Source organism: Jaculus jaculus, chromosome 5 (genome assembly GCF_020740685.1).
Source record: "Jaculus jaculus isolate mJacJac1 chromosome 5, mJacJac1.mat.Y.cur, whole genome shotgun sequence".
Classification (NCBI taxonomy): Eukaryota; Metazoa; Chordata; class Mammalia; order Rodentia; family Dipodidae; genus Jaculus; species Jaculus jaculus.
The window spans coordinates 72,222,282-72,294,048 of NC_059106.1; the positions used below are offsets into that span (position 1 = coordinate 72,222,282).

Genomic DNA, 71,767 nt, shown 5'->3' on the forward strand with positions numbered 1-71,767 from the left:
AAATAGCTTAACAGTTGAGGGGCTTGCCTGCTAAGCTAAAGGATCCAGGTTTGATTCCCCAGAACCCACGTAAGCTAAATGCACATTCTTTCCCCCTCCCCCCTGCCACCTCTCTTTCTCATAAATAAATAAATAAAAATTTAAAAAATAAAAATTAGGGCTGGAGAGATGGATTAGTGGTTAAGGCATTTGCCTGCAAAGTCAAAAGACCCAGGCTCAATTCCCCAGGACCCACATAAGCCAGATGCACAAGGTAGCCCATACATCTGGAGTTTGTTTGCAGTGGCTGGAGGCCCTGATATGCCCATTCTCTATCTGCTTCTTTCTCCTTCTCTCTATCTCAAATAAATCAATAAATAAATTTAAAAATTAAATTGAAATGAAAAGAAGGGTGAAATTGGGAGCTAGTGCACCAGGACAACTCTCTTGGAATATGAGGCTATGGGCCAAATATCTGGAAGGCTTCTTTCTTTTTTTTTAAAGTTGTATTTATTTATTTGTTTGTTTGTTTGTTTATTTATGAGAGAGAGCAAGGAGAAGGCAGATATAGAGAGAATGGGCATGCCAGGGCCTCCAGCCACTGCAAACAAACTCCAGATGCATGTGCTGCCTTGTGCATCTGGCTTTAACGTGGCTAGTGGGGAATTGAACCTGGGTCCTTAGGCTTTGCAAGCAAGTGCATTAACCACTGAGCAATCTCTCCAGCGCCTTTTTAAAAATATTTACTTGAAAAGCTGAACCTAGCCAAGCATGGTGGCACACGCATTTAAATCCCAGCACTCGGGAGGCAGAGGTAGGAGGATTGCCATGAGTTCGAGGCCATCCTGAGACTCCATAGTGAATTCCAGAGCCAGCGGGCCTTGTGCCGGACGGAACACCGGACAGGAGTGTAAGCAAGGAACTACAGGCAGCACCCAGGCTAACAATCCATACTACTATTTTTTACAACATTCTGCTCTCCACAGGAGGTGTAGACCACTACCAGAATATGCCTCACAGGATGTCCTGCCCTAAAGAAACTGTAAATGCTACATTGCAATTTATATCCATCATGGTACCTGAATTTAACAGGAGACCATAGTCACTACTCTCTCACCTTTTCACTGATAGAACATGTGGTTCTTTGTAGAACATATAGTTAATTTAAAATAAAATATAAATATTAGTAATAATAAAAATTTACAGGTTTACCAGTCTTAAAAAATATATATATTTATTTGAGCCAGGCATAGTGGCACACACATTTAATCCCAGTACTTGGGAGGCAGAGGTCAGAAGACCGCTATGAGTTCGAGGCCACCCTGAGATTACATAGTGAGTTCTAGGTCAGCTTGGGCTAGAGATCCTACCTTGAAAAAACAAAACAAAACAATACAAAACAAAACAAAAAAGGAAGAAGAAGAAGAAGAAAGAAAAGGAAAGAAAACATTTATTTGAGAGAAAGAGAAACATGCTGCTGCAGAGGCCACTTTATGCATCTGGTTTTACATGCATGCTGGGAAATTGACCCAGGGCCATCAGGCTTTGCAAGCAAATGCCTTTAACCTCTGAGCCATCTTTCTAGCCCCCTGGGAGGTTTCACAATACAGGATATTGAAATCCCAGCACTAGGGAGGCAAAAGCAGAAGGATTTCCACAAGTCGGAGGCCAGCTCGGTCTACATAGGGGTTCCGGCGAGCCAGAGCTGCATAGTGGGAGCTTGTCTACACATAATAGCACATAAATGTAAAGGTTTAAAAAAATGGCCGAAGAGATGACTCTTCAGTTAAGGCCTCTGCCTGAAAAGCCTAATGACCCGGGTTTGATTCCCCAGTATCCACATAAAGCCTGATGCACAAAGTGGCACAAGTATTTGGAGTTCATTTGCACTGGCTAAAAGCCCTGTCTCGCCCATTCTCTCTGCCAGGCATGGTGGTGCATTCCTTTAATCCCAGACTTTGGAGGCAGAGGTAGGAGGAGGAAAACTGAGTTTGAGGACAGCCTGAGACTGTATATCAAATTCCAGGTCAGCTTGTGCTGGAGTGAGACCCTACCTTGAAAAACCAAAACAAGAAAACAAACCAGGCTTTAAAGGGCGAGTAGCAGTTTTCTAAATGAATAAAGGAGTGGTGGATAGAATATTTCAGGCTTTCTTCTCAACTCTCTAGTGATTCCTGAGCCCTTTGCTATACACTTCATGCTGTTGTTTTGAGGCAGGGTCTCACTGTAGACTGGGCTGACCTGTAACTCACTTTGTATCCCAGATTATTTTCATGGTGATCCTCCTACCTCAACCTGCAAGTGCCAGGATTAAAGACAAGCACCACCACATCCAGTTTCTAGATACTTCTTTTCACTCAAGCACTAGTTCCCCGAATTTGAGTTTTTATTCTCCTTGCCCTCTCCCAGGACAAATTCATCTACTCTATGGATTTTGTTTCTTTGCTTTAGGAAGCTTAGGGGGTTTGTTTCTTTGTTTTGTGCTACTGGGATTGAACCTAGAGCCTCACACATGCTAAATAAGCACTGTACACAGCTATATCCCTAGTCCTCCTTTTGCTTATTTTATTTTTACTTTTTGTTTGCTTGTTTTATTGTTAATTTTTTTGTTTATTTTTGTTTATTTATTTGAGAGCAACAGAGAGAGAGAGAGACAGAGAGAATGGGTGCACCAACGCCTCTAGCCACGGAGAATGAACTCCAGATGCATGAGACCCCTTGTGCATCTGGCTTACGTGAGTCCTGGGGAATCGAGCCTTCGAACCGGGATCCTTAGGCTTCACAGGCAAGCGCTTAACCACTAAGCCATCTCTCTAGCCCTGTTAATTTTTTTAAATAAACCTTTGTTTATTTATTTGCACCACCACGCCCAGCTTCCTGTTTTTATTTTATTTTATTATTTATTTATTTTTATTGGGGGGGATTGAGGTAGGGTCTCACTCCAGTCCAGGCTGATTTGGAATTCCTATGTAGTCTCAGAGTGGCCTCGAACACATGGCAATCCTCCTACCACTGCCTCTCACATGCTGGAATTAAATGCATGCACCACCACACCCAGCGACTATTTTTACTTTTTAAAAAATATATTGGGCTGGAGAGATGGTTTAGTGGTTAAGGTGCTTGCCTGTGAAACCTAAGGACCCAGGTTCATTCCCCAGGACCCACATAAGCCAGATGTACAAGGTGGCGCATGCATCTGGAGTTCGGTTGCAGTGGCTGGAGACCCTAGTGCACCATTCTCTCCCAACTTCCCTCCCTCCTTCCCTTTCTCTCTCAAATAAATAAATGAAATATTTTTAAATGTATTTATTAAGCCAGGCATAGTGGCACATACTTTTAATTCCAGCACTTGGGAACCCAAGGTGAGTTCGAGGCCACCCTGAGAATACAGAGTGAATTCCAGGTCAGCCTGGGCTAGAGTGAAACCCTACCTCAAAAACAAACAAACAAAAAAGCCAGGCATGGTGGAGCACACCTTTAATTCTAGCACTCAGGAGGCAGAGGTAGAAGGATCACCACCATGAGTTCGAGGTCAGCCTGAGACTACATAGAGAATTCTAGGTAAACCTGAGCTAGAATGAGACCCTACCTCAGAAAACCAAAAAAAAAAAAAAAAAAAAAAAGCCAAAGCAGGGCTGGGGGGTGACACTTGTCTGCAAAACCTAAGGACCTGCATTTGATTCACCAGTTCCCATGTAAAGCCAGATGCACAAAAAGTGGTTAGGGAGCTTGCCTGCAAAGCCAAAAGATAATGGTTTGATTCCCTAGGACCCACATAAGCCAGATGCACAAGGTGATGCATGTGTATGGAGTTCGTTTTCAGTGGCTGGAGGCCCTGGCATACTTGTTCTCTCTGTCTGTTTCTGACTCTCTCAAATAAAAATAAAAATAAAAATAAAATAAAAAACTTAGCTGGTCATGGTGGTGCATGCCTTTAATCTCACCAGAGGTAGAAGGATCACCCTGAGTTCTAGGCCAGCCTGAAACTACATAGTGAATTCCAGGTAAGCCTGGACGAGAGTGAAACCCTCAAAAAAAAAAAAAAAGTGAGGGGGGAGCAAGGCTGAAGAGATGGCTCAGCGGTTAAGACATTTGTCTGCAAAACCTAAGGACCTACATTTGATTCCCCAGTTCCCATGTAAAGCCAGATGCATAAAGTGGTGCATGCATCTGGAGTCTGTTTGCAAAGGCTGGAGACCGTGGCATGCCCATTCTCTCTGTCTGTCTCTCTTTTATCTCTCTCTGTTTGCAAATAAATAAATAAATATTTTTTTTTTTAAAAAAAAAAGGGCTGAAGAGATGGCTCAGCAGTTAAGGTGCTTGCTTACAGAGTCTAAGGACCCAGGTTCAATTCCCTAGTATCCATGTAAATCCAGATGTACAAAGTGGCACATACATCTGGAGTTCATTTGCAGTGGCAGGAGGCCCTGGTGTGCCCATTCTCTCTGCCTCCCTCTCCCTCTCTCTCTCTCTCTCTCTCTCTCTCTCTCTCTCTCTCTCTCTCTCTCTCTCAATCTATCTCTATCTCCTTGCAAACAAATTAAAAGTATTTTTTTTTAAAAATCCAGTGCTGGCCAGGCTTGGTGGCGCACACCTTTAATCCCAGCACTCGAGAGGCAGAGGTAGGAGGATTGCCATGAGTTTGAGGCCACCCTGAGACTCCATAGTGAATTCCAGGTCAGCCTGGGCTAGAGTGAGACCCTACCTCGAAAATCCAAAAACCCAGTGCTCGATTTGGCTTGTGGCTTCTCTCTCTCTGCTTGGACCTGTGAAAGCAGGCCAGCTTCTTCTGCCATTATAGAAATTTCCCTGGATCTGTAAGCTTCAATAAATATCTCTTCCTCCATAACTGTGCCTGGTCTGGAAGTTCATCTCAGTGACGTGAAGCTGTCTGCTATAGCATTGGTACCAAAGTCTAGGATAGAATGCTGAAATGACTCTGACCATGTGGATTGTAGTTTATTGGACCTGTGTGTTGGAGGAATGGGAAACCTGATGTTTACAACTGAAGATGCCTTCTGGAATGATAAACCAACGATTATATGATAAGAGTTTGAAAATGCTAAGTGCAGAGAGAATTGTGTTTGGAAGCTTGTCTTATGAACTTGAGGCTTGGATTATGAACTTTCTAAAGGGAATGAAAGATTACAGAGAACTGTTTTGGAACTGGGCTACTGGCATAAGGGCTGGCTGCATTCTATTTCCCAGAGCCAGAGATTTTAATCAAGGTTAAATTTTTGTAGTTGTTTTGTTATTTTTGTTTTGTTTTGTTTTTCAGTCCCCTTCTGCTCACTTTTTTTTCTTCCTTTTTTTTTTTTGTTTATTTTTATTTATTTATTTGAGAGCAACAGAGGGAGAAAGAGGCAGAGAGAGAGAATGGGTGCATCTGGATCTCCAGCCACTGCAAAGGAACTCCAGACACATGCACCACCTTGTGCATCTGGCTTATGTGGGTACTGGGAAATCAAGCCTTGAACCAGGGTCCTTAGGCTTCACAGGCAAGTGCTTAACTGCTAAGCCATCTCTCCAGCCCCTTGTTTTGTTTTGTTTTTTTTTAAGGTAGGGTCTCACTATAGCACAGGCTGACCTGGAATTAACTATATAGTCTCAGGATAGCCTCGAACTCACAGTGATCCTCCTACCTCTGCCTCTAGACTGCTGGGATTAAAGGTGTGCACCACCACACCCAGCTCTCAAGGTTAATTTTTTTTAATATTTTATTATTTTTATTTATTTATTTGACAGAGAAAGAAAGAGAGAGAGAATGGACGAATGGGCACACCAGGGCCTCTGGCCACTGCAAATGAACTCCAGACACATGTGCCCCCTTGTGCATCTGGCTAACATGGGTCCTAGGGAACTGAACCTGGGTCCTTTGGCTTTGCAGGCAAATGCCTTAACCACTAAGCCATTCCTCCAGCCCTCAAGATTAAATTTTTAATAGACTGATGTGCTTGGCTAAAAAGATATTGGGCTGAGAGGTTTAAGACTTTATGTTGGGAAACCTCAAGCAAGTTACAATTATAGGAACTGAGACTGGTTTTATGTTGCTGCAGCTGCTATTGTGAAACATATTAGCAATCTTAAGGAAGATGGCCCAACTAACTGCTTGACATTAAAATAATGGAGAGGATGTCTGAGGAAAGACTATGACAGAAATGAAAATGCTTTTGGAAAGAGTTGACTGGATAAGGAAGTGGCTCTTCAAGCTCATGATTTATTTCTTCCCTGAACTAAGAACATGGCTGTGTCCTTCCACCATACCCTTTTTATTTTATTTTAACAAAGCAACATTTTACTTTTGTTGTGATTTTTAAAAAGTCATATTTTACAGATAAAATGTAGAACCCTGAAATACTGACACATTCTCTTATCATGCACAATGCTCAGGTTCTCTTACAATTCACTTTAAAACTGCAATTAAAAATATACAAAAAATAGCCGGGTGTGGTGGCTCACGTCTTTAATCCCAGCACTCGGGAGGCAGAGGTGGGAGAATCACCATGAGTTCGAGGCCATCCTGAGACTACATAGTGAGTTCCAGGTTAGCCTGGGCTAGAGTGAGACAATACCTTGAAAAACTATATATATATATATACAAAAAAAGAAAAGAAAAATCAACCCACAAAGATTCTAAAAAAAAGAAACCACTGAAACTTCCTCTTGTGGAATGTTTCAAAAATTAGCCCAATACCAAAGAGATTATTTTGCAGTTAAGACACTTGCCTGTAAAGCCTAAGGACTCATGTTTGACTCTCCAGGTCCCACATAAGCCAGACGCACAATGTGATGCAGCCATGCAAGGTCGCACATGCACGTGCATCTGGAGTCCGATTACAAAGGCTGGAGGCCCTGGTGCATTAATCCTTTCCCTCCCCGCCCACAAGCTCTCTCTCTCACTCTTTCTCTCTCTCTGATAAAAAAAAAAAAAAAAAAAAATAGCCGGGCGTGGTGGCGCACGCCTTTAGCCCCAGCACTCGGGAGGCAGAGGTAGGAGGACTGCCGTGAGTTTGAGGCCACCCTGAGACTCCATAGTGAATCCCAGGTCAGCCTGGGCTAGAGTGAAACCCTACCTCAAAACAACAACAACAACAACAATAATAATAATAATAGCTGGGCATGGTGGCACATGCCTTTAATCCCAGCACAACGAAGGCAGAGGTAGGAGGATCGCCATGAGTTCGAGGCCACCCTGAGACTATATAGTGAATTCCAGGTTAGCCTAGGCTAAAGTGAGACCTCAAAAAATCAGAAAATTAAAAAATTAAAAAAATAAATAATAATAAAGTTTTTTTTCAAAAAGAAAATGACTTATTGTGAAGGTTTTGGGGAAATAAGTATCAGTTCATTTCATCTGGGTATTCAATAATATCCTTGGTGGTAATGCTGACTTCATGGCTTCTGACCCCAGAATTGACCCTGCTGGCACTGGTTGTAGCCCTGAGATTATTTTTTTCTTAATTTTATTTTCATTTATTTATTTGAGACAAACAAACAGAGAAAGAGGCAAAGAGAGAGGATTGATAATGGGTGCACCAGGGCCTCCAGCCATTGCAAACAAACTCCAGATGCATGTGCTACCTTGTGCATTTGGCTTACATGGTACATGGGGTCCTCAGGCCTCACAGGCAAGTGAAGGACTCAAGAAACCATAATAAGCCTCAGAATCATCAATAGGCCTAAGTTTCTGCTTCCTGGCAAGGTCAGTTTTCTGATAAGGGGGAATAGACTGTCTCCACCATGCATTCCTGTGGTCATAGATAAGTTTGCTTAAAGTTCATCAAATACACATAGCCAATCACAAGAAAGGTTACCTGATCTGCTTGGAATCCCCCTAGCCCCCTGCCCACCAGCATTGTATCCTAAAACAATCAGAAAAATATAAGTGCAGTTACTGTTTAAATCAACCAATCATGGGGCTGGAAAGATGGCTTAGCAGTTAAGCACTTGCCTATGAAGCCTAAGGACCCTGGTTCAAGGCTCGATTCTCCAGAACCCACGTAAGCCAGATGCACAAGGTGGCACATGCGTCTGGAGTTCATTTGCAGTGGCTGGAAGCCCTGCTCTCTCTTTCTCTCTGCCTCTTTGTCTGTCTGTCCCTCTCAAATAAATAAATAAAAATAAACCAAAAAAAAAAAAAATCAACCATTCCCCTACTTCTCCCTACTTCTTTGCCCAAATCCCTATAAAAAACCTGCCCCCCTGCTGCTCAGGGCTCTTGTATGGATCCACTGCCTTGGAGAAGTCAAGACTCTGAGCTTAAGCCAAAAATAAAGCTCTTTGCTGCTGCATAGTGTCTGACTCTCTTGGTGGTCTTTGGGAACTCCGCAATCTGGGCATAACAGCAAGCACTTAAATGCTAAGCCATCTCTCCAGCCCTGGATATTTTTTTGTTTTTAATAAATGCCTTACTGGGATCTTCTCTGTTACCTACATCTCAAACAGACTATGTCTTTTAGATGCCCTTCCTCCAGCCCAAAGAAAAGCAGAACTCCGACTTCCAGGTAAGATGGCGGCATACTAGCCACACCAAAGCACCCTAGGGAGAGAAATAAACAGAAACACAGCAAAATACACTCTTATCCTGAAAAGGGAAGGGGTATAACTTACTATCAACTACAGCAGAGAAGCAGAAGAGACCAAGATCTTCCAGAAAGGAGGAAACCTGTCAGAATCCCACCAAGGCGCCAGCAGCCCCAAACCAGAAGCTCCAGTGGCTCTTGGCACAGAGGAGCAGGAGCAGAAACAAGGTGAGGGGATTTTCTACTCACATTAGCCTCCTCTAAAGGGCAAGAAACCAGAAATGGAAGCCAGCAAAGACCAGCTGAGCAGGTGCTATCGGAGATACAAACTGGACCAGCTGAGCAGCCACAGTGAGACTCAGGCACCCCAAAAAGTCTCCCATCCCCCAACCATCAGGGTGGTGAATGTCTGGAGAACTCATTCACCCCCCCCCCCAGCCACCAGCAAAAAACCCATAGGGACATAATATAAGAACATATAAGTTTGAAAATCCAGAAGAAATGGATGATTTCCTGGATTTATATGACCTACCAAAATTAAATCAAGATGAGATTAATCACTTAAATAGACCTATAAGAGACATAGAGACCCAAGCAATTGTAAAAAAAAAAAAAAAAAAAAAAAACAACCTCTCAACTAAAAAAAGTCCAGATCCAGATGGACTCACTGGTGAATTTTATCAGAACTTCATTAAAGAACTAACACCAATGCTTCTCAAACTTTTCCATAAAATAGAAAAGGAAAAAATCTTATGAGACTCTTTCTACAAAGCCAGCATCACCCTGATACCAAAACCAGATGAGAACAGAACAAAAAAAAGAAAATTACAGACCAAACTCCCTCATGAACATAGATGAAAAAATTCTCAGCCGGACATGGTGGCGCACGCCTTTAATCCCAGCACTCGGGAGGCAGAGGTAGGAGGATCGCTGAGAGTTCGAGGCCACCCTGAGACTACATAGTGAATTCCAGGTCAGCCTGAGCCAGAGTGAGACCCTAACTCAAAAAACCAAAAAAAAAAAAAAGAAAGAAAAATTTCTCAACAAAATATTGGCAAACAGGATACAAGAATATATCAGAAAGATCATTCACCCTCACCAAGTAGGCTTTATCCCAGAGATGCAGGGATGGTTCAACATATGCAAATAGATAAATGTAACACATTATATAAATGGACTGAGGACAAAAATCACATTATCATCTCATTAGATGCAGAAAAACAATTCAGCAAAATCCAACATCCCTTCATGATAAAAGTGCTACTGAGCAGCCCCTCCTCAGCTGTGCTTATCAAAAAATACTTTCAGGCCGGGCGTGGTGGCGCACGCCTTTAATCCTAGCACTTGGGAGGCAGAGGTAGAAGGATCACCATGAGTTTGAAGCCACCCTGAAACTACATAGTGAATTCCAGGTCAGCTTGGACTAGAGTGAGACCCTACCTCGGAAGAAAAAAAAAAAAAGCTTTCCGATAATGGCAAAGATCCAGGCCTCCCTGGCTGAGAATCACCGTGACTCCTTTAGCCATTAGTTGTTGAATTAGAATTGCTTCTCACCTGGGTAGGGGGGGGGGCAGTTGCACCCTTGGGGCTTTAGTGCCAATTTCTATCCTCCAGGAAGGGGCTAGAGATTTAGTCACCAGTGGCTAATGGTTTAATTTATCCTGCCTATGGGATAAAACATTCATACAAACTTCCAAGCAGAGGTTTTAAAACTCTCTGGGCTACTGAGCACATGGAGGTGCTGGGAGGCTGGTGTGTCTGAAGAGGGCATGGAAGCCTGAAACACAAGACAGTGCACACCCTCCTGGAGCCATGGAAGCATGCATGTTTTTTTTGTTTGTTTGTTTGTTTGTTTTTTCTGAGTTAGGGTCTTGCTCTTGTCCAGGCTAACCTGGACTTCACTGTGTAGTCCCAGGCTGGTCTCCAACTCATAGAGAACCTCCTACCTCTGCCTCTTGAGTGCTGGGATTAAAGGTGTATGCCACATGCCTGGCTTTATGTGTCTCTTTTGTCTGGTTGTCCTTCAGTTGTGTGCTTGGTAATAAACTGGGAAGTGTAAGCAGTGTTTCCCTGAGTTATGTGAGCTAATCCCACAAAGTACTGAGCCTGAAGAGGACGTGGAAGAATCCCCTATACTTGGAAGCTAACTGAGAAAGACGCGGAACTTAGGGCACAACACTCATAGATGGCTTTGAAATGAGGGCAGCTCTGTGGGGTCAATGCTAATTTCAGGTGCTGAGTGTTGGAATTAAATTGTAATAAAGAAAAATTCTGAGAAAAAAAAAAGTACTACAGAGACTGGGAATGAAAGGAACATATCTCAACATAATAAAGGCTATTTATGACAAGCCTACAGCCAACATATTACTAAATGGAGAGAAATTTGAAGTTTTTCCACTAAAATCAGGAACAAGACAAGGGTATCCACTATCCCCACTTTTATTTAATATAGTACTAGAAGTCTTAGCCACAGCAATAAGGCAAGAGGCACACATAAAAGGAATACAACTTGGAAAGAAAGAGATCAAGTTATTATTATTTGCAAATGACATGAGTCTATATATAAAGGACACTAAAGACTCTGCCAGCAAATTGTTAGAGCTGATAATCACCTATAGCCATGTAGTAGAATACAAAATAAACACACAGAAATCAGTAGCCTTCCTATATGCTAACAACACATAGAAGATGAAATCAGAGACCTGATAATCACCTATAGCCATGTAGCAGGATACAAAATAAACACACAGAAATCAGTAGCCTTCCTATATGCTAACAACACACAGAGGATGAAATCAAAGAAGCACTCCCATTCACAATTGCATCAAAAATAAAGTACTTTGAAATAAACCTAACCAAGGAAGTGAAGGATCGCTACAATGAGAATTTTAAAACACTCAAGCAAGAAATTGCAAAAGACACTAGGAAATGGAAAGACACCCCTGTTCTTGGGTGGTAAGAATCAATATTGTGAAAATGGCAATTTTACCAAAAGGAATCTACACATTTTTTTTTTTTTTTTTTTTTTTTTTTGGTTTTTCAAGGTAGGGTCTCACTCTGGTCCAGGCTGACCTGGAATTAACTCTGTAGTCTCAGGGTGGCCTCGAACTCATGGTGATCCTCCTACCTCTGCCTCCCGAGTGCTGGGATTAAAGGCGTGCGCCACCATGCCCGACTAGGAATCTATACATTTAATGCAATCCCCATCAAAATTCCAAAGGCAAGATGCCTCCTCCTCCAGGCTTGGGTTTGGCCAGTGGCCAGGTGCTCTCCGCCTTCCTGCTTTGCAGCACGCTCCTGGTCATCAAGATGTACATAGTGGCTGTCATCATGGGCTAAGTGAAGCTTTGGAAAAAGGCTTTCGCGAACCCTGAAGATGCCGTCAGACGTGGAGGTCCCCAGCACTGCCGGAGTGACTCGGATGTGGAGCGGTGCCTCTCAGTGCACCGGAATGACATGGAGACCATCTACCCCTTCCTCTTCCTGGGCCTCGTCTACTCTTTCCTGGGACCTCAACCTTTCGCTGCCTGGATCCACTTCCTCATCTTCTTCGTAGGCCGTATGGTACACACTGTGGCCTATCTGGTCAAGCTGCGGGCGTGCATCCGCTCTGTCACCTATACCCTGGCCCGGGTCCTTTGTGCCTCCATGGCTCTGCAGATCCTCTGGGAAGCAGCCCACCACCTGTGACCAGCAAGCAGCTGACACCTCTTGGCTACCACACTTGGTGGAGAGCCACAATGGCTGGACCTAGGGACTTGGTATCCCTTCCAGACTGAGACAGGCTCAAGGCCTGAGTTCCTGGCCGCTCCTGAGCCCAATGTATGTTTGTGTGTCTGTGTGTCTGCGTGTGAGTGTGTACCCCAAGTGCATGCATGGGTGTGTTTCTTAGCCTCTTGGGTTCCTGGATGAAGTGGCCTATTGGAACCACTTAGAGATGACTTGTCATGATAAATAGAGCATCCTTCACCTCAAATTACAGCCTTAAATACATCACTTCTTCCCTTAAAAAAAAGAAAACTCCAAAGGCATTGTTCACAGAAATTGAGAAAAAAATCCAAAAATTGATTTGGAAGTACAAGAAAACCTCGAATATCTAAAATAATTTTGAGCAACAAAATGAGGCTGGTAATGTCACCATACCTGATTTTAACCTATATTACAGAGCAATAATAACAAAAACAGCATGGTACTGGCACAAAAACAGACATGTAGATCAATGGAACAGAATAGAGGACCCAGATGTAAGTCATGGGTAGCTATAGCCACCTGATCTTCGACAAATATGCCAAAAATTTTCACTGGAGAAAAGACAGCCTCTTCAACAAATGGTGCTGGGAAAATTGGATATATATCTGTGGAAGGATGAAAATAGATCCTTATCTCTCTCCATGCACAAGAATTAAGCCCAAATGGATCAAAGACCTTAATATCAGACCTGAAACTCTGAAACTACTAGAGGAAAAAGTAAGGAAAACCCTTCAACATATTGGTTTTAGCGAAGATTTTATGAATATAACCTCACTTGCTCAGGAAATACAACCACTGATCAACTGTTGGGACCTCATGAAATTGCAAAGCTTTTGTATAGCAAAGGACACTGTGAATAGGGCGAAGAGGCAACCTACAGAATGGGAGAAAATCTTTACCAGCTATACATCTGATAGAGGATTAATATCTAGGATATAGAAAGAACTCAAAAAATTTAATAATAACAGCCAGGCATGGTGGTATGTGCCTCTAATCCCAGCACTTGGGAGGCAGAGGTAGGAGCCATGAGTTTGAGGCCACCCTGAAACTATGCAGCCTGGGCTAGAGTGAAACCCTACCTCAAAAAACCACAAAACAATTAAATAATAAGAAACCAAACAACCCAATTAAAATATGGGCTATGGAACTAAATACAGTTCTCAAAAGAAGAAATACAGGTGGCATTTAAACATCTAAAAAAAAAAAAAAAAAAAAAAAAGTTCTTCATCCCTAGCCATCAGGGAAATGCAAATTAAAACTACTTTGAAGCTGGGCATGGTGGTGCACACCTTTAATCCCAACACTTGGGAGGCAGAGGTAGGAGGATCTACATGTGAATTTCAGGTTAGCCTGGACTAGAGTAAGACCCTACCTCAAAAAAACAAAATTAAAAATAATAAAAATAAATAAAACTACATTGAGATTCCATCTTACTCCTGTTACATTGGCTAACATCATGAAAACAAATGACCATAAATGCTGGTGAGGAAGCGGGAAAAGAGGAACCTTTCTACAGTGTTGGTGGGAATGTAATCTGGTCCAGCTATTGTGGAAATCAATGTGGAAGTTCCTGAGACAGCTAAAAATAGACCTACCATATGGCCCAGCTATACCCCTCCTACACACATATCCTAAGGACTCATCTCACTACCTTGGAGATACTTGCTCAACCATGTTTATTGCCACTCTATTCACAATAGCTGGGAAATGGAACCAGCCTAGATGTCCCTCAACTGATGAGTGGATAATGAAGATGTGGCACATTTATATAATGGAGTTCTACACAGCAGTAAAGAAAAATGAAGTTATGAAATTTGCAGGAAAATGGATGGATCTGGAAAGGATTATATTTAGTGAGGTAACCCAGGCCCAGAAAGCCAAACATCACATGTTCTTTCTTATATATGGATCGGAGCTACAAATGATTGGACTTCTATATGAGTTGGAATAAAACTCAGTAACAGAATCCAGTAAGCTAGAAAGGGGAGATGAAGGGAATAGAAAGGGACGGAGGGAGACTTAATAGGATGATACTGTACATAATGTAAATAGAAGAACAGATTAATGGGGGTTGAAAAGCCTAAGTGAGGTCAGATGAAGAAACTGAGTAAAGGAAAGATAGGGGAAGGCTAATCAAAATCTAAGAGGGGGACTGGAAAAATGGCTTAGCAGTTAAGCACTTGCCTGCGAAGCCTAAGGATCCCAGTTCAAGGCTCAATTCCCCAGGACCCACATTAGCCATATCCACAAGGGGGCGCACGCATCTGGAGTTCATTTGCAGTGGCTGGAGGCCCTGGTGTGCCCATTCTCTCTCTCTCTATCTATTTGCCTCTTTCTCTCTCTGTCTGTGGCTCTCAAAAAAAAAAAAAAAAAAATCTAAGAGGGTGTGAATCAGTCATATGGAAACCTACCTTTTTGGACAATGGAACACCAGAAGCCATAGAATATTACTAGGCAATCTTCAATGCCAGAGATGGGATACCTTCTGTTGGCCAGTGAAGTCCCTGATGCCCCAAAATATTATAGGCCATTGCCAAGACCCTTGGTTTCCCGTCAGGAATAGATGGTAAGGCTCTATTGCTGATGACTCCACATACTTGGACTGCTGGAGCTGAGCTGAAAATTTCCTCCATGTTGACCAGCTGACAGAAAGCTGGAAAAGGCTATACTGCTTGCAGGTCAATGGGAGAGAGAAAAATTACCAGTGAAGATAATCAACAGTATAATGTTCATACCCTTATATTAATGCTACTCTCACTTTTGGTAGAGAATCTTCTCTTTTCAGATGGCAGTGACCTTGGGACGACTCAGAAGGTATCATGGTACCAGAAAGAAGTGACCACAGTGCTCAGTACTGCAATATCTCTATCACACCTTCCAAGGCTCAGGGTCTAATGTGGAAGAGGTGGCGGAAAGAATGTAAGAGCCAAAGGAAGGGTAGGACTCCAAACAATGTGCTCCCTCCAGACACAAAATGGCCTGGATATTCATGGCCTCACAGTGCCTGACACTACCTGCACAAGACCATCATAAGAGGAGGAAAAGATCATGACATTAAAATTAAAAGAAAGACTGATTGAGATGGGGAGGGGATATGATGTAGAATAGAGTTTCAAAGGGGGAAGTGGGGGGAAGGAGGGTATTACCATGGGGTATTTTTTATAATCATGGAGTTGTTAATAAAAATTTGGAAAAAAAATACAGTAGAAATACAGTAGACACTGCAAACCTAAAATTTGGCCAGTCAGGCCAAATGAACCAATGGGAGCAATAGTGGTATATCTGTTATGGGGGAAACTAACCACTCTAATTGGATTGAAGGCCCACTCCACAAGAGTGAATGAATACATGCCTGATACTGAAAAACCTATGACATACAACGCACAATGGGGTAGTCATGAACCCTAGGGGTATAACGTCAGCTGCTATATGGCTAAATGTATATTGTATGCTCACCAAACTTCCTGGTAAGCACTTCTCTTAATATTCACACTCATATATTAATGCTACTTTCACTTTGGGCTAGAAAGGCTTCTCTTTTTAGGTGGTGGTGACCTTGGGATGACTCAGAAGACACCTTCGTGCTGAGAAGTGACAGAGAAGTGCTCAATACTGAAATATTTCGATCACACCTTCCAAGGCTCAGGGTCCACTGTGGAAGAGGTGGCAGAAAGAATGTAAGAGCCAAAGGAAGGGTAGGACTCTTTACAACATGCTCCTCCAGACACAAAATTGCCTGGATATCCATGACCTCACAGTGCCTGACACTACCTACACAAGACCATCGTAATAGGAGGAAAAGATGATGACATCACAATAAAAGAGAGACTGAGTGAGAGGGGGAAGGGGTATTGATAAAGGGTGGAGTTTCAAAGAGGAAAGTGGGGAGGGAGGGAATTGCCATGGGTTATTTTCTATAGTTATGGAAGTTGCCAACAAAAAAGTAAACTTAAAAAAAATAAAAGCAGAACTCTCCATAGTCTTGGAAGAGGCACTGAGATGCTCTCCTGATACTTTAAAATGTAGATTACACTTATAAGCATCAAGACAACCACCATGTCATCTAAGTGTTCATCTTCTTCCTCCCCAGGTGGCTGAGATTTGACTCTGCTGTATTTGTTTTCTCCAATGTACTCAAAATATCCTCCGCCATGATCTTCTCACTGTCTTTTAATGCCTCTCTTTTTAGCTCCGCATATCTGTTCTGTTTTGCCATCCCCTGTAACACAAAACACTGTTTTAAGAGGCCAAGGCTCACATTATAGAGGGGGTTTCTACCTATGGAGGCCCCAAGAGCTCTTTTGCAACACTGGTTCTATTTTGTTTTCAGAGAGAGAGAGAGGGACAGAGAGAGAGAGACAGAGAGAATTGGTGCTCCAAGGCCTCAGCTACTGTAATCTAATGCCAGATGCTTGCACCACCTAGTGGGCAGGTGTGCCCTTGCACTTGCTTCACCTTTGTGCGTCTGGCTTAGGTGGGATCTGGAAAGTAGAACATGGGTCCTTAGGCTTCTCAGGCAAACACCTTAACCACTAAGCCATCTCTCTAGCCCACTGGTTCTTTATTTTGTTGGGGTTTTTGTTTGTTTGTTTGTTTTGTTTTGTTTTTCAAGGAATAGGGTCTCACTCTGGCCCAGGCTGACCTGGAATTCACTATGTAGTCTCAGGCTGGCCTCCGACTCATGGCAATTCTCCTACCTCTGCTTCCCAAGTGCCAGGATTAAAGGAGTGTGCCACCATGCCCAGCTTGGTTCTATTTTTATTATTATTTTTTTTCTTTTGGATTTTTGAGGTAGGGTTTCACTCTAGCTCAGGCCAACCTGGAATTCATTCTGTATTCTCAGGGTGGCCTTGAACACTTGGCAACACTCTTTCCTCTGCCTCCTGGGTGCTGGGATTAAAGGCATGTGCCACCACACCCGGCTCATTGGTTCTATTTTTAACTGATGAAACAAATGTGAATTCTGAAAGAACCTAGCTTAGAACTGGACTAGAAGTAGTGACTCAGTATGAAGACCTTGTTAATTCTGACTGTACACTTTTGGAGAACCACTTTTTCTATTCCTTGCAGTCTTAAAGGAATTGTCAAAGTCTTTAACATATTTTTTATTTATTAATTTATTTTTATTTTTGGTTTTTCAGGTCTTACTTTAGGTCAGGCTGACCTGGAATTCACTATGTGGTCTCAGGATAGCCTTGAACTCATGGTGATCAGCCCACCTCTGCCTCCCCAATGCTGGAGTTAAAGCCATGTGCCACCACCCCAGCTTTTTCCACTTTCTTTTTTTTTTAATTTTTATTTATCTGATGGAGAGAGAGAGAATGGGCACACTAGGGCCTCCAGCCCCTGCAAATGAACTCCAGATGCTTGCACCCTCTTGTGCATCTGGCTAATGTGGGTCCTGGGGAATCAAACCTGGGTCCTTTGGCTTTGCAGTCAAATGCCTTAACTGCTAAGCCATCTCTCCAGCCCTTTTTCCACTGTCTTAAAGGGTGAACACGAGACCCAAGCCAAGCTAGAAATTTCAATCTTGGGTACAATAATTGAAAAATATGTAATGAGAAATTGTTTGTTGCATTTTGGGGTATCCTCACACAAGTTTATAAACAAATGAGAAAATAGCCACAAAGGAGGGCAAAGGGAATACAGAATATCTTTTTTGTTGTTGTTGTTCCTTACATGGAGGAAAACCTTTTATTTTTTATTTATCTTATTTTATTTTGGTTTTTCAAGGTAGGATCTCATACTAGCCCAGGCTGACCTGGAATTCACTATGTATTCTCAGGGTAGTCTTGAGCTCATGACCATCTTCCTACCTTTGCCTCCCAAGTGCTGGGATTAAAGGTGTGCATCACCATGCCTGGCTTTGATTTATTTTTTTATTTTTTTTAATTAAAAATTTTTATTAACATTTTCCATGATTATAAAATATATCCCATGGTAATTCCCTCCCTCCCCACCCCCACACTTTCCCATTTGAAATTCCATTCTCCATCATATTACCTCCCCATTACAATCATTGTAATTACATATATACAATATCAACCTATTAAGTATCCTCCTCCCTTCCTTTCTCTACCCTTTATGTCTCCTTTTTACCTTATGATTTATTTTTTTACATATATATTTTATTTATTTATTTAAGAGTGAGAAATAGAGAGAGACAGAGAAAGAATGGGTGAGCCAGGGCTTCCAGCCACTGCAAACGAACTCCAGAGGCGTGCACCCCCTTTTGCTTCAGGCTTACGTGGGTCCTGGAGAGTCAAACCGGGATCCTTTGGCTTTGCAGGCAAATGCCTTAACTGCTAAGCCATCTCTCCAGCCCTTGATTTATATTTTGAGGTAGCATTTCACTCTACCCCAGCCTGACCTGGAACTCACTCCGTAGTCCCAGTCTGGCCTTGAACTCACAGTAATCCTCTTGGCATGCACCACCACACTCAGCCTGTTTTTATAAACTTTTTTTCCTCTTTTTCCAGGTAGGGTCTCACTCTAGCCTAGGGTGACCTGGAAATTCACTATGTCGTCTCAGGGTGGCCTTGAATTTACAGTAATCCTCCTACCTCTGCCTCCTAAAGACTAGGATTAAAGGTATATACTACCATGCCCACGTTTTTTTTTAATATTTTATTTTTATTTATTTATTTATTTGACAGAGAAAGAGAGAGAGAGAATGGGCAAGCCAGGGCCTCCAGCCACTGCAAACAAACTCTAGACACATGTGCCCCCTTGTGCATCTGGCTTACATGGGTCCTGGGGAATTGAACCTGTGTCCTTTGGCTTTGCAGGCAAATGCCTTAACTACTAAGCCATCCCTCCATCCCCAGCTTTTTAAAAGACTTTTTATTAATAATCTCCATACATATAGACAATATACCATGATCATAATACCCTCCTATCACCTTCCCCTTTCCTGCTCCTGAATCCCCCCTCCACTTAGTCCCTTCTTCCCAACTAGTCTCTCTTCTATTTTGATGTCATCATTTTTTTCCTGTTATGGAGGTTGTGTACGTAGATAGCATCAGGCACTGCGAAGTCATAAATGCTATGGCCACTTTGTGTCTGAAAGACAGCATTGCAAAGCATTCCTTCCCTTACTTTGACTTTTACTGCTACCTCTTTCACAATGGTCCTTGGCCTTTGGAGGGTGTGATAGAGATGTCTCACTTAGTGCTGAACATTCCCCTATCACTTCTCAACATTTTGGTGAGTTTGAGTCACCTCAGTGGTTACTGCCATCTGAAAAGATGATCTTCTCTAACCAAAATTGACATACTATTGCACTGTGGAAGTTCAAAGTATCACAACTGTTCTTTTTTTTTTTAATTTATTTATTTTATTTTTTTTATTTTATTTTTTTTTTAAATGAATAGTTTTCTTTTTTTTTAAATTAATTAATTAATTTATTTATTTGAGAGCGACAGACACAGAGAGAAAGACAGATAGAGGGAGAGAGAGAGAATGGGCGCACCAGGGCTTCCAGCCTCGGCAAACGAACTCCAGACGCGTGCGCCCCCTTGTGCATCTGGCTAACGTGGGACCTGGGGAACCGAGCCTCGAACCGGGGTCCTTAGGCTTCACAGGCAAGCGCTTAACCGCTAAGCCATCTCTCCAGCCCTCACAACTGTTCTTTATGTATTGGATTTAGGGAAATAGTCATTGTCATAAATATGCAAGCTGGATCCAGCAATGTTCTTTCATAATTGCTTCACAAATATAAAAAACAAAACCTGCAGTCCATGGTCATTTCAAAAACCCTTACATTCAGATACTGAGCCTTCATCAGAGTTGACTACCTCAGAGATGCGGCACTTCCTGTGGATGCCATGTGGATCCTAGCCTCTGGATCAGAACGTTACCACTACAAGTATTGAGGGGAACCTTGAAGCCAGCTCTATTGGGTTCCTATCAGACATCCTGCAAAAAGTCAGTCGTCTGGGTTCTGATCTGCTGTAAAAGATGAAGATTTAAATGACCTTAATTAACCTGTCCTGTGCCCCACCCGAAGGAATACTCTGTAGTAGGCTGTGGCTATATTAGATGTCCTGGAACACACTGCTGTCAAAAACTGGATCATCTGTATAGGGCTGTGATTTACAATTTAAATTTTTTAGTTGTAGTTTGAGGTAACTGCAAATTAAATTCAACCAAACTTGGGTCCACCAAATGGGGAAAGGGGTGTGTATGAGAGTAATCTTTTTTCTTTGAGTATTTTTAAAAATTTGGATAGTATTTTTTTGTGTGTGTGTTCCACATTAAGACCTTTTTTGCTTTGACTTTGAATAAGTTCTTCGAGAGCATAATACTTGGCTGATTAACCTGAAATATGCATTGGAATTGTGCAATGGCCTGTGAATTTGCCAATGTCTAGGTGGAACCAAATGGACTTTGTAAAGGGCAACAGATGCCAGAAGCCTCACTTGAGGTGCTGCTAAAAGCTTCCTCTGATCCGGGCTAAGTTGTGTACTGAACTTCCCTGGAAGGATTGTGTTGTCTGCTCAGGTGAAGGGTTATATATTTATTTGACAGAGAAAGAGGAAGAGAGAGAGAAATAATGGGTGCTCTAGGGCCTCTAGCCACTGCAAATGAACTCCAGCTGCATGCGCCCCTTTGTGCATCTGGCTAATGTGGATCCTGGGGAATGGAACCTTGGTCCTTTGGCTTTGCAAGCGAAAACCTTAACCACTAAGCCATCCCTCCAGCCCCTCTTTTGTTGTTGTTGTTGTTGTTTGTTTGTTTGTTTGTTTTGTGCTAGGGTCTCACTCTAGCCCAGGCTGACTTGGAATTCACTCTGTGTTCTCAGGGTGGCTTCAAACTCATAGCGATCTTCCTACCTCTGCCTCCCAAGTGCTGGGATCAAAGGCGTGTGCCATCACACCCAGCCCTCTCTCTCTCTCTCTCTCTCTCTCTCTCTCTTTTTAATTATTTATTTATTTATTTATTTATTTGAGAGAGACAGACACAGAGAGAAAGACAGATAGAGGGAGAGAGAGAGAATGGGCGCGCCAGGGCTTCCAGCCTCTGCAAACGAACTCCAGACGCGTGCGCCCCCTTGTGCATCTGGCTAACGTGGGACCTGGGGAACCGAGCCTCGAACCAGGGTCCTTAGGCTTCACAGGCAAGCACTTAACTGCTAAGCCATCACTCCAGCCCCCTCTCTCTTTTTTAACATATGTATTATTTAGCTAGTGAAGAAATAAGTTTCCATATGGCTTATCCATAATATCTTAAATTTTAAAATATTTTTTGTTCATTATTTATTTATTTATTTAAGAGTGACAGACACAGGGAGAAAGACAGATAGAGGGAGAGAGAGAGGATGGGCGCACCAGGGCCTCCAGCCTCTGCAAACGAACTCCAGACGCGTGCGCCCCCTTGTGCATCTGGCTAACGTGGGACCTGGGGAACCAAGCCTCGAACCAGGGTCCTTAGGCTTCACAGGCAAGCGCTTAACCGCTAAGCCATCTCTCCAGCCCATATCTTAAATTTTGATTAACCCTCCTCTCCTCCATTCCCTCCTCTGACAGAATACCTTTTCTTTTAAATAATTTTTTGTTTATTTCTATTTATTTATTTGAAAGTGACGGATAGAGAAAGAGGTAGATAGAGAGAGAGCTAGAGAATGGGCACACCAGGGCTTCCAGCCACTGGAAACAAACCCCAGATGTGTGCGCCCCCTTGTGCATCTGGCTAACATGGGTCTTGGGGAATCGAGCCTTGAACCGGGTCCTTAGGCTTCACAGGCAAGCGCTTAACCACTAAGCCATCTCTCCAGCCCCATGATTGGTTGATTTAAACAGTAACTGCACTTGTAGTCTCAGGGTGGCCTTGAGCTCACGGTGATCCTCCTACTTCTGCCTCCTGCGTGTTGAGATTAAAGGTGTGCGCCACCACGCCAGGCTCAGATATATTACTATTCCTCCTTAGATGAGAGGCAATGAGTAGATAAAGGGAAAGGACAAGAGTGTCTCTCGAAAGGAGGTCCCTTGGAAAAAGCTAAGCCTTAGCCAGGACTAGATATTCCCCTCAATAAATGTTCACTTATTCCTGGTATTTATCATTCAAGGCAGTCATGGCTCCTGTCATTTCTGAGGCCTCTGGTTGTACAACTGTACAATGAGTTCCTTTCCCTACCCTCTCCATCCTCCTACCTCTGCCTCCCAAATGCTGGGATTAAAGGTGTGTACTACCACACCCCATGAATTCCTCCCCCCCCCCATGTAGCCAGGATCCCTTTCTATTACTCATACCCAAAGAATTTATATTTCTTTCCTATTGCTGCTGTAACAAGTTACCACAAATTACAAGCCTTTAGAACAATACAAATTTATTGTTACAGTTCTGAAAGTCATAGTGCAAAGGGATTTCCCAGGCTAAAACCCAACTTGACCTGGACATTAGCAGGGTCTTATTCCTTTGGAGCCTCCACGGGAGAATCCACTTCCTTCCCAGGCCCAGAGGCTGCCTTCCTAGACATGAGACATCCCTCCCGCCAGCAATCATATGACTCTCCCTCTGATGGTCCTCACATTTCCTCTGCTCTTTTCTACTATCTTCTTTTTTCTTATGAGGAACCTTTGTAGTTTCATTAAACTTGGGGTTTTGCAATAGAGGACCAAGACTGCCAGTTTCTTGGATCTAAGATGTGGACATTTCATCTTTGAGGGCTCATTATTTCTGCTTACCCACAAAACATTAACAGAAATATCTTTAAACTGATCTTGTATCCATCCCCCCTCTCTTTTTCCAGTCTCTCCTGTAAGTGATAGCATTAAACTGACCACTACTGTCTAAGAAGCTTCCAGATTCCCCAGAGCCCACTGAACAAAAAGGCTCAGAGCACCTGCTCTCTCTTGTCCTGAAGATTTGCTCTGATTGTTCTCTCAGCCTGAAATGTCTCCTGCCTCAGAGCAAAGCCCTCTGCTCTTCTTTTCTGCCTCACTTGAGTTGGAACCAGGTGGACTGTGAGCTCCACGTCTGTTACCTGACAGTGCTGGGCACCATCCAGATCTGAGCTTAACTCTGCTCAGCCACAGGATAGTCATGTGACCTCAGGCAAAGTACAGAATTTAACCCTTCTGTATCTTACTTTGTTCCATATAAAACATGCTGAGCTGCCCAATGCACAGGTGGCGGTAAGAATGACATGCATGTAAATTGCTCAGCCCGCTGCTTGCCACATAGTGCCCAGTGATAAGAAGATAGCAACAGATACTATTAAAAATTAATGGTTGGCTGGGTGTGGCGGCGCACGCCTTTAATCCTAGCACTCAGGAGGCAGAGGTAGGATGATTGCTGTGAGTTCAAGGCCACCCTGAAACTACAGAGTGAATTCCAGGTCAGCCTAGACTAGAGTGAAACTCTACCTTGAAAAACAAAACAAAACAACAACAAATTAATGGTTAGGTGTCTAAATGAACAGGATTCCTTTCTTCTCCTAGGATGTGACTATCCTTCTGATGGTTCCCTATTATGTCCTAGGCTAGAAGTTTTTGTTTTTGTTTGAGGTAGGGTCTCACTTCAGCCCAAGCTGACCTGGAATTCACTCTGTAGTCTCAGGCTGGCCTCGAACTCACAGTGATCCTCCTACCTCTGCCTCCCTTGTGCTAGGGCTAAAGGTGGGCGCCACCACAGCCAGCTCTAGAACACTTTCAACTGAATGAATACATCTGTAGTCTTAGTTTCTTTCCCTTTGGGAGTGAAGGGAGCCCGTTTCTGCTCAGAGTCTTTGTAGGGATTGCTGAGGGAAGCTGCTCTCACGCCCCTTGCCTAGTACCCTATTCACAGAAAATCTCAACAAACTGCCTTATTGTACTGAAGTGAATTTTGGCTATGTGGAAGCTTCCTCAGAGGACATGTGCTTGCTGTCCATAAGCCCTGTGTTTTCTGGGTGCCAGCTTTTCCTGGTTATTCCCACAGTAATCACAGTAGTTCTGCTATTTTGTCTAATGTAGCTCTGTAGCTCATGTAGTTATGTAGGCTTTTGTTATTGTTGTTGTTGTTTTCCAAGGTAGGGTCTCACTCTAGCCCAGTCCATGTGAGCCCAGTCAAGTTTAAGTTTGCTGGCCTACAGAAGATCTACATCTCAAAGATGAAGTGCTTCATCCAGTTCAATGTAGATGAATTTGAAAATATGATAGCTGAGAAGCGGCTAGTCCCAATGGCTGTAGGGTCAAATATATCCCAATTTTCCTCTGGACAAGTGGAGGGCTGTGAATTTATGAGGACTTCCACTGCTGAATATCCTACCAATCAAGGTCACTAATAAATATCATATACAAATAAAAAAGGAAAAGAAAACATTTGCAATGAACCTGTGAGGAAATATAATGGCTTCCTAATCCCACTCTCACTAAAAGTCCAAAAAGTCTTTTTGGGACTGGATGAAGTCTTCACATACCAAAAAGCTGTAGAAATCATTGCTCTGTCCAAGACAGAATCATCTGTCTAGAGAAAAACTATCTTTCTCCTGACTTTTATTTTTCCCTGAGGTAGGGTCTCACTCTATCCCAAGCTGACCTGGAACTCACTCTGTAGTCCTAGGTTGGCCTTGAGCTCATGGTGATCCTCATACCTCTGCTTCTGGTGTGCTGGGATTAAATGGGATTAAAGACATGTGCCACCATGTCCAGCTGACCTTGTTTTGTTTTGTTTTGTTTTCCAAGTTAGGGTCTCACTCTAGCCCAGGCTGACCTGGAATTCACTATGTAGTCCCAGGATGGTCTCAAACTTACAGTGATCCTCCTACCTCTGTCTCCCAAGTGTTGGGGATTAAAGGTGTGTGCCACCACGCCTGATGACTTTTTAAAAATGTCTTTTTGTTGGGCCGGAGAGCTGGCTTAGCGGTTAAGCGCTTGCCTGTGAAGCCTAAGGACCCCAGTTTGAGGCTCGATTCCCCAGGATCCACGTTAGCCAGATGCACAAGGGGGTGCATGCGTCTGGAGTTTGTTTGCAGTGGCTGCAGGCCCTGGTGTGCCCATTCTCTCTCTGTGCCTCTCTTTCTCTCTGTCTGTCACTATCAAATAAATAAATAAAAACAAAAACAAAAAAAATGTCTTTTTGTTGTTTTATGGTAGTGGGGATTGAACCCTGTACCTTACACACACTAGATGAGATGCAACTCCTCTGTTCTATACCTAGACTTCTTGGCTGTTTTCTTTGAGACAGGGTCTCACTAAATTACCCAAAACGTCCCTGAATTTACTCTGTAGCCTAAACAGGCTTTGTTTTTTAGGTAGGGTCTCACTATAGCCCATGCTGACTCAGAACTCACTCTATAGCCTCAGAATGGCCTCCAACTCACAACAATACTCCAACCATACCCTCTTGAGTGCTGGGACTAAAAGTATGTGCCATGCCCACCAACTGGGCTTTGAACTTGTCATTCTCCTGCTTCGCATCTCCTAAATAGTTGAGATCACAAGCCTGTGCCACTAGGACTAGCTTAGTACTATTTATTATAGAATGCATTAGGGCTGGAGGGATGGTCCTGCAAAGCCAAAGGACCCTGGCTCGATTCTCCAGGACCCACATTAGCCAGATGCACAAGGTGATGCGTGGATCTGGAGTTTGTTTGCAGTAGCTGGAGGCCCTGGCGCGCCCATCCTTCCCCCTCTCCCTCTTTCTGTCAAATAAATATATACATATATTTAAAAAATATATAGAATGCATTAATATAACTTTTAGGATTATAAAAATGCATAAAGGGAATGCCTTCTTGTAAGCACACCGCAGCGGTATCTCTCCATTTGCAACCATTAAACAAAATTGGGATTTCATTGTAACTGCGATTTTGTAACCAAGGAATAAAGGGTTTTCTTCAGTGATTAAGCAGTGTTAAACAATGGGGGGGGGGGGAGGGTCCTCACTATACAAATTTGTTGCAACTTATTTGACCAATCTTATTGTTAAAACATTTGATCTATTTGTTTTTGAGTGTTGGCCTTGGAGACTGTTAAGTATGACAATTAACATCTTTGTTGCAAAATCTTTACCCTTATCCTTGTGTCCTTTGAATACCTAGAAGTGAAATTGCAGGACGTGATACATTATTGCCAACTTGTTTGTAACTTTACCCATTTACACTCCCAGGGGCAATTTCGTAGGGCTCATATGGAGCTTCTGGTGTCATTAACTGTCATACGTCCAAGTAGAACTCCCGCCCCGGCCCGAGTCTCCCTCCACGTTTTCCCGCCCACTCCACACACCGGCCAAAAGCGCCACGAGCACTCTGCCTACTCAGTCCATGCTGGCCCGCCTCTTCCTTACCCCCACTATTCTGTCCAATCAAAAGCCGCATCCCTCAGCCGCGCCGTGTGATTGGCAAACAGAAGTGTCCGTCGCGCTCAGGGGGCGGGCAGAGAGAGCTGACGGACGCGGCGACCCGCCAGTGCGAGCCGGCAGCAGGGCGTGCGTGGCGTGCGTGGAGCGGCTGGGCAGCGCTGAACCTGTGAGGTGTGCGGGCGGGTGCCTGTGAGTAGCTTTGGCGGATATGGCTCCCAACGCGCTGGTGACGGAACCCGAGTATCCCAAAGGCATCCGGGCCGTGTTGTTGGGGCCGCCCGGGGCTGGCAAGGGTACCCAGGTGAGCGTCCAGTTCGGGCTCGGTGGCGGAGCTCGCGGGACTCCAAGGTCAGGATGGCCGGAGACCCGGAAGCCCTTTACTGGCCCTGGAGCGGGCGGTGGGCCCAGGCCTGGGGACACCCTCGCCAGTGTCTCCAGCTCTGCTGATGTGTTAAGGGAAGGGTCCCAATTGGAGGCTTGGGGGAGTTTGGATTGAGATTGGAGTGCTCCAGGGATCCAGACTCTGGCCTCTGGGGATCTGAGAGCTGTTAGGTGCCTTAGGGGTTAGGGTATGGTAGAGTGGCCGGAGGGCGACCCCAGGCTCATTGAGGCTCTGGGTGGGTTATTGCCTGAGTTGGAGGCAGACAAGGAACCTTATGGCCCTGGTCTCTTGTGAGTTGGCAGTGAATTGTCCTGAATCAGGGTTACTTCCAGGCGCTAGGGGGTAGAACTTTTTGACAATGATTAATGACCGAGCCTAAGGAGTCTTTCTCCAGCACGTGGGGGACAGTGGAAGTTGGTGTGTGCTGATCAGGGATCTTGCTAAGAGGAGTGAGGTTTGACCTGTGGGAGCCACCCTGTTCATCTGAAAGCAGGGAATGAATGTGTAGATCTGGTTTATAGCCTTGGAGCCATATGAGTCCGGTCAGAACCTTTGAATAGTGCCCAAACTAAGGATTAAGAATGTTCATGGAGCTGGGCACATGCCTTTAATCCCAGCACTTGGGCAGAGGTAGGAGGATCATCGTGAGTTTGAGGCCACCCTGAGACAACACAGTGAATTGCTGGTCAGCCTGGGCTGGCCTAGAGTGAGACCCTACCTCGAAAAACAAACAAACAAAAAAAAAAAGTTGATGGGGCCTTTTTCCAGTTGAGAGCTAAACCTGAGCGGCTAAAAAAATGACTCAAGTGATTTTCTGTTGAGTGGGATCTTTTAAATATAACTTGCTGAACCAACAGGTAAAAAAAATGGGCCCAGAAAACAAAAATGGCCTTCCCAACTTAGTGAAATTGGTTTCATGGAACCTTGGACCCCTAGAGGATTGGATTCTGTAGTTGCCTTCTGCCCCACTACAGGGCCTCTCTTGACATTGGGTGCTCTCCAGCTCTGGGGCCATAATAGGGCCATAGATCAGGGTTGGGTTTTTGATGGCCCCCTTCCTGCCCAGATCTAGGCCTTGCCCTCTTGCTGATCGTGAAGCTTCAAAGAGGGAGTTTTTGTTTGTTTGATTTTTTTTTTTTTTTTTTTTTTGGTCAAGGTATGGTCTCTCTAGCTCAGGTTGACCAGACACATTCTGTAGTCTCAGGCTGGCCTCCAACTCAAACTCACACTGATCCTCCTACTGCTGTCTCCAGAGTGGTGGGATTAAAGGCATGTGCCACCATGCCCAATAAGAAGGAAGTTTTTAAAATGTTATTTGTTTGTTTATTCTAAAGCAGAGATAGAATGGGTGTGCCAGGGCCTCCTGCTACTGCAAACCAACTCCAGACACATGTGCCACTTTATACATCTGGCTTTACATGGGTACTAGGGAATCAAACCAGGGTCCTTAGTCTCTGCAAGCAACTGCCTTAACCACTGAGCCATTTCTCCAGCCCAGGAACTTTAAAAAAAAAAAAAAGTTTACTTATTTGAAAGAGAATAAGTGGGTATTCCAGGACCTCTGGCCACTGTAAACAAATTCCAGACACATGTTCCACTCTGCATCTGACTTTTTGTGGGTACTGGGGAATGAAATACAGGCTGCCAGGCTTTGTAAGCAATACCTTTAACCACTGAGCCATCTCTCCAGCCCAAAAAGGAATCTTTGAAGTCCAGGTATCCAAGCAGATGGGAACTGCTCTGTGCCCACTCTTCCAAGCACATGCCAAGTTTAAAAAGTCATGGCAGCCAGGTATGGTGGTACACGCCTTTAATCCCAGCACTCAGGAGTCAGAGGTAGGAGGATCACTGTGAATTCAAGACCAGCCTGGGCTACAATGAGACCCTACCCTGAAACTCGCACCCCCCCCCAAAAAAAACTCATGGTATAAATCATCTTGCTGATTTTTAAGGCCTGTCCCTCTAGTCCCCCCACACCAGCACATTACTTGACACTTGATGAAGTTACTAGAAATTGATGCTTGACACAGATTAATTGGGCAATGAGAAGGGAGGTCTACAAGGCTGTCTTCCTTTCCTCTGCTTTCTGCCTCTGAGCGTCAGGTGAGGAAGGACCACTTTACCTTTGTCTCTATAAGATGAACAGATTCTATCTTGGGGCTCTACCAGTGCCTAATCTCCTGTATGCAGTGATGGTGACATCTCTTCTTCCCTGTTGCTGTCACCCTCGGTTATTAGGTAAGCTTCAACCTAAGGATGTTTAGCCCCAGATTTTGTGAGCTTCTGCCGTGAGTGACTAAGTAGAACCAGGATAGCTTAAATGCAGTGATAGTTTGAAGTTTATGTGGAAACTGATCGTTTAGTGGTTGTAAAATGGACAGCCCATCCCAATGCTGAGTCAGTCTAGTAAACTATAACTTCTGAGCCTCAGTGTCCCTACCTGAAAAATGGCAATTTCACAAGGATAGTGGAAGATTTTGTCATATATGTATATGAACACCCATGTGTACCTAGACAGTGGCTTGGTACACAACAGGTACTCAGTGAATATTGTCTCCTTCTGTTGCACATATCCCTCCCTCAACTCTGATGTAATTCACTGTAAAAGCTGATTCATTCAGAAGGTTTTTAAAAAATTATTTATTTATTTGCAAGCAGAGAGCGATAGAAGAGAGACAGAGAGGATGGCCTGCTAGGGCCTCCAGCCACTGCATACAGACTCCAGATGCATGCACCACTTTGTGCATCTGGCTTTATGTGGGTACTGGGGAATTGAACTTGGGTCATTAAGCTCTGCAGGCAAATGCCTTAACTGCTGAGCCATCTCTCCAGCCCCATTTAGAAACTTTTTTTTTTCTGATTTATTATTTATTTATTTATTTGAGAGAGAGAGAGAAAGTGAACACGCCAGGGCCTCTAGCCACTGCAAACAAGCTCCAGATGCATGTGCTGCCATGTGCATCTGGGTTTACATGGGACCTGGAGAATGGAACCTGGGTCCGTAGGCTTTGCAGGCAAGCGCCTTAACCGCTATGCCATCTCTCCAGATGAAACTTTTGAAGAATATTATACTTGTGGGCTGGTGAAATGGCTAAGCAGTTACAAACCATTGCTTGCAAAGACTGCCTGCCCAGGTTCAATTCCCCAATACTCATGCAAAGCCAGAAGCACAAAGTGAAGAATATTATACTCAAGCCAGGTATGGTGGTGCACACCTTTAATTCCAGCCTTTGGGAGGTAGAGGTAGGAGGATCATTATGTGTTTGAGGCCATCCTGGGACGACAAAGTGAATTCTAGGTCAGCCTGGGCTAGAGTGAGACCCTACCTCACACTCCTCCCACTTCCCTCCAAAAAGAATATTATAGTCATGAGATGATTAAAGAGGTGCAAGAATGGTGGGAATTGTGAGAAAATGCATTATGAAATAGAGAAAATATGACCAGAACTGAGACTTGAAAACACATGCTTATGGGCTGGAGAGATGGCTTAGCGGTTAAGTGCTCGCCTATGAAGCCTATGGACCCCGGTTTGAGGCTCGGTTCCCCAGGTCCCATGTTAGCCAGATGCACAAGGGGGCACACGCGTCTGGAGTTCGTTTGCAGTGGCTGGAAGCCCTGGCGTGCCCATTCTCTCTCTCTCCCTCTATCTGTCTTTCTCTCTGTATCTGTTGCTCTCAAATAAATAAAAAATGAACAGAAAATATTTAAAAAGAAAACACATGCTTATCATCCCAGCACTTGAGAGGCTGAGGCAGGAGGATTACCACAAGTTTGAGGTCTACTTGGACTACATAGTGAGTTTTAGACCAGTAAAGGCAACAAAATAAAGCTCCTGTCTCAAAACAAAAACCAAAAAGAATTGGGACTTGAGAAGAAGATAATACATATACTTGTCATTTAACCTATGCATATCTCCCATGTTTCTCCAGTGGGAGTAATAAGTATAGTGGTGTTACAGTTTCATAGAGTTGAGCAAAAGTTCATGCAGAGGTTTCAAAGTGACAGCCTACAGCAGCATTCAGCCTGCAGACATATCCTACACATCCTGACTTTTTATGGTAATTTCTTTTTTATTTTTTTTCTTTTGAGGTAGGGTCTTTCTGTTTCCCAGGCTGACTTGGAATTTACCATGCAGTCTCAGGGTGCCCTCAAACTCGTGATCCTCCTACCTCTGCTTCCCAAGTGCTGGGATTAAAGGCGTGCGCCACCACACCCAGCTATGTTAAATTTTAAGTACACAAAAGCAGACACAATAGTGCCAGGCCTAGCGGTGCATCTCTTTAATTCCGGCTACTCCTGAGATTGAGTCAGGCGAGTCACAAATCATACTCTGCCACATAGTGAGTTTGAGACCAGCCTAAGCATGAAAGCCTATTTCAAACAAACAAAAAACCTCCCAAAGCATATTGCAGCATATGTATGAACAAGCATAATAGAAACTATTACTTCAGCCAGGCATGGTGGTACACTCCTTTTATTCCAGCACTTAGGAGGCAGTTAGGATCTCTGTGAGTTTGAGGCAGCCTATGACTAGGTTGAGTTCTAGGTCAGCCTGGGCTAGAGTGAGACCCTACCTTGAAACAAACAAAACCATTACTTTGTATGCTAACAGAAAAATTAAAGAGGGCAGGAGAGGTGGCTTAGTGGTTAAGGCACTTGCCTGCAAAACTTAAAAACCAGGGTTGTTTCCCCATCTACCCACGTAAAGCCAGATGCACAAAATGGGATATGTACCTGGAGTTCAATTGCAGAAGCCAGTGGCCCTGGTGCACCCATTCATTCATTCATATTCTCTTTCTCCCCTTTCTGCTTGCAAATAAATCAATTAATTTTAAAAGTAAAAATGAAAAGATTTACATAACCTTTCTGGCTCCCTTTGGCAGTCTTGGATATAAAATCTCTAACCCAGAGTTAGTGCCTAGGGCTGCCCGGTGAGGTTTTCTTACGCCACTTCTTCCTGCTGTGCCTGCGAAACTCAGAATTTCACGTGGTTTATGTTGCCATAACTGACACAATCTGTTAGCTCCTCATTTTAAAATCAACCATCTGAAACTTACTCTTTTCTTTTAGGTAGTGTCTTGCTGTAGCCCAGGCTGGCCTCGGACTCACAGTGATCTTCCCACCTCTGCCTCACAAGTGCTGGGATTAAAGGCATATGCCACCACACCCATCAGTGTATGTTTTTTGTTGTTGTTAATGTTTAAAATAATTTTTTTTTATTTATTAGAGAGATGGAGAATGGGCACACCAGGGCTTCTAGCTATTGCAAATGAACTCAAGATGCATGTGCCATCTTGTGCTTCTGGCTTATGCGGGTACTGGGAAATCAAGCCTGGGTCCTTGGGCTTCACTGGCAAGTGTTTTAACCTCTAAGCCATCTCTCAGCTCCAGAGTATTTTTTTTCTTTTTATTATTATTATCAGACAGAGAGAGAGAATTGGTATGCCATGGCCTGCACCTACTTCAGCCATACTCCAGACACATGTGCCATCTTGTATGCATGTACAACCTGAGTGCTTGTGTGACCTTGTGCATCTGACTTACATGGAACATGGAGAGTTGAACATGAGTCAGACTTAGCAGGCAAGTGTCTTAACCACTAAGCTATCTATCCATCCATCCCCCAGTGTATGTTTTTTATTTTTTTTTTATCTTTTCACAATTTTTATTAACATTTTCCATGATTATAAAAATTATCCCATGGTAATTACCCACCCCATCCCCGCACTTTCCCCTTTGAAATTCTATTCTCCATCATATTACCTCCCCATCTCAATAATTGTAGTTACATATATACAATACCAACCTATTAAGTACCCTCCTCCCTTCCTTTCTCTTCCCTTTATATCTCCTTTTTAACTTACTGGCCTCTGCTACTAAGTATTTTCCTTCTCATGCAGAAATCCAATCATCTGTAGCTAGGATCCACATATGAGGGAGAACATGTGGTGCTTGGCTTTCTGGGCCTGGGTTACCTCACTTACTATAATCCTTTCTAGATCCATCCATTTTTCTGCAAATTTCATAACTTCATTTTTCTTTACCGCTGAATAGAACTCCATTGTATAAATGTGCCACATCTTCATTATCCACTCATCTGTTGAGGGACATCTAGGCTGGTTCCATTTCCCAGCTATTATAAATTGAGCAGCAATAAACATGGTTGAGCAAGTACTTCTAAGGAAATGAGATGAGTCCTTTGGATATATGCCTAGGAGTGCTATAGCTGGGTCATATGGTAGATCAATCTTTAGCTGTTTTAGGAACCTCCACACTGATTTCCACAATGGCTGGACCAGATTGCATTCCCACCAGCAGTGTAGAAGGGTTCCTCTTTTTCCACATCCCCACCAACATTTATGATCATGTGTTTTCATGATGGTAGCCAATCTGACAGGAGTGAGATGGAACCTCAATGTAGTTTTAATCTGCATTTCCCTGATGACTAGTGACATAGAACATTTTTTAGATGCTTATATGCCATTCGTATTTCTTCCTTTGAGAATGCTCTATTTAGCTGCATAGCCCATTTATTGATTGGCTTATTTTTTTATTTTTTTAAATTTTTATTAGCATTTTCCATGATTATAAAAAAAATCCCATGGTAATTCCCTCCCCCCCCCAAACTTTCCCCTTTGAATTTCCATTCTCCATCATATTACCTCCCCATCTCAATCATTGTACTTACATATATACAATATCAACCTATTCAGTACCCTCCTCCCTTCCTTTCTCTTCCCTTTATGTCTCCTTTTTAATTTACTGGCCTCTGCTACTAAGTATTTTCCTTTTTACACAGAAGCTTGATTGGCTTATTTGATTCCTTATTATTTAACTTTTTGAGTTCTTTGTATATCCTAGATATTAACAGTGTATGTTTTTTGAAGACACCTAGAATACATGTTTGTTGTTTGTTTGTTTTTGAGTTTTCGAGGTAGGGTCTCACTGTAGCACAGGGGGACCTGGAATTCACTATGTAGTCTCAGGGTGGCCTCAAACTCATGGCAATCCTCCTACCTCTGCCTCCTGAGTGCTGGGATTAAAGGCATGTGCCACCATGCCTGGCATGTTTGTTTTTAAACAAACAGAATCTCATAACATTTACTGTCACACAGTAATAACATGAGTATCATCAAAACAATATGAATAAATGTTTCAGAATTATACTCCCAACAGAATATGCCCTAAAAAAAAAAAAAACTATAACAGCCAGGCGTGGTGGTACACACCTTTAATCCCAGCACTCGGGAGGCAGAGGTAGGAGGATCGTCATGAGTTCAAGGCCGCCCTGAGACTACATAGTGAATTCCCAGTCAGCCTGGACTAGAGCAAGATCCTACCTCAAAACAAAAACAAAAACAAAAAAATGCTATATTGTGTTCTCATCCCAGCGCTCAGGAGGCAGAGGCTGGAGGATCGCTGTGAGTTTGAGGCCATCCTGTGCTAGAGTAAGACCCTGTGTGGAGAAAAAAAGAAGGGAAGGAGGGGGAGGGAGAAGAAAAGAAGATGGAGATGGCTCAGTCAGTAAAGTGCTAACCACACAGGTGTTAGGACCTGAGTTCAGATCCCAGCACTCAGGCCAGGCATGGTGCTGTATTCAGGAGGTGGAAACAGGAAACTGGAGGATCTCTGGAGCAGGTTAGCCAGTTATCACTAATTGAAATAGTGAGCCCTGGGTTCACTGGGAGTGACTGTCTCAATAAATAAGATGGAGAGTGATGGAGGGAAACACCCAGCATCTAGCTCTGGCCTAATGACCCAGGTTCAATTCCTCAATACCCACATAAGCCAGACCCACAAGGTGTGCATGCATCTGTAGTTTGTTTGCAGTGGCTGGAGGCCTTGATATACCCATTCTTATTTAAAAAAAAAAAGAATCCCAGCGCTTGGGAGGCAGAGGTAGGAGGATTGCTTTGAGTTCAAGGCCAGCCTGAAACTCCATAATGAATTGCAGGTCAGCCTGGGCTGGAGTGAGTACTTACCTTGGGTGGAGTAGAGAGGGCATTCCTGCATAGATCAGCGCTTGGGCTGAGCTCCTTGGAGAGGAGTTTAGGTTGTGCAGTTGGGAACCATACATAGAGCAGCTTGTCTGTAGGATCCTGTACTGCGCACTTTTGGAGTTGCAGAAATTTGACTGTGGCAGGCATAAGTTAGTTCAAAGCTAGGATATTTGACTCACTGTTAAACATAAAAGCTAAATGTGCTTGTTGGATAGTAGATGGCACGTCCAGCAGTACAGTGGTTATGATTAGCTGCATGTGTAGGGGCATCAAAAGTAGAAGCAGAAGCCAGGTGTGGTTGCGCACGCCTTTAATCCCAGCACTTGGGGGGCAGAGGTAGGAGGGTCGCCAGGAGTCTGAGGCCACCCTGAGACTACATAGTGAATTCCAGGTCAGCCTGGGCTAGAGTGAGACCCTACCTTGAAAAAAAAAGAAGTAGAAGCAGTGCTGGGGAGATGACAGGTGTGTTTCCCATGGGAAGGGCCTGAGATCACTGGAGTTCAACTTTCCAGGTCCCACATAAAACAGCTGGGTATGTCCAGTTGCATCTGGAATCACAGTTTCACAGGGGAGAAGGGGCCTGAGAATCATCCTAGCCCCTCAAGTTCCAGAATCAGTAAAAAGAGAGACTCTCTGGGAGTGGAGAGATGACATAGTGATTAAGGCACTTGCTTGCAAAGCCTAAGGATCCAGGTTTGATTCCCCAGTACCCACATAGGCCAGATGCACAATGTGGCACAGGCATCTGGAGTTTGTTTGCAGTCACTCAAAAGTAGAGTTGTCTAGCATGCATGATGCTCTAGGTTTGACTCCCAGCACCAACAAAACAAACTAATACTAAGCATCTTAATTCCTAACAACAGCTCCGGAAGTAGAATTGTTTATACGGTATGGATGAAGAAACTGAGGCCCTGGGACAGTTATACAACTTGTTCAAAGTAAAACAGTCATCTACCAGCTCTGTACCACTGCAAAACCTAATTTCTTTTTTTCTTTCTTTACTTTTTTTTCGAATTTTTATTAACTTCCATGATTATAAAAATATCCCATGGTAATACCCTCCCTCCCCCCACTGTCCCCCTTGAAACTCCATTCTCCACCATATACCCTCCCCATCTCTCTTTTATTTTGATGTCATGATCTTTTCCTCCTCTTATGATGGTCTTGTGTAGGTAGTGTCGGCACTGTGAGGTCATGGATATCCAGGCCATTTTGTATCGAGGGGGAGCATTTTGTAAGGAGTCCTACCCTTCCTTTGGCTCTTACATTCTTTCTGCTACCTCTTCTGCATTAGACCCTGAGCCTTGAAAGGTGTGATAGATATTACAGTACTGAGCACTCTGGTCACTTCTTTCCAGCACCATGATACCTTCTGAGTCATCCCAAGGTCACTGCCATCTGAAAAGAGAAGATTCTCTACCAAAAATGAGAGTAGCATTAATATAAGGGTATGAACGTTAAGAGAAGTACTTACTGGGCAGTTTGATAAGCATAGTATATACATTTAGCTAGACAGCAGCAGACGTTACACCTCTAGGGCTCATGACTACCTCTGTTTTAGGTTTTCAGTATCAGGGATGTATTCCCTCCCATGGAGCGGGCCTCCAGTCCAATTAGAGGGCAATTGGTTTCTACCATGACAGATGTGCCATTAGTGTACCCGTTGGCTCATTTGTCCTGGCTGGCCAAATGTAAGGCTTGCAGTGTCCACTGTTGAGTCTTTTCACTGGTGGTTTCTCTCTCTCCCGTTGAACTGCATGCAGAATGGCTTCTTCCAGCTTTCTGTCAGCTGGTCTGCATGGAGGAGGTTATCAGCTTAGTTCCAGCAGGATTTCTCAGTGGCCTTGCAGCCCAAGTATGTGGAGTCTTCAGCAATAGGGTCTTACCATGTATTTCTGGTGGGAAACCAAGGGCCTCAGCAATGGCCTATAATGCAAAACCTAATTTCTTGACACTACCCCCAGCCCTCACAAACCAGAATCCCAGTGCACTACCTGAGAAGCACTAGCATTTTAATTCTAAGCCAGTACTTTGGATGATGGTGATAAGACATACTCCTGGGCTTAGGATGGAGTTACATCTTGATAAACTCATTGTAAGTCATAAGTGAAAATGTATTTGATGCATTTAACCTCCCATACAGTTTACTGACACATACATTGTGTAGTGCCAGTTGCTTCCTTTTGTGACCTCATGCTACCTGGGGCCTGTAGTTTCCAGCATTATATCTGTCTTGCATCACAAAAGAGTACCATCCCATCCCATCTCACCAGCCTGGGAAGAGATCAGAATCTAAAGTTCATTTTCTATTCACAGTGGACCTTTCTGAAGCCATCATAAATCAGTATGCCTACATACTAAAGTTGACAACTGAGCCCCATCATGCTGCCTGAACTGCTTTTAGCCATTCCTTCCTCCCCACTTCCCAAGCCCATCCTGCACCACTGCTGCCCCACACATACACACATTCTCAGAGTGTTGAGCTGGTCCCTGGGCGTCAGCAATAGGGTGGCCCGCAGCTGTATGTGACTGTGGACTCTGGACTGTTCTCTTCAAAGTGTGACTTACAGGCTAGCCACCATCCAGGCCTGGAGCTGGCTTAAAAGTAAGCATATGTTGCTTGTGATATAGTTCACTAGTAAAATGCTTGCCTGGCTTGTTTAATCCCCAGTACTGAGGAAAAGATATACACATTCTTGGACCCCATCCCTGGGAATTGTGTAATGACATGCTTCTTGGGTGAGTGATGGAGCTGTAAAGCTAAAACTTGATGGGACTTTATTTGTAGAATGCCTGCTGGGTATCTGATGGCTTGGTGCTTTTTTAGCTTTTTTTTTGTTGTTTTTGTTTTTATTATTTTTTATCAGAGAGAGAATGGGTGTGCCAGAGCCTCCAGCCACTGCACTCAAACTCTAGATATGTGTGCCATCTTGTGCGCATGTGCGACTTTGTGTATTTGCACCACTTTGTGCATCTGGCTTTCATAGGACCTGGAGAGTCGAACATGAGTCCTTAGGCTTAAGTCCTTAACTACTTAAGGTGCTTGCCTGTGAAGCCTAAGAACCCAAGTTCAACAGAACCCATAAGCCAGATGCACATTGGTGGTACCTGCACTGGAATTCATTTGCAGTGGCTAGATCCCTGGCACACCCATTCTCTCCCTCTTCCTCTCTCTGTCTCAAATAAATAAATTTTTAAACGAAGGATTTTTAAAATTTATTTGTGAGAGAGATTGTGCATAGGCGTGCATGCCAGGGCCTCTTGCCACTGCAGATAGACTTCAGATGCATGTGCCACTTTGTGCATCTGGCTTTACACAGGTACTGGAGATTTGAACCCTGGTTGGCAGGGTGTGTAAGCAAACACCTTTAATGTTTGAGTCGTCTCCTCAGCCCTTTTTTCCCTTTTCTTTTTTTTGCGGGGGTGGTCTCTATTTTTTCAAGGTAGGGTCTCACATCTCACTCTAGCCCAGACTGACCTGGAACTCTGTAGCTGTAGGCTGGCCTCAAACTCATAGGGATCCTCCTACCTCTGCCTCCCAAGAGCTGGGATTAAAGGCATGAGCCACCATGCCTAGCTCATTTATCTTTTGAAGGGGCCTACAAAGTAAGCCAGTTGTCTCCATTTGACTGTTGAGGAAACTGAGTCTTCAGACATTAAATAATCCCATATCACACAGCTGTTGAGTGTCTTAGGATTCAGGCCCATCCATTTTCTTTACAGTCTACTACATTGACTCTACATTTCCAGTAGGAAATGAAACAATAGTTTTGCATCATATCACATCTTCCCTACTGGTGTGTGCTTCATGCAGGTAGAATTCATTCACTTGGAGCAGTGTATGAGAGTCCTGCCTTTGGGAATAATGCTGGAACAGTTAGGTTCTGTAACATAGCTCTTCTCTTTTTGTCATTTTTTCCTCCATGAGCAATCCTGACCTGAAATTGTTCACCCAAGTTAATTTAACAACCAAGGATAAGATTGGCAGAAAATGCTATTCTTTGGGGGTATGGCCACACAGCCAGCTGGTTTTCCATTGTCAGCAGGTCCTGATCTGCAATTTTCTAAGGTCCAGAGCCTCTAATGCCTTCTCGTTGGGGGTCCATTTTGCTCTGAAATATTTTCTTCACTTGAGTGAAATTAGTTCAGGAATCACAAACCAGATCTTCCTGCATTGAGCTCCATCTGATTGCCTTTATTATGTGCACCAAGGAAAACTCCCAGTTAACTGGTTTAAACAGGGCTCCCAACTCATTTTCTAAAACAACTGAACAGAGAGCGAAGTATTGAACTCCTGAAACTGGTTCAATTCCCTAGTAATTTGGCACTTTTTTTGCTACTAAAGAACCAGTCTTGTTCAGGATCTTTTCCCATTCTGATGTACTGTCTCCTAGATTATGACCTCTCTTTTGGTTTTGGTCTAGTTTGTGATGCCAGGGGTTGAACCTAGAGCCTGGCATGTCCTTTACCACTGAGCTGTATAAACTCTAGCACAATCTATGAGCTTTGAGGACAAGATCTGTGTCTCATATTCCTCCATTTCCTTGGTTCAAGGGTTCTTGAAAGAGACATGAGCAAAAGTTTTGCTTCCATCTGAATGGGTGTGTGACTAGGATGGAGATTGCTGTAATAGCTAATGCTCACTGAACGCTTACTAATAAGCTGCACCCTGCATGTGCCAGTTCTGTAGACTCTTATCCATTCTGTGCTATAGGTAGTTGCCACCTCCATTTTACACAGAGGACATTTGAAAGCTAGAAAGGTGAAGTAACTTCTCAGCCAGGCGGGGTGGCACATGCCTTTAATCTCAGCACTCAGGAGGCATAGGTAGGAAGATAGCCATGAGTTCAAGGCCACCTTGATACTACATATTGAATTCTAGGTCAGCCTAGGTTAGCATGAGACTCTACCTTAAAGGTTAAAAAACTAAAAAATAAGGGCTGAGAGATGGCTTAGCAGTTAAGGCATTTGCCTGCAAAGCCAAAGGATCCTGGTTCGATTCTCCAGGATCCACGTAAGCCAGATGCACAAGGGGGTCCATGCATCTGGAATTTGTTTACAGTGGCTGGGAGCCCTGGCGTGCCTATTCTTTCTCTCTCTCAAATAAATAAATAAATAATAAATTTTAAAAAAATAAAATAAAGTGAAATAATTTCTCAAGTCACATAGGAAGTGATTGGTGTACTTGATTCCAGTCGCTTTCACTCTTGAGCCCAGGTCCTTAACCAAAAAGCAAATATATATGTATATTGAGCCAGGTGTGGTGGCTTTCCTGTTAAACAGATAAGAAAGCTAAGTCCTGAGCCTGTGAGAAATTAAGTGATTTGGCCAAGATGGTGCAGCTGCCTAGTGACAGGGTAGAAGGAACCCAGTTCTGCCTGGGACACGCCCATTGCTATTCACCTGCCTCCAGCTGCCAGGCCCATGGCTGCAGTACATGGCAGTAACATTCGTTCCTGTGGCACTTCAACGTGTCATGTGCCAGGCCTTGTGTCCTCTGCTTTGTATAGATCTTATTTAAGCTTCACATCAACTGTGTGAAGTGCTGATAAGGCAAATATTACTTTATTTGTGTGTATAAGAGCAAGTGCATACTGCACTGGACACATGTGTAGGTCAGAGGACAGCCCCAAGTGTTGTTCGTCCCCTTCTACCTTGTTTGAAACAGGGTCTCTCGTTCACTGCTGCAGACAACAGGGGGGCTAGTCATCACTTCCCATGATTCTCCTCTCTCTGCCTCCCATCGTGCCATAGGAGGGCTGGGATTACTACTGTGTTGAGTTTTAACATTCCTGAGGATCCAAACCCACTGAGCATCTCTACAGCCCACTATTTGTTGTTGTTGTTTCAAGATAGGGTCTCACTCTAGTCCAGGCTGACCTGAAACTCTTAGTCCCAGGCTGGCCTTGAATTCATAGCAATCCTAACTCTCCCTAGTGCTGGGATCAAAGGTGTGTGCCACCATAGCTGGCTGCTTCTCTTTCAGAATAGGGAAAGTGAGTTTATGTGTCACTAGTGTATCTAGTGGAAGTAGTAATAACAGCTAGTAATTATGATGGCTTCCTGTATGCTAGGTATACTATTTTATGTATTGTATATTATCTCATAGAATTCTTTTGTTTTTTTTATAAAATATTTTATTTTTATTTATTTATTATACAGAGAGAGAAAGAGGCAGGTAGAGAGAAAGAGGAAGAATGGGCATGCCAGGGCCTCCAGGTATGCTGCAAACAAACTCCAGATGCATGGGCCACCTTGTGCATCTGGCTTACATGGGTCCTGAGGAATTGAACATGGGTTCTTTTGCTTTGCAGGTAAATGCCTTAACCACTAAGCCATCTCTTCAGCCTCCCCCCCCCCCTTTTTGAGGTAGAGTCTCGCTCTAGCCCAGGCTGATCTGGAATTCACTATGTAATGTCAGAGTGGCCTTGAATTCATGGCTATGCTCCTACCTCTGCCTCTGGAGTGCTGGGAGTAAAGGTGTGTGCCACCACTCTGGCCTAATTATTTAAAATATTTTGCAAGCGGGATTGGGGGGGGCAGAATGGGCATGCTAGGGCCTCCAGCCACAACAAACAAACTAGATACATGCACCACTTTGTGCATCTGGCTTTATGTGGGTATTGAGGAATCAAACCCAGGTCAATAGACTTTGTAGACAAATGCCTTATCTTCTGAGCCATCTCCCTAGCCCCTACATAACTCTTACAATAACTATAATTGCTTTGCATTGGAATATAAGATACTTATCCCTGTTACAAGTCAGGAAGGAGGCATTTATTTGAGTTCACACAACCCATAGTGGGATCCAGTTCATAGCCAATGTTAACTCTATCTTGGTTTTTGTCTTTTGCTCCTCAGGCACCTAAACTGGCTGAAAACTTCTGTGTCTGCCATCTGGCCACCGGGGATATGCTAAGGGCCATGGTGGCTTCTGGCTCAGAGCTGGGGAAAAAGCTGAAGGCAACTATGGATGCTGGGAAACTGGTAGGTTTGGTGTATATGTCAGTGTTGACACTGCTCAGTTTTGTTCTACAGAGTACAGTGTAAAGGCCTCTGGTCATGTGTAACTGCCTAATTTTACATTTTCAGGTAAAGTTTGGGTTCCTCATTCTTACCAGCCACATTTCAACTTTTCACCACCCAGTACAAATACAGAACATTTCCATCATCACAGAAAGTTGTATAGAACAACCCCATGCTGGAGGGTATTTTTATTTTGTTAATGTATTTTTTAAGATTTTTTTTTGTTTACTTACTTATTTATTAGAGAGAGAGAGTGAGAATGGGTGCACCAGAGCCTCTAGCCACTGCAAACAAACTCCAGACACATGCATTACTATGTGCATCTGGCTTACGTGGGACCTGGAAAGTTGAACCTGTGTCCTTAGAGTTCACAGGCATGTGCCTTAACCACTAAGCCATCTCTCCAGCCCTATAGGAGGTTATTTTTAAAACTGGCTGCTAATATGAACTTTTTATTTTGTTTTCGTTGTTTGAGGTAGGGTCTCACTGTAGCTCAGGCTGACCTGGAATTCACTATGTAGTCTCAGGGTGGCCTTGAACTCACAGTAATCCTCCTACGTCTGCCTCCCAAGTGCTGAGATTAAAGGTGTGCGCCATCACACCCAGCTGGTAATATGAACTTTTACAGTAGCAAGTTATTTGGTTCATTCTAAATTTATTTAAAACGTTTATTTATTTGAGAGACAGAATGAGTATGGGTGCACTAGGTCCTCCAGCCTCTGCACACAAACTCTAGATACATGCACCACTTTGTGCATCTGGCTTTACATGGGCACTGGGGAATCAAACCCAGACTATCAGGCTTTGTAAGCAAGAGTGTTTAACCACTGACCTATTTATTGCTCCAGCCCCCTTACCCCTTTTTTGTTTTGTTTTATTTCATTTGAGGTAGGGTATCACTCTAGCCTAGGATGACCTAGAAATCACGCTGAAGTTCCATACTGGCCTCGAATTAGCAGTGAGCCTCTTACCTCTGCCTCCTGAGTGCTGGAATTAAATGCGTGCACCACCACATCCTCTTTTTTAATTTTTTAAAAAATTTTTATTTATTTGAGAGCAATAGAGAAAGAGGCAGAGAGAGAGAGAGAATGGGCACACCAGGGCTTCCAGCCACTGCAAACGAAGTCCAGACACGTGTGCCCCTTTGTGCATCTGGCTAACATGGGTCCTGGGGAATCAAGCCTCTAACTGGGGTCCTTACGCATCACAGGCAAGTGTTTAACCACTAAGCCATCTCTCCAGCCCCACACCCTCTTTTTTATTGTTTTATTTATTTGAGTGAAAAAGGATTTATTCTAAATTTATGACAGTTTGTTCACAGTCTTGAGGATTCTGTGCAGTAATGCTTTTTGTAATCACCCAGGTTGAGTAAGACAGGAACCTGTCATCTGTAGGCCAGAATGCAAGGATGTAGTTAAGAGAAGGATCATGAGCTGGGCGTGGTGGCTCATGTCTTTAATCCCAGCACTCAGGAGGCAGAGGTAGGAGTTTGAGGCCACCCTGAGACTCCATAGTGAATTCCAGGTCAGCCTGGGCTAGAGTGAGAACCTACCTTGGGAAAAAAGAGAGAGAGAAGGATCATGAGATCACAGAATTGCCTTTTTTTTTTTTTTTTTTGAGACAGAGAGGTAGAGAGAAAATGCCAAGGCTTCTAGCCACTGCATACAAACTCCAGATGCATGTATCACCTTGTGCATCTGGCTTATGTGAGACCTGAAGAATGAAATCTGGGTCCTTAGGCTTCATAGGCAAGTGCCTTAACAGCTAAGCCATCTCTCCAGCCCCAGAAATGCTTTTAACAACTCTTTCCTGGCTCACTGTTCTGTCTAACAAGGGAGTTACTTGGTAATTGTGAAAAACTTACTATTCCTAGTTGGGAAGAATTAATAGGCCAATTGGTTAGTTAGATAGCAATCAAATACCAGTGTATTGCCTACTAAATCTTTGATTAACAACAGAGGGTTTTTTTTTTTTTTTTTTTTTAATGTGAGAGAACGAGAGAGAGAGAGAGAATTTGTGCACCAGGGCCTCTAGCCACTGCAATCAAACTCCAGACATGTGCGCCACCTTTTGTGCATGTGCAACCTTGCACACTTGTGTCACTTTGTACATCTGTCTTACATGGGACCTGGAGAGTCAAACATGGGTCCTTAGGTTTTGCAGGCAAGTGTCTTAACCACTAAGCCATCTCTCCAGCCCCAGAGTTTAATTTTAACAGTTATGTTGAAACTTAACCTTTGGAAATTACTTTCAGAAGTTATTTGGAAGTCCTATTGTGCTTGGCCCTATGGTGTTTTTCTTTTCTTTTTCCCCCATCCTAGAGATCAAACCCAGTGCATAGTAAGTAAGTTCTATCACTGAACTACACTCCATCCCCTCTGAGCCTTTGTTTTGTTGTTTTTGTTTTTTGGTTTTTTGTTTTGTCTTGAGACGGTCTGGTCCTGTATGCCTGGCAGTCCTGGTACTCACTAGGTAGCATGTGCTGGCCTTCAACTCAGCCTCCTAAGTATTTGGGATTGTAAGCATGCACCATCATACCTGATCCCTCTGGTCCTTTGTATCTGAATACTGGTTGGGCTGGACTTTGTTTTTATCCTCAAGTTACCTTGAAATACTGTAGCAGTATCCATTGGCCCACTACCAGTTTGTCCAGCCGCTTCTTTCTAGCTGACCTTTTATGGTGGTAAGGCCTTGAATAAAGCCAGAAAGCCAGGTGTTTTGGACTTTGGGTCTTGGCAGAAAATTCTGTACTGAGAAAAAATTGGGATGTAGCAATGAGATTGCTTATCTCCAGCCTTCACTTAGTCCCAAAGTTTACACTTTGTTCCTAAGTTCAAGTTCATACCTGGCCCTGGAAGATAACAGCATTAGCTGCCAAGAAAAAGGCAGAGAAAGAGAAAGAATGGGCACACCAGCGCTTCTAGCCATTGCAGTCAAACTCCAGATGCATGTGCCACCTTGTGCTTCTGGGTTTTGTGGGTACTGGGGAATCAGACCTCAGTCCTTAGGTTTCACAGACAAGTGCCTTAAACTGCTAAGCCAGCTCTCTAGCCAAAAGGTGAGAACTTTCTGTAGAGGCAAGGGGTAGTTTATGTTTTGTTTTTAATTTTTTTTCCCCCCCCCCCCCCCGAGGTAGGGTCTTGCTCTAGCCCAGGCTGACCTGTAATTCACTTTGTAGTCTCAGGGTGGCCTCGAACTCACGGCAATTCTCTTACCTCTGCCTCCGAGTGCTGGGATTAAAGGTGTGTACCACCATGCCCAGCTTTAAATTGTTAATATTTTATTAATGTATATGAGAGAAGGAATGAGAATAAATGTTCCAGGACCTCTTGTAGCTGCAAATGACCTCCAGATGCATGTACCATTTGTGCATCTGGCTCTACATGGGTACTGGGGAATTGAAACCAGGCAATTAGGCTTTGCAAGCAAGTGCCTTTAAACACTACCTCCGCAGCCTAGGGAATTTTTGAAAGCTGTGAGGAGGCCTGGTATTTTCAGAAAGCCTGATAGTACACTATACAGGCTCTCAAGTTCATTGTTTCTGGTCCAATCTTGCCAATTCAGTGAAATTCTTTTTCATGTCCAGGACAGCCCAGATGTGTGTGTGATCAAGCACACATCTCAGTCACAGTATTGTTAGCCTAATGATAGTTTGTATCTTCCTGAATTCTGTCCTGTTCTCAGATAACCACTCCATCTTAGGCCCTCAACTTGTTGTGTCTTTCAGACAGTTCATTGCTCATAGCTGTTATCTGGCTCTAGTACCTAAAGAGGCCTTCAGGGCCTAAAACATGGAATGCTCCTGGTGAGGCAACAGATTGTGGGGTGCCTCTTCCCTCAGTTTAGTGGGCCTCAGGGACATTTCAAGGGAAGAGAATATGTACATGGTAACTACAGAAATTACCATGAAACAGATCTTCCAGATAGAGCCTGTGTTGGTCAGCTTGGCATTGCTGCTACAAAATTCCTAAAGAGAAATCAACTTAAGGAGGAAATATTTATGTTAGCTCGTGGTTTCAGAGGTTTCGGTCAAAGGTTGCTCTATCCTACTGTTTCTGGGCCCATAGAGGCAGAGCATGGTGGGAGCATGTGGTAGAGAACTGCCCACTGCAGAGGCTGAGGGAGAGAGAACGTTTCTACTTTGGGGAACAAGCCTTCAACATGGAGGCTTATGGGGACTTAAGATACAAATCATGGGCTGAGGTGATGGCTAAGTGGTTAAGGCACTTGCCTGCAAAGCCTAAGGACCCAGGTTCAATTCCCCAGGACCCATGTTAGCCAGATGCACAAGGTGGCACATGTATCTGGAGTTCATTCACAGTGGCTAGAAGCCCTGGCATGCCCATTTTCTGTCTCTCCTCCTCCCCAAATAAAGTATTTTTTTTTTTTTAATGATCCAAATCATAACAGAGCCACTCCCATTTGCTCTGGTTTTGCTTTTTGGGGATCAAGCTGACTTCTTTTCTTTCTTTCTCTTTCTTTTTTTTTGTTTTGTTTTGTTTCTTCATCTGTAAGTTTAGTTTAGTTTAGTTTAGTTTAGTTTTTTAGGTAGTGTCTCACTCTAGCTCAGGCTGACCTGGAATTCACTGTGTAGTCTCAGGGTGGCTTTGAACTCCTACTTCTGCCTCCCAAGTAATAGGATTAAAGGTGTGCACCACCATGCCTGACTCTTAGCTCTGACCTTTTTTAAAAAATATTTTATTGGGGCTGGAGAGTTGGCTTAGCAGTTAAGATACTTGCCTGTGAAGATGCATGCTTGTCTCTCCAGGTCCCATGTAAGCCAAACATGACACAGCATGCAAGGTCACACATGTGCACAAGGTGGCACACGTATCTAGAGTTCGATTACAGTAGTTGGAGGCCCTGGCACACCAATTCTCTCTCATACTACCTTTCATTAAAAAAAGAGGGGGGGAGCTGGGTGTGGTGGCACATGCCTTCAATTCCAGCACTCAGGAGGCAGTGGTAGTTCAAGGCCACCCTGAGACTACATAGTGAATTCCAGATCAACCTGAGCTAGAGTGAGACCCTACCTCAAAAAAAGAAAAAAAGGGGGAGGGATTGGGTGTGGTGGCACATGCCATTAATTCCTGTACTCAGAGGCAGATGTAGGAGGATCACCATGAGTTCAAGGCCACCCTAAGACTACATAGTGAATTCCAGGTTGTCCAGAGCTAGAGCAAGACCCTACCTTAAAAAATCAAAAAGAAAGGAGGGGCAGTCTGTTGGGCTTGCCTCAAAAAAAAAAGAAAAGAAAAGAAAAGTGTGAGTATGTATTATTGGGACTAGAGAGATCAGTTTAGTGGTTAAGGTGCTTGCTTGCAAAGCCTAAGGACTGATGTTCGACTCTCCAGATCCCACATAAGCCAGACACACAAAATGACATAAGCACACATGGTTGCAAGGGGATGCCAGCTTCTGGAGTTTGATTGCAGCGGCTGGAGGCCCTGGCGTACCAATTCTCTCCCTTCGCTTGCTCACTCTCTTGCAGTTAAAAAAAAAAAAAAAGACTAGTCTGTTGGGCGTGCCTCAAAAAAATAAAAAATACATTGCCAGGTGTGGTGGCACACACCTTTAATCCCAGTACTTGGGAGGCAGAGATAGGAGGATCGCCACAAGCTGGGGGCCACCCTGAGACTACACATTGAATTCCAGGTCATCCTGAGTTAAGAGTGAAACCCTACCTCAAAAAAACAAAGATATTTTTATTTTTATATTTATTTGCAAGGAGAGAGAGAATGGGTATGCCAGGGCCTCTTGTCCATGCATTTGAACTCCAGATGCTTGCATCACTTTGTGCATCTGGCTTTACATGAGGACTGGGGAATCTGAACCCATGCTGTCAGGCTTTCCGGCAAGCACATCTAACTGCTGAGAGCCATTGCTTCAGCCCTCAAGATGACTTTCCAGTTAGTCACTTTTGACCCAGGAGTTAGGCTAATGTTACCTACTTAACAGATTGTAAACCTAATGATACTGTGTTCTTAACTTGCAGGTGAGCGATGAAATGGTAGTGGAGCTCATAGAGAAGAACTTGGAGACCCCTTCCTGCAAAAATGGCTTTCTTCTAGATGGCTTCCCTCGGACTGTAAGGCAGGCTGAAATGGTGGGTAGTATTTCTGTCACTGTTGCATGAAGGAAGGCTCTAGGCCTTTATCTCTCAATCCCTCTGAAGGAGACGAGTCTGATCAAGCTTAGGTGGGTCACACACTCTTTTACAGCTTGATGACCTCATGGAGAAGAGGAAAGAGAAGCTTGATTCTGTGATTGAGTTCAGCATCTCGGACTCCCTGCTGATCCGGAGAATCACTGGAAGGTATTTGTCCTCTGAAGGTCTCTTCTCCTCGGGCTTCCCCAGAGCTCTATCAGACAGAAAAACGCTCTTGCCTGATCCCAGCTGTGAAGCTTAGTGCATCTGTCTCATGGCAGCATCCACCGAAGTGGTGGCCTGAGGTGAGGGTATGGAAAGAAGAGCTGGGGCTTTGAAGTCACGCACTTCTCAGGTGAGGCACGTTTCTTAACCCCTCTGAGGCTGTTCCCTTAGATGTGGAATGGGACTAATATCTGCTGTGCATTTTAGATAACAAAGTATATAGTTCAGAGGTTTCCTTATTTGTAGGAGCCTAATAAATGATAAATTCCTTTCAGGTGTATCTGTGCGGTAGGGCTTTCTAAATCTGATTTCAGTTGGAATTTTATTTACTTATTATTTATTTATTGATAGATTTGAGAGAGAGACAGAGAGAATGGGCACTTCAGGGCCTCCAGCTGCTGCAAACAAACTCCAGTCGCATGTGCCTCCTTGTGCCTCTGGCTTGCATGGGTCCTGGGGAATTGAACCTGGGTCCTTTCGCTTTGCAGGCAAGCGCCTTAACCCCTAAACCATCTCTCCAGCCCCAGTCCCCCCCCCCTTTTTATAATTTTATTAAATTATATGCAAGGAGAGACAGAAAATTTGTATATCAGGGCCTCCTGCCACTGCAAATAAACTCCTGATACATGAGCTGCTTTGTGCATCTGGCTTCACATGGGTACTGGTGAATCAAACCCAGGCTGTCAGGCTTAGCAAGCAAGTGCCTTAACCACTGAGTCATCTCCAGCCCCGTTATCTTTGTAGGCTTTTGTTAATTATAAAAATAATACAAGGTAGCTGGGCATGGTAGCATATGGGAGGCAGAGGTAAGAGGATCACCATGAGTTTGAGGCCAGCCTGAGACTACATAGTGAATTTGAGGTTAGCCTGGACTAGAGTGAAACCTTACCTCTAAGAACAAAACAAAACAAAACAAATATATATATATATATATATATATATATACACACACACACACACACACACACACACACAGACACATACACACACATACGCACGCGCGCACGCACACACACAAGCTGGTCCTGGTGGCACATGCCTTTAATCCTAGCACTTGGGAGGCAGAGGTAGTAGGATCACAGTGACTTCAAGGCCACCCTGAGACTACATAGTGAATTCCAGTTCAGCCTGATCTAGGGTGAGACCCTGCCTCAGGAAACCAAAATAACAGTAATACAAGGGGCTAGAGAGATGGCTTAGTAGTTAAGGCGCTTGCCTGAGAAACCTCAGGACCTGGGTTCGGTTCCCCAGTACACATGTGAGCTAGATGCACAAGGGGGTACAAGCGTCTGGATTTCGTTTACAGTGGCTGGATGCCCTGGTGCACCCATTTTCTTTCTCTCTCTCAAATAAATAAAATATAATAATTATAATATGAGGGCTGGAGAGATGGCTAAGCTGCTAAGACATTTGCCTGCAAAGCCTAATGACCCAAGTTTTATTCCCTGGTACCCACGTAAAGCCAGATGCACAGTGACTTATGCATCTGGAGTTCGTTTGTAGCAACTGGAGGCCCTGGAACACCCATTCTCTTTCTCTCTCTCTGCTTGCAGGTAAGTAAATAAAAATTAATGTGACCTGCCAGGGCTGGTGGCTGCACTTGGGAGATAGAGGCTGAAGAATCCCAAGTTCCAAGTTAGCCTGGGCTACATAATGAGACTCTGCCTCAGATAGCAACAATGGTGGTAGTAATAACTTAGATAGCTAGACAGACAGACATCTTTTTTGTTTTGTTTTTTCAAGGTAGGGTCTCACTGTAGCCCAGGCTGACCTGGAATTAATCTCAAGGTGGCCTTGAACTCATGGTGATCCTCCTACCTCTGCCTCCCAAGTGCTGGGATTAACGGTATATACCATCATGCCTGGCTTATATACATATTTTTTAAATGAAGGAAAATTATATTTATAGTGTAGCATTTTCTTTTTTCAAGGTAAGATCTCACTCTAGTCCAGGCTAACCTGGAATTTACTATTGTAGTCTCAGTGTGGCTTCAAACTCACGGCAATCCTACCTCTGTCTCCCAAGTTCTGGAATTAAAAGCATGCACCACCATGCCCGGCTAGTGTAGCTTAATTTTGTGTTTCTCTGTAATAGTGCCAAACACAGAAGTGCTTCTGCTTCTGACCAAGTTTGTGTGGAGATTCTGTCTCTGCTTTAAGCAGTAGTTTCCCCCTACCTTACTCCACTAACCACTGTCCGTCTATCTCATTCATGCCTTCTAGAACCCCTCATGGACCCTGTATTCCTCATTATGGGATATGGCTTTTATAAGTGGAGATGTAAGATATTGATGAACATAATTAAAGCAGGGGCAGCACAGTTTAATGTAGGGCCTGCCGCTTGTCCAGAGTACTGGGACTGAAGATATATTTAACCTCCCAGTCATCTCTCAGTCACCTTAGCTTCAAATTCATCTGCATTATTGGATAAAGCCCCACTTCTTTTTTTGTTTTGTTTTGTTTTGTTTTAGGCAGGGTCTCACTCTAGCCTAAGCTGATCTGGAATTCACTATGTAGTCTCAGGGTGGCCTTGAACTCACGACAATCCTTCTACCTCTGCCTCCCAAGTGCTGGAATTAAAGGCGTGCGCCACCCCCCAGCACTCCCACTTAATTTTTTTTGTTTTTATTCAAGGTAAGGTCTCTAGCCCACATTGATGTGGAATTCACTCTGTGGTCTCAGGGTGGCCTTGAACTCATGACAAACTTCCTACCTCTGCCTCCCAAGTCCTGGGATTAAAAGTTAAAGGCGTGGCTGGAGGGATGGTTTAGCAGTTAAGGTGTTTGCCTGCAAAGTCAAAGGACCCAGGTTCGATTCTCCAGGACCCACATTAGCCAGATGCACAAGGGGGCACATGTATCTGGAGTTCGTTTGCAGTGGCTGGAGGCCCTGGTGCACCCATTCTGTCTCTCAAATAAATTTTTATAAAAAGGCTAAAGGTGGGGCTGGAGAGGTGGCTTAGTGATTATGGTGCTTCTCTGCATGCCAAAGTATCCAGGTTCGACTACCCAGGACCCACGTGAGCCAGATGCAAAAGGTAGCATATGTGTCTGGATTTTGTTTGCAGTGGCTAGAGGCCCTACGTACCCATTCTCTCTCTCTCTCTCTTTCTGCCCATCTGCTTGCCTCTTTCTCTCTCTCAAGTAAAGAAATAAAAATAAAATATATTTTTTTAAAAAGCTAGGGGTGGAAAGAGCCACAAGTTGGGACATTATGCACAGACATTGCCTCTTCCCTATAACTGCCTGCTGCCCCCAAAATGCATAACCCCACAAACCCCATGGGGTTAACCTGCATTCCCAATGAGGAGGACCTCTTTGGAAAAGGGGCAGGGATGGGGGAAAGGATGGTACCAACTTGTGTTGTTTACATACTAAGTATATCCATACCTAATAAAAATAAATTTTAAAAAAAGGATTTACAGTTAAACAAACAAACAAAAAAAAAAAAAAGCAAAGGTGTGCATCACCACACCCGGCTAGTGTGGATCTTTTGGTGGCTAGCAAACTTGAACTTGGTAAATTTAGCCAAGCCCCACTTCTTTGTGATGTCAATCTTTTTATTTTTAATATTTAATTAATTTATTTTTTGAGAGCGAGGCAAATAGAGAGAGAATTGGGTGTACCAGGGCCTCTAGCCACTGCAAAGGAACTTCAGACACATGTGCCACCTTGTGCATCTGGCTTATGTGGGTACTGGAGAATTGAACCTGGGTCCTTTGGCTTTGCTGCTATCTGCTAAGCCATCTCTCCAGCCTAAGATGTGGATCTTTTTTTTTTTTTTTTTTTTTTATTTTTCGAGGTAGGGTCTCACTCTAGCCCAGGCTGACCTGGAATTCACTATGGAGTCTCAGGGTGGCCTCGAACTCATGGCGATCCTCCTACCTCTGCCTCCCGAGTGCTGGGATTAAAGGCGTGCGCCACCACGCCCGGCTAGATGTGGATCTTTTGATGGCTAGTAAACATGAACTTGGCCCTACACAGGGCCTCATTCGCATGTTCCTTATTTGGCAGGTTTGTACAGATATACTTGATCTGACCAAATTTTAAAATTTTTTTTGTTTTATTTATTTATTTGAGAGCAAGAGAGAGAGAAAGAGGCGGGGGGTGGGGAGAGAATGGGCACACCAGGGCCTCCAGCCACTGCAAACAAACTCCAGACGCGTGCGCCCACTTGTGCATCTGGCAAATGTGGGTCCTGGGGAATCAAGCCTTGAACCGGGGTCCTTAGGCTTCACAGGCAAGCGCTTAACTGCTAAGCCATCTCTCCAGCCCGATCTGACCAATTTTAAGCAGCCTATTTTGGGATAGGCTATTTGGGGATCCATATACTGCATAAGGTGGTAGGGATTAATGAGGGGACAACAAGGTGACTACACAGAAATCCGGCTGTAGGGAAGAGTGAGTGGTCCTGTGTCAGCAACCAGGTGTGCTGAGGTTGGGTCCTTAACTTGAGTTTCTGGGAGGGCCCTCTCTCTGTTGGTAGCCCTAATCAGGAACAAGTACTTGTTGCTTAATGAGATCCAGCACAAATATAGCCACCAGCCACATTCTCAGTGCCAAATAACTGCTTGCTCTGGGCTCACTGTGTCATGACATGTATCTGTTTGTTTGCTTGCTTGCTTGCTTGCTTGCTTTTGTTTCGTTCTTTGAGACAGGGTCTCACTCTGTAGTCCAGGCTAGCTTGGAACTCACTATCTAGCCCAGGCTGGCCTCAAGCTTATGGCAGTCTTTCTGCCTGAGACTGCCAAGTACTGAGATCAAAGGCATGTACTACCACACCCAGTTCATTTGATTGGTTTAAGATGGTGTCTAATTATGTTGTCCACTCTGGTCTCAAAATCTTGGACTCAAGGGGTCCTCCCACTTTAGCATCATGGTTACTGGAACCACAGAAACACACTGCTGTACCTAGCCTCATAATTTAATGTGTTCTTCCTCTTGGTCTGAATACTGCCCCATCAGAGTTAGGCTGTCTTTTCTCTGTGGTCATAAAGGTGCACTTCATCCAGGGAATATATTTTTTTTAACACTTTTTGCTTTTATGACCAACTAGGTAGAAAATAGGCCTAAGTGGCATGTGTCTGTACTCTCAGATACTTAGGATGTTGGTGCAACAGGATCACAAGTTGAAATACATCCTGAGACACATAGCCTGTCTCAAAAAAGAAAATGGGGCTGCTCCGGGCATAGTAGTACACGCCTTTAATCCCAGCACTCAGGAGGCAGAAGTAGGATTGCTGTGAGTTCAAGGCTACCCTGAGACTGCATAGTAAATTCCAGGTCAGCCTGAGCTAGAGTGAGACCTACCTTGAAAAACCATACACGAAAAGAAAAGAAAATAGGGGCTGGAGAGATGGCTTAGCATTTAAGGTGTTGCCTATGAAGTCTAAGGCCCCAGGTTTGATTCTCCAGGACCCACATAAGTCAGATGCACAAAAGGGTGCATGCTGGAGTTCTTTGTAGTGGCTAGTGGCCCTGGTGTGCCCATTCCTCCTCCCTCTCTCTTAGCTAAATAAATAAAAAATTATTCCAACTGCCCGGTGTGGCAGTGCATGCCTTTAATCCCAGCCCTCGAGAGGCAGAGGTAGGATTGCCATGAGTTCAAGGCCACTCTGAAACTACATAGTGAATTCCAGGTTAGCCTGGACTAGAGTGAAACCCTACCCCGGCGGGGGGGCCGGGGGGGGTGGGAACCAATCTGCTGGACTTGCCTCAAAACAAAATCCTCTAAGGTTATCACATTTGTTGTAATTATTAATTTTTCTACAAGTGTCTACCCACTAAACACTGCTTGTGGGTAGAGATATCAGCCCATTACTCTGTAACTCCTAGATTTAGGTCTGATTTGGACTAGAAATGTGTTACTGTAGTTGAATGAACAGGTCTGACTGCAATGAATGACTGGGTGAGACTAGCACCAGAATTCCTTCTCTCATCCTGAATTAGGTGGTCATTCCAGCAGTTTTTAAGCACTTATTATACTGCTTGTTAAAGTATAAAACATATTCTGCCACTGACAGAATTATCAGCCAGTTATTTTCCTAAACAAGTCTGGTTATTTTCCTAAATAAGAGACTGGTTCTCTGCTGGAAGCCCAGTTATTTTCCTAAGTGAGAGGTGCTGATAGCTACTTTGTCTGCCAGGTAAAAGTCTTGTGTCCAGTTTCTTGGTCTCTGCTTGTCATGCTGGAGTCCCCTGGGCCCAGTAATACTTTTACACAACCATCAGGTGATCATTTGCTGTCTTTTCAGGTTGATTCACCCCAAGAGTGGCCGGTCCTACCATGAAGAATTCAACCCTCCAAAAGAGCCCATGAAAGATGACGTATGTACACTCAGGACAGGAAAATTTTCCCTTTTACCAATATCACCAAAGACCATGAAAAGTATCACTACAGATCAGATGACCTATACAATGTTTCCCAGGTGGCTGCTTTGCTTGACTTCAAAGTGACCAGTGACCAGATTGTACTGTTCTCTCTCCAGCACATCCTCCCTTTCTGACATAATGGCTAGAGTCCACTAATCAGGAGAACGTGCCAGGAAGCCAAGAATTGCCAGGGAGTTTTTACCAAGAAGCTTGCTGACAGTTCTGCTCCAGAATACCTATCTTAGAATACCACCCTATTGACTGCTGGCCTGTGCCCTAGGTAGGGTCTCTTACGTGGGCACTTTTATTTTTCCTGTAAGAAGTCCATATGATCTGTTTAAGCATGCAGGCAGCAGTAAGAAATCTCCTGAGTTTACATTTGTCATGTGAGACAAGATCACCAGGTCACGCAGGTTCTATAAATACAGGTTCCAAAGCCATCCTGTCAACTTAGTCACATTTGAAAAAACTGGCAAGTCTGCCAGAGTTCTCTCACTTCACTGACTGATAATGGAATGTTAATGGTGATACTGTAGTAATTACATGCAATGTTTACCAAATAGATTGCAGTTGCTCACATCAAATCCCACAAGATTGAGGTGTGGAAAAAGAGTGGGGAGAATTATTACCATGCTCCTGTATGTGAAAACTCTGGCAGGACAGAAAATACTCTGAAGAGAGACACTTGGGGTCAGCCCTTCAGCCATCAGGGACTCAAAAAGTGAAAACGTGGCCTCCAAAGAGGTCAACACTGGGAGAAGGGAAACAATGAAAAGCTCTGGTGCCAGAGGAGCAGAGGAGGAACTTGGCCTTGCAGGAAGATTTCACGTGGTGCTGGGTGCTGACAGTTTATGTCACAGTTAAATGAGCAATGCATAATTCCTGGCTTTTGTTTCAGTTTTCAGATAAAATTGTGACACTGCTGTAGAGAGGCAGGGAAGGCAGAGAAAAACTAGGAATCTTTAAATAAATCCATTTTTCTTTTACCCCCCCCCCCAAAAAAAAGATTGCAGTTGCTAGTGCAGCCGCTCATTCTGATGTACTCTTCTGGTCCCAGGGACCTCCCTCTTCCATCTTTTGACCCTGGAGGTGCTCATCGTAGGACAGTAAACAGCCTGAGCACAGAACAAAGAGCAAAAGGCATTGCTGTCTTCCTCTTGAGGGCTACTTTGCTCACAGTCATTGTTTCTGACAAGCTCCCTGGCTTCTCTGGACCAGCTAGTCTGCTTCAGGGGGTCGCACAGTCCTTCGTCCGAGAGCATCTGGATTGTCTCTCTCTGTCTCTGATTGGCAAGCACAGTGGTCACATATCATTTGCATCTGGCATTGGTAAGGAAGCCTTGCTAACAGTCCCACCTTTCATTTCCTCTTTTTGTTCTCAGATCACCGGGGAACCCTTGATCCGTCGATCCGATGATAATGAGAAGGCCTTGAAGATCCGCCTGGAGTCCTACCACACTCAGACCACCCCACTCGTGGAGTACTATAGGAAACGAGGGATCCACTGTGCCATCGACGCATCCCAGACCCCTGATGTCGTGTTTGCAAGCATCCTAGCAGCCTTCTCCAAAGCCACATGTAAAGACTTGGTTATGTTTATCTAATGTTGAATTCAAAGGGGAATTTCTTTCTTCTTCCTATCCCTGTTATAGGCATGGGTGGGTAGACATGGCTAGGCAGGCACAGGGAAGCCTCCTTCCTTAGGTAGCAAGAATATCTTTGGATGTATTCATTAAAAAGCACTTACTTGATGTATCTTTGGTGTGTGTGCAACACTTATCTATGTGTGTGCATATGGTATGTGTTCACTTTTGCTATATGTTTTGGGTTATGTTGTCTTACATGCTGTTTACTTTTTTAGCTATACTCTTAATTTTATTTTTTGGCCTGAATAAACTATCTCAGGTATCTGCCAGGCACCTCAATTCCAAAGCCTCATATTATTTATTAGAAGTCTCAGATTAAGGTGGATATGGTAGCACACCCTTTAGTCCCAGCACTCAGAAGGCTGAGGTGGGAGGATCGGTATGAATTTGAGGCCAACTTGGCCTATAGAGTGAGCAAAAAAAAGTTCAAGGTCACATTAAGTCAAGCAGTGTCACAATTCTGATGCACATTCTTGGCAGAGAATTCCATTTGTTTTCAGCTGACAGTAGAAGCCACATGAATCAGTGAGTAGACAGGAATTATTAACTTTTTCCCTTAAGTGGAATTAAAAAGACACCAAGTCCAGAAATTACTAGGACTGTAGAGAGCCAGCCCAGGTTGGAATATTTTATATTTTTATGATCTGCATCATGTTTCAGTAGAATAGGATCTCTTGGGATTCAATTTAAAATTGGAATTGGAGGCTGAGAAATGAATCAGTTGGTAAAGCCCTGGATTTGATCCCCAGCACCTAAAAATCAGTTATGGTAGCACACTCCTTTAATCCTACCAGCAATTGGGAGGTAGAGGCAAGATGAGCAGAAGTTCAAGATGATCCTTAGCTACATGGTAGTTAGTTCAAGACCAGCCTGGCATATATAAGGTCCCATAAATAAATACTGATTGTTGCCCCCCCCCAAAAAAAATAACTACATCAAGTGACAAGGCCTTCAGAATTCAGATTGTCTTACTAGACATCCAGGCTGGCTGGCCATCTGAGAGCAGCCATTCTATTTCCCCAGAGACCAAGCTAGATTTGTTTTGCTTTTGTCTTTATTGTTCACCTCTGTTTCCCAATACGAACAAAACAGTGATTTGGAGGCAATCTCTTCTTAGTTTCATTTTGGTTAGAAATTTACTCAAACCCCTGATGTAAAATCCATGTCAAATACATCCAGTCTACATCCAAATCTTCTCCTTCTCAAATACAGCTCTTCACCTTTACTTCAGGAGAGTGGTGACCACAGAATCTCTAAGAGAAGATCCTCCCCCCAACAAGTTCACCTATAGCATTAACCAGCTTTTATTTGTAATCTTAGCTCTCTAGCAATTATGTGATTCCTTGGGTCCTTGCTATGCCTTTGATCTCTGGTTTGATTTGTGACAAATGGAGGAATTAATAGGCTGCTTGGGAAGAGACCTCAAAACCTGTAGCCTCTGGAAAAGCTATTAGAAAGTCAATGACGTGTCCAGTAAATAATGCCGCATAATCTCCAGCTGACTTGGTTCAGTAGACTCTAAAGTGCCTGGTCCCCGACTGACCTGAGCCCTCCTGCTCTCTGAGACTGTCTGGGGCTTGTCCTCTGTCCACATGGAAACTGGGCATGGGTATGTGGCCATCTTACTTCCCTTTTTGCCTGCTCCAAGTGTCTGCTGCCTTGGCTCTGCCTTGCTTCCGTGGCTTTAAGCTAACTCTGCCCACTCTTAGCAGAAACCCTGTCTGGCTCTGTGTTTCTGGAAAGCACATGACTGTTGGGGAAGAGCAAGGAAGAGATGAAAATCAAAACGACCAGCTGTGCTGGCAGGAGTGTGGGATCCTTGTGGATGTGGGTAGCCTTATGCATCTTGCAGTTGACGTCCCCTTGACTGGTGATAGTTACAGGTCCCTGAATGATTGCTAATTGAATGTGAGTGGCCCTTGCCTAAATATTTGACATCTGTCCATGTATATTCACATATGCGCACACAAGTGCATGTGATATTTGGGCTGCAGGTGAGAGCTTGAAAATCACAGGGGATACAAATGCTCTTCTGGGATGGTTGGGATTATATTTTTGCTTCATTTAATTGCAGCCTTAACCTCAGCAGGCATGCGAGCGTCTCACCTGGCAGCAAAATACCCAGTATTTGATACATTTGGTTGCATGCCAGCCTTCTCTGATGTTTACTTGGTTTTTTAAAACCCATTTTGTTCTTTCTTGTTTCCTCTCTATTTCAGCCTAGTAACAGAAGGCCAGGAGAGACTACACCACTGCTCATCTCCCTGCGGCGTGATCCCTGCTCCTAGGTGCTGGGCAGAGGGGAAGGGTGGTTAAGGGAAGAAGGATGGAGAAGGGAGGGTGGTGAGGGGCTCAGGAGCAGTATTTGGAAGAGCAGCCGTGTTGTAGTGAGTGGGATTTTATACACATAGGTGGGAATTTTAAAGTATCAGCAGAGAAGAATAATTTTTTTAAAAACTGTGATTGGAGGGTGTGGGTACAAATAGGAAGAGATACAGTGTTATTTCTAAGCAATCAGGCTTTCATTTACTCTGGACTGGTGACAGTATTTTAAAGCCATTGCTCTTAAGGCCTCAGTTTTCAATCTAAGAACCTCATGGGATACCAGGCCAAGAATGTAGAAAGTCGGTTGTGATCCCAACTGTCTTACAGCTTGGAACCAAGCATCTGACTTATGCTTCCCCATACCATACGATTAAAATATCATCTCCGCATCTGAAAGAGATCAGAATATAATCATGGGGCTGTAGCTCAGCAAATCAAGACCATGGGAGTCTAGGGAGTCCTTTGCCATGACTTGCAACTGATTTACCAGTCCACCTGCTCTGATGGCAAAGCCTTCAGCAGCCACCCAACACACAACTGTCCTGCTGTCTTGCCTTCTTTCATCCGTGGTGTGTGAAGGAGCCCTTTTAAGCAAATGAACAAGGGCTGGGGGTGTAGTTCAGTGGCACATGCTTGCCTGGCATTGCAAGGCCATGGGTCTAATCCCCAGCACTGCAAAAAAAGAAAAGAAAAAAATGATTATGATAATAAAATAAACAAACGATTAAGTGTCCTAAGCTATATCATCCAAAGATTGTCCTCTCCATCCTCAAATCCCATGACTGGGATCACTCAACAGCACTGTGATGTATTGTTTTCAATAAGGTGCCTTTCTTAACTAACCAAATGCTGCCTTGTTTGGCTCCTAAGTCAATAAAGTATGTTAAAAATTTGTATCCCCTGTTGTGGCATTATTTGAAGGATTCAGAGTGACATTGAATTCTGGACCTGACTTAGGAACACTTCGTTACAGGCTTTAGGGAAATACAAATGTGTGTTCCTAAGATGAGCCTGCACCCTCGTGACTGTCAGATCTTGTACAGGCATTTCTTGACCAGAGACAAGGCAGCTGATCTAGCGGAGATAGCACTGTGCTTGAAGTTCAGGGAGCCGACGTAAGCCCAAGCAGTTAGGCATCCACTCTGCTTCTGTTTGCTCAACTGAAAAAGCCTTCTTCAAAGCTAGACTTAGCCGGGCATGGTAGCACATGCATTTAATCCCAGCACTTGGGAGGCAGATAGGAGGATCCCTGTAAGTTCAAGGCCACCCTAAGCCTACATTTTTAATTACAGGTCAGCCTGGGCTAGAGCAAAACCCTACCTCAAAAAACTGGAAATAAACAAACAAGCAAGCTAGTCTTGCTGGCATTAAGTGAAGTTTATAAGGAGAAGCTCTTGGCTTGGTGCCTACCACATAAAGAGACACTGGGAAAGTGTTCGATCAAACATACACAGAAAAATACCTGAAAATTAGGAATGGACAGCTGTCCACAGCTGGAAAGCCTGTGCTTCTAACCCCTAAGCCAAAGCCAAGTCTTTGGCTACCATTCCTCTGCTGTTTTCAACACCTAATCACAGTTACTTCTTTGTGTGTCTTAGATTAAATCCATTTATTCCCCAACAAAGTTGAGTTCAAAGTATTAGTCCATGCTGAAGCTCTCATTTTTTTGGGAGACTGCCTTTGCCAGGGAGGTGTCTGAGCAGTTTCTGCTTTCCTGAAAACAGAGAGCTGAGCTGGAAGCACCACCATTCTTCAGGCATTGTGACTCACTGCTATACAAAATCCTGCTCACTGGGCCAGCCCAGTCCTGGTCTGTTCCTCCCTTTCCCGCCTCAGTGGAGTGGCTCTGAGGTGTTAACATGACCAGTTTGCTCACATCTTTTCATTCCTTAGGCTGTTTAAATGCGTTTTATTAGTTATATGTACATTGTATGTACAATAGGGAGATGTTTACCCAACCACCCTTGGAAGCAGTGCAGTGTGGGTGGTTAAGAAGAAACAAAAGTGAGCTGTTACTCGCTTACCTCTGTGAGCCTTGGTTTCCTCCTTTCAAAGCCTCAGTGGATGAGGTAATAATCGGTAACTGCTCTAGAAGTCTGACGTCATATCAAATACTGTGCAAAGGCCTCACTTGACGCAAGCCACCCTCACAAAGCTCCCTGTGTGGTGGAAACCATCCTGTTTTACAGGTGAGGAGGTCAACACTCAGATGAGGTGGCAGTCCTCAGGACACACAGGAGGGACAGAGTTGGACCTCACATAGTATCTGACATGAGTCTCTCCCAGACCTTGTGAAAATAATACCAAGACTTGTACAGCTGTGCAGGCAAGAAGGCCCTTCTGAATAAGAGCCCTTTCATGAACATTCACACTACAGACTGGTTTGAAGAAGCCATTGCCAGTTCTTAAGATCCCTATGTGCAGTGTCACCAACAGCAGAATGGGATGAGGAGCAGCTTCCTCCAAGAAGACTGCTCAGTGAGTCAGGACATTTCCACAGCAGCTCCTGTGCCACAAGACATGGGCCACTTGTGTCCCATCAGTAGAGTGGAATGAGCCATTCCCTCAGGTATGTTCACGATTATAAGCGAAATTCTCCTGTGGGTCAAGAAGGCCAGCATGCCACAAGGGTTCAACAGATGCTGATGGCATTCAGAGAGAAGGTGAAGGCATTGGTGAGAGCTGACGTCTTCCTGAGCATCAGGGACCAGGCTGAGGATTTTTCGCCTGAGGACACCCTAGAAACCACAGACCTCTAAAATTGTATACGCAGTTCTTATAGTTCCATGCCTAATAGCTTAACATATATGGAATGCTTACGGTGGGAAGTTCTGCATACATTACTTATTTTTTTTTGTTTTTTTTTTTTAATGAGAGACAGCAAAAGAGAGGGTGAGAATTGGCACACCAGGGCCTCCAGCAACTGTAATTGAACTCCAGCTGCCATGTGCCCCCTTGTGTGATTCACCTTGTACGTCTAGCTAATGTGGAATCTGGAGAGTTGAACATGGGTCCTTAGGCTTTTCAGGCAAGTGCCTTAACTGCTAAGCCTCTTCGCCAGCCCTATCTTATTTATTCCTGATAACCTGAAAAGGTAGGTACTGTTGCTATTTCCATGTTGTCTCTGTGCACTTAGATGTTCATACATCTGGGAATGACAGAGCCTGAGCCCAGTTGTGTGGCTCCATACCTGGCCTCATTAGGGGCTTTGACACTTAAAGAGGGGAAAGATCCTCAGAGGCATGCATGTCAAGTAGAAGGCCTGCGGGAGGAGGGTTGCCACAGGTCTTGTTCTATTTTGCCATCTATGGCTCCCTTGCTTACTGTGCAGTTCTAGCGTGCTGACTTCACTGAGCTACTGGAGCCACCACTGTGCCTGCAGAGCATGAGGGATGAGAGGGGTGTCATTTCCTCACCTCTGGTTCTAGAAAGGGCAGTGGCAGGAGCCCTGTATGACTCTGCTGACTGCCTCACAGTCCTGCGGATCAGCCTGCAGCTCTGTGAGGCTGGTGCAATCATTATTCATAACTCCAGAGGGAGCACTCTGCTGCTGAAGTCTCAAGATGCCTCAGCTCTGTTTGGAGTCATCCAGAGCTATGTGACAGTGTGTTTCCCTCACAGAGGGCCCTTTGGAGGTACCCAGTCCTGGTCTGGTGGAGGTGCCCAGGCAGGCAGTAGATAGAAGTAGAATATCAGAAGTAGAATATAAGGCCAAGTTTAGTTCCTATGCAAATAACCCCCAGGCTGGAGCCAAATAGAATTGTACTTTGTATTATAAAGTTGCTTTGTAACAATCCCATTCAGTGTCCCACAGAGCAGAGCTGCTTTTTAAATATATATTTATTTATTAGTAAGGAGAGAAAATAGGCACACCGGGGCTTCTTGCCCTTCCAAACACACTCCAAATATGCCACTTTGTGCATCTAGCTGGATGTAGGTCTTGGGAACTTGAACCTGGGCCCAGCAAGTTTTGCAAGCCAGTACCACTTCCCCAGCCCAGATCAGAGAGCTTCCTCTGCTTTCGGGTTTTTGAAGTAGGGTTTCACTCAAGTAGGGTTTTACTCTAGCTTAGGCTTTCCTGGAATTCACTATGTAGTCTCAGGGTGGCCTGGAACTCATGATGATCCTCCTACCTCTGCCTCCCGAGTGCTGGGATTAAAGGCGTGTGCTACCACACCCAGCTATTTTTTCTTTTTAATGTTTTGTTTTGTTTGGTGTTTTCAAGGTAAGGTCTCACTTTAGCCCAGTCTAACCTGGAATCCAAGGCCTGGGATTAAAGGCATGTACCACCACTCCTGGCCTTTTCCAGAGCTACTTAAACCCATTCACCTGAAAAATTTTTTCATAACCCTAGGTATACAGATATACAAAGTAGGCATACAAAGCAAACATTTAGTGGGGTATGGGTATGCACTACACTCAGGAAGTAGAGCCACAAGGATCAGGATGTCAAGGTTTTCCATGACAACCTAAAGCGTTTGAGGCCAGCCTCAGCTACATGAGACTAAGAAATTTTCTGTGTAAGTTGAAATCAGGCTGGGAGATGGCTCAGTGGATAAAGTAACTATCTGAGCTCAGATCCCCAGAACACACGTAAGCTGGGTGCTGTAGCAGATATCCATAATCCTGGCATACCTATGGCAAGATGAGAGGCAGAATCAGGAGAATCCTCTAAAAAGAAGCTCAGGCCAGCTAAGCTGATGAACACAGCAGTTAACAAGAAGAGACTCTGGGGCTGGAGAAATGGCTTAGTTTTTAAGGCGCTTGCCTGCAAAGCCAAAGGACCCAGGTTCAATTCTCCAGGACCCACATAAGCCAGATGCACAAGAGGGCACACACATCTAGAGTGCAGCTGCTAGAGGCCCAGTGCACCTATTCTCTCAATCTGGTTCTTTCCCTCTCTTATCTCTCTAACAAATTTTTGACATAGAAGAAACCCTTAAGTGAGGTGGAAGGTGAGGACATGTATGAGGTTCTCTGGCGTTCACATGTGCATACACACCAAAAACAGTCTGCTAACAAAACACTAATTTGGACTGGGATGTAGCTGAGTTGGTATAGTGCTTGTCTAGCATAGATGAAGTCATAGGTTTGATCTCCAGCACTGAAAACACTAGATGTAGCAGGGTGTGGTACACACACCTTTAATCCCAGCACTTAGGAGGCAGAGATAGGAGGATCGCTGTGAGTTTTGAGGCCAGCCTGAGACTACATAATGAATTCCAAATTAGCCTGAGCAAGAGTAAAGCCCTGCTTTGAAAAAAAAAAAAAAAAAATTAGATGTGGCCAGGCATGGTACACCTTTTAAAGTATATTTTATTTTTGTTTACTGATTTGAGAAAGAGAGAATACAGGACCTCCAGCTGCTGCAAACAAACTCCATATGTATGCGCCACCTTGTTAATCTGGTTTACATGGGTCCTGGGGAGTTGAGCCTGTGTCCTTTGGCTTTGCAGGCAAGCTCCTTAACCGCTAAGCTATCCAGCCTAGCACACACCTTTAATCCCAGCACTCCTTGAGAGGTGGCGGTAGGAGGATTGCTGTGAATTTGAGGCCAGCCTGAGACTACATACTGAATTCCATGCTGGGCCAGAGCAGAACCCTACCTCAAAAAAAAAAAAAAAAATAGGTGTGGAGAGACATGCCTGTAATCCTAGCACTAGAGGTGGAGGCAGGGACTGGACAGATGGCTTAGCAGTCAAGGTGCTGGCCTGTGAAACCTAAGGACCCAGGTTTGATTTCCCACATCCCATGTAAGCCAGTTGCACATGGTGGTACATGCGTCTGGAGTTTGCAGTGGCTACAGGCCCTGGCACACCTCTCTCTGTCTCTTTCTCAAATAAGTAATTTAAAAATAAACTTTTTTTTTGGTTTTTTGAGGTAGGGTATCACTCTGGTCCAGGCTGACCTGGAATTAACTCTGTCATCTCAGGGTGGCCTTGAACTCACGGCAATCCTCCTACCTCTGCCTCCTGAGTGCTGGGATTAAAGGCGTGCACCACCATGCCCGGCACAAGAAACTTTTTTTTAAAAAAATGCAGTGGAAACCAGGCATGGTGATGCATGCCTTTGATCCTAGCACTTAGAAGGCAGAGGTAGGAGGATCACTGTGAGCTTGAGGCTGCTGTGAGACTACATAGTGAATTCCAGGCCAGCCCAGGCTAGAGTGAAACCATACTTCAAAAAACCAAATAAATTAACAAATAAAAATGAAGTGGAAGCAGGAAAATCATGAGTTCAAAGTCAGCCTTGACTACGTAGCAACTTTGAGGCCAGTTTGGAATTTTTTATTTATTTATTTGAGAGCGACAGACAGAGAGAAAGACAGATAGAGGGAGAGAGAGAGAATGGGCGCACCAGGGCTTCCAGCCTCTGCAAACGAACTCCAGACGCGTGCGCCCCCTTGTGCATCTGGCTAACATGGGACCTGGGGAACCGAGCCTCGAACCCGGGTCCTTAGGCTTCACAGGCAAGCGCTTAACCGCTAAGCCATCTCTCCAACCCTTTTTTTTTTTTTTTTTTTTTAAGAATGCCTTTAATCCCAGCAGAGGTAAGATGGTCACCATAAATTCAAGGCCACCATGAGATTACATAGTAAATTCCAGGTCAGCCTGGGCTAGAGACCCTACCTCAAAAAAAAAAAAAAAAAAACGGGCTGGAGGGATGGCTTAGCAGTTAAGGCATTTGCCTGCTGCAAGACCAAAGGACACTGGTTCGATTCCCCAGAACCCATGTTAGCCAGATGCACAAGGGGCCGCATGTGTCTGGAGTTTGTTTGCAGTGGCTTGAGGCCCTGGTGTGCCCATTCTCTTTCTTTCCTTCTCTCTCTCTCCCTCTTTCTCTGTTAAATCTTTCTCTGTTAAATAAGTAAATAAATAAAGATAAAATATTTTAAAAAAAAAAAACAGGTTGGGAGACAGCTCAGAGGGTAAGAGCACTTGCCATGCCAGCATGAGGACCTGAGTTTGATACCCATCACCCACGTAAATATACCATGTGAAGCCGGCGTGGTGGCGCACGCCTTTAACCCCAGCACTTGGGAAGCAGAGGTAGGAGGATCGCCATGAGTTCGAGGCCATCCTGAGACTCCATAGTGAATTCCAGGTCAGCCTGGGCTATAACAAGACCTTACGTCAAAAAAAAAAAGCCATGTGACCATGCTCTGTAACACCAGTGCTGGCATTTGCCTGCAAAGCCAAAAGACCCAGGTTTGAATCCCAGGGCCCATGTTAGCCAGATGCACAAGGGGGTGCATGTGTCTGGATTTTGTTTGCAGTGGCTGGAGGCCCTGGCATGCCCATTCTCTCTTTCTCCCTCTTTCTCTGTCAAATAAATAAATAAATAATTTTTTTAGAGATGAAGGCAAATTTGAATGCTCATAGATGGATATGCATACTTATTTTTCATTAAGAATTGGCTGGCTGGGCGTGGTGGCACACGCCTTTAATCCCAGCACTCAGGAGGCAAAGACTGTATAATGAATTCTGGGTCAGCCTGGGCTAGAGTAAGACACTACCTCAGAAAACCAAAACAAAAAAAGGAATTGCTGAATATTTCATATTGTAGAACACGAATATTGTGATTTTTCAAAGTTGATCAGTGTTTTGATTTTTATAATCATTAATCATGTAATACGCAATGGCAGAAGTATGTTGAGGGCCAATTCAGAAATTGTTGGAAATCCCTAATCACAAGCCAAAATTGATTTAATGATTTAAGAAAAAATTTTTTTTAAATCAAACTCAAGTCAGCAACTCACATAATAATTTGATTTTTGTTTTTTTAAGGTAGGGTCTCACTCTTGCCCAAGCTGTCCTGGAATTCACTGTGTAGTCTCGGTGGCCTTAAACTCACAGTGATACTCTTACCTCTGCCTCGCAAGTGCTAGGATTAAAGGTGTGTTCCACCATGCCCAGCTAAGAATAATTCTTACATGTGTGGTGTATAGGCATGCATGTGAACAGGTAGGCATGTCCCAGGCATATGTGTAAAGGCTAGAGACCATCAGATGTCCTTCAGTATCACTCATTCACAAGCTTCTTGAGACTGTCACCGAACCAAGAACTCCCCCCCCCCTTTTTTTTAATTTGTTTTTTGAGGTAGGGTCTCACTCTAGCCTAGGCTGACCTAGAATTCACTATGTAGTCTCAGGGGGCCTCCAACTCATGGTGATCCTCCTAAATCTGCCTCCAAAGTGCTGGGATTAAAGGCATGCATCACCACACCTGCCAAGAACTGCCTTTTTTTTTTTTTTTTATCAGACTGGCTTATTAGAAAGTCCCAGCAATTCTGTCACCACTCCTCACAGAACTGAGATTACAAATATGTGTGGCCATGCCCAGCTGTTTATGTGGGTGCTAGGGATAGAACTCAGGGTGAGTCAGATCCTCATGCTTGCATAGCAAGTACTACAAAGAGCAATTTTTTAAACATTCTAGTGGCACACCCAAGATATGCTATTAGGGGGCTGGAGAAATGGCTTAGTGGTTAAGGCACTTGCCTGCAAAGCCTAAGAACCCAGGTTTGATTCCACAGTGTTCTTGTGCACAAGGTGGCACGTGCATCTGGAGTTCATTTGCAGTGGCTAGAGGCCCTGGCACACTCATTCTCTCTCTCAAATAAATATCTTAAAAGTTATAAAAGAAAAAGATATGCTATTTTGATACATGTGTGTACTAGCCAGGTGTGATAGCTCACACCTAGGCTAGAGTGAGACCCAGCCTCAAAACAAACAAAAACTTTCAAATGTGCATGCTGTGTGTGCAGAAATACCTCAGATTTGTCAAGCATTTGAATTTGAGTTGTGCGTTCAGAAAGCTTGCTGTTACCATATTCCCATGGCCCCACATTCAGTTATGTAGGGTCACCATCCACAGTTTAAGAAGCTGTGCCATAAGGACATTAGCTAACTCCTCTGAATTGAAAGCTAATGGGTGCATATGCTCCTGGGCTAGTTGTCTTTGGTTCTGGGTGTTTGTTTGTTTGTTTGTTTGTTTGTTTGTTTGATTTGAGAGTGACAGAGAGAGAAGGAGGCAGATGGCAAAGAGAGAGAGAGAGAGAGAGAGAGAGAATGGGTATGGCAGGGCCTCCAGCCACTGCAGAAGAACTCCAGATGCGTGTGCCCCCTTGTGCATCTGGCTAACGTGTGTCCTGGGGAATTGAGCCTCTAACCGGAGTCCTTAGGCTTCACAGTCAAGCACTTAACCACTAAGCCATCTCTCCAGCCTGGGTTCTGTTTTTTTGTTTTTTTTGTTTTGTTTTGTTTTTTTTGAACAAAAGATAAAAATAAGATATTTGCAAGCAGAGAGAGAGCGAGAGAAATGGGCACAACAGGGCCTCCCACCACTGCAACCAAACTCTGGATGCATATGCCACTCTACGCATCTGGCTTTATGTAGGTACTGAAGAATCAAGCTCAGGCTGTCAGCCTTTGCAGGCAAGCATCTTTAATGGCTGAGCCGTCTCCAGCCTGTTGGCTTGGGTTCTAGGTAAGAAGTGCCTCCTTTTCTGTCTCTGTGCCCTGGCTATGAAGAGCCTCAGAATGAAGTCTTCTATTCTGGTGCTACGCCACCTCTACCAGAGCTTGTTGGCATCGTTCTGCTTTCAGGGCACCTGTGTGTACATGCCTATGGAGGCCAGAGGAAAACACCAGGTGCCATTCCTTAGAAATGCCACCCATCTTTCTTTAAGACAAGGTATCACTTTGGCCTGTAGCTCACCAATTAGGCTACAATGGCTGGCCAGTGAGTCCCAGGAATCCTCCACCTCCCCATTGCAAAGATGATGGCCACACCAGTATTTCTACGTGGGTACTAGAGATTGAGCTCAAAAGCACTACCAACTGCCAGGTGTAGTAGGGTGACAGAGGGAGATACTACCTCAAAACTAAACGTAGCCAGGCGGGGCTGGGGAAATGCTTAGCGGGAAAGCCATTTGCCTGTGAAGCCTAAGGACCCCGGTTCGATTCTCCAGGACCCATGTAAGCCAGATGCACAAGGAGGCACATGCATCTGGAGTTCGTTTGCAGTGGCTGGAGGCCCTCATGCATCTATTTTCTATCTACCTCTCTCTCTCAAATTAATAAATAATATAAATAAAACTTACAAAAAATAAAAATAGGCATAATGGCGCATAATCTTTAATCCCAGCACTCGGGCTAGAGCAAAGACACTACCTTGAATAACCAAATTAATAAATAAAACCAAATAAATAAATAAAGACTAAGTCCTCAGTCCCTACCCAGAGTATCTTTAATCAAATTCTCACCCTACCCAAATCATGATTTGAACATTTTTGCTCCTGTGTGGTGTGTGTGTGTGTGTGTGTGATGAACTGCCTTGAGTCCATCTGGAAGAGAAGCAGGGTGTACAAGAAAGACTGATTGTGTGGTAGAGTTCAAAGCCCCCTGTAGAGGGGGCTCCAGCAGAGGACAGCCCAGGGAAGCCACCGAGGCAGAACACTGAATTCAGGGATGCTCTGACCTAGTGAACCAATGCCTGACAGGAAATAGTACTTCTCAAACAAAGTTAAAGGACAATAGAAGGGAAGTTTTTCAGTGCATGAAGAATTCTCGCCATTCTGCCCGCCCCTCCCTCTCCCACACACTGCAGCCTGTGCTTGGACCATGACCCAGGCCATCCGCTGTGGGTCTAAAGAGTCTGTGTTCCAGTACTGTGGGCACAGATTCTGGAGCTGACAAAGATGACCTGTGGTTAGGTCTTGCCTCTTGCAGTCGCTCACTCTATCTGGGAAAGACACTTAACCTGTAAGCTTCAGTTAACGCTGTAAAATAAGGACCATGGCATTCATGTAGAGGAGCGGTGGAGTTCATAGAAATTGAGAAATAGCAGTTCCCCAATAAGTGATCCTTTCTCTTCCCTCAGCAATTTGCCAATGAAAAAGACCTCACTAAAGCCAGCCAGTATCCCAGAATGGCTGTCTTTGCCCATTCCTCCGTAACACTTCACCCTTGGAAAACTGTACCCAACTCGGGTGCTCTGGGTGGGGATGAGAGCCGGTTCTCTAACTGAATATGCTAACATCAGATTGGAGGAGAAATGTGGACTTGGTGTGGCCGCCAGCCAAGGTGAAGTGATGGCCCATCATTCTCTGAGAACAGGATGCCCCGTGGTTGAGGGAACCAGAGGGGTCACACGTTGTTTCAGAAACCTCTGTGACGGCTGCCTGCAGGTGCTGGCACCACCGGGGAGGGGATGGAGTGGGCAGGAAGTCTCTGGAAGAATTTGCTGGTTCCTGTCCTAAAACCTCTCAGAGGAGGTGGGGGTGAAGCTGAGCTGGAATGTACCAAGTGCTTTAGGACAGCGACCCTCAAGGTCCTCAGTGGAGCGACACTAGCTAGCAGCTCTGGCTCTGTGATTCCAGTTCCCGTATCCTAAGGAAATGAGTAAGTAAGTGCAGAAAGCACGTCTTAGAACAGGGCAAGAACTGGAAATAACCTAAATTGCCAATAATAGGGGAGAATGGCTGATTCACTTATTGGATGAGATACTATGAGATCATGAACTATTCATTTCAAGAACATTTTTGTGATACACTATCTGGCAAGTAAGTAAATAAAAGTTATAAAACAATACAGAATAGATTTTTTTTTTTTTTGAGACAAGATCTCATGCAGCCCAGCATGGACTGGAACTCAATATATAGCTGAGGATGACAAGTAAACTTTTTGGAATAATTCATAAGTTTGCAGAGGAGTTACAAAGATAGTACAGTTTCTTTCTACTCCCAGTTTTCCCTAATGTTAACATTTTCTATAGCTAATACATTTGTCACAGCTAAGAGATAATATTGGTACATTACTAGACTGACTTTTGCCAGGTTTATTTTATTTTTATTTTTATTTTTTTTGGTTTTTCGAGGCAGGGTCTCACTCTGGTCCAGGCTGACCTGGAATTCACTATGTAGTCTCAGGGTGGCCTTGAACTCACGGCGATCCTCCTACCTCTGCCTCCCGAGTGCTGGGATTAAAGGTGTGCGCCACCACGCCCGGCTCCAGGTTTATTTTTTTTAAAACAATGTTCTTTTTTATGTTCCAGGATCCAATTCCATGTGTGTGTGTGTATGGTATGTTTGGTGTGATGTGTGTGGTTTATACGCATGTGATGTGGGGGGTTCCATGTGTGCTCAGAGGCCAGAGAACATCAGGTGTCTCCCTTCATCACTCACCCTCCTGTTTTTCCCTGAGTCAGAGTCTCTCACTGCATCCATAGCATCTTGGTTTCACAAGCCCCAGTGATTATGGGGTCTCTCCTCCCCAAAGGACTGGGGTTACAGACGTGGCCATGCCCAGGTGTTTACGTGGGTCTTAGGGAATTGAGTTCAAGCAGTCTCAGGCTCCCTCGAGATCTTCATGCTTATATGGAAAATGTTTTTTTTAAGTACTAAGCCCCAGAATCCAACCTTTTATACCACAGTACATTTAACTTTTATTTTTCGGGGTAGGGGCTGCTTATTGAGGTAAGGTCTTGCCGTAGCCCAGGATGACCTGGAATTCACTATGTAGTCTCAAGTGGCCTCAAATTCACAGTGATCCTCCTACCTCTGCCTCCCAAGTGCTGGGATTAAAGCTCATTTGTTTTAATTACTCATTGACATGTGTGTGTGTGTGCACATGCATGTCAGGACCCAAACACCAAATGTTTGCCATTTTTGGACCTGGATTACGTAAGTAGCTTGAAAAGTGAACCTGAGTCAGCAAGCCTTACTAAGTGCCATCTTTGTTCACGTAAGTATGCATGAGGCACAAACAGCTGCACTCATGTGTATACATGATACACACACACTACATACGCTATACACACAACAAAAAAATGGCACCTGGAAGGGTATAGTTGAGAATATAAACTATGATTATAATTGGGAGAACTAAGGGAGCTTGGTTTTTTGTTTGTTTGTTTGTTTGTTTTGAAGTAGGGTCTCACTCTACCTCAGGCTGACCTGGAATTCACTATGTAGTCTCAGGGTGGCCACAAGCTCATGTCAGTCCTCCTACCTCAGCCACCCAGTACTGGGATTAAAGGTGTGGTGCCATCACACCCAGCTGAGGCATTTATTTTTTAACATACCTAGTGTATTTTAATGTTTCTGTTT

The 71,767-nt window shown here is 44.1% G+C and overlaps 1 protein-coding gene and 1 pseudogene across 2 annotated transcripts; both read left to right on the top strand.

Annotated features, from left to right (window-relative positions):
• The first annotated feature begins 11,726 nt into the window (after positions 1 to 11,726).
• LOC101605981 lies at positions 11,727 to 12,191 on the top strand (annotated as a pseudogene).
• Positions 12,192 to 26,668: 14,477 nt separating this feature from the next.
• On the top strand, positions 26,669 to 59,553 carry Ak2 (adenylate kinase 2). 2 transcript variants are annotated; one of them, XM_004665254.2, is made up of 7 exons: positions 26,671 to 26,835; positions 41,778 to 41,903; positions 47,938 to 48,048; positions 48,164 to 48,258; positions 54,569 to 54,641; positions 56,069 to 56,264; positions 58,552 to 59,553. In XM_004665254.2, exons 1-7 carry the CDS (start codon positions 26,743 to 26,745, stop codon positions 58,554 to 58,556), a joined length of 699 nt encoding a protein of 232 aa, XP_004665311.1. In that variant the 5' UTR covers positions 26,671 to 26,742; the 3' UTR covers positions 58,557 to 59,553. The 2 variants fall into 2 exon arrangements, with proteins under 2 accessions (XP_004665310.1, XP_004665311.1); XM_004665253.2 differs by lacking the exon at positions 58,552 to 59,553 and having other exon boundaries at positions 26,669 to 26,835; positions 56,069 to 56,441.
• The last annotated feature ends 12,214 nt before the right edge of the window (positions 59,554 to 71,767 follow it).

What these genes read in the sequence shown, in the direction of transcription:
- Ak2 (XM_004665253.2), top strand. Translation starts at nt 26,743, where the DNA reads ATGGCTCCCAACGCGCTGGTGACGGAACCCGAGTATCCCAAAGGCATC. An exon ending in CTATGGATGCTGGGAAACTG is followed by an intron (nt 41,904 to 47,937) that starts GTAGGTTTGGTG and finishes CTTAACTTGCAG; the next exon opens with GTGAGCGATGAAATGGTAGT. An exon ending in CTGTAAGGCAGGCTGAAATG is followed by an intron (nt 48,049 to 48,163) that starts GTGGGTAGTATT and finishes ACTCTTTTACAG; the next exon opens with CTTGATGACCTCATGGAGAA.